The 72,089-nt window shown below is 36.1% G+C and overlaps 1 protein-coding gene across 1 annotated transcript, besides 1 other annotated feature; it reads right to left on the bottom strand.

Moving 5' to 3' along the window:
* Positions 1–24,247: 24,247 nt before the first annotated feature.
* Positions 24,248–55,924, bottom strand: spok (spookier; the record flags this gene model as incomplete). The annotated part of the gene is made up of 2 exons (NM_001110990.3): positions 24,248–25,605; positions 55,516–55,924. The coding sequence occupies 2 exons, from the start codon at positions 55,922–55,924 to the stop codon at positions 24,353–24,355; spliced, it is 1,662 nt and encodes a 553-aa protein (NP_001104460.2). The 3' UTR covers positions 24,248–24,352.
* A 2,316-nt stretch (positions 55,925–58,240) lies between these two features.
* Positions 58,241–59,037: a mobile genetic element.
* Positions 59,038–72,089: the final 13,052 nt, after the last annotated feature.

The raw sequence follows: 72,089 nt of genomic DNA, 5'->3' as shown, positions 1-72,089 counted from the left end.
ACACAATAATCAAACTTACACGGCAAGTTCTCAAAGCTTGATTGTAAATAAATGTATAACTGGTATACTAAACCAGGTCCCAACACAATGTAGCTACAGTAAAACACATTCTGATTTTGAAATAAAATATGTAGAACCAAATATAATCACAACTTGGAACCTTCCTAACCTAAGACTATCCTAAAACAAAACTGTATCAATAGAGAAACTATAATAGAAGGCAATAACATGATAAAAGCATTTAATTGTTCTGTCCAATTAGAAGAAATAATGATTACCAACACAATGTTAGACTATACTCAAACTATCTATGTAAACAATAATGTAACAAAACTTGAACCACTCGAATACATTCAGGCAAAAAAAATAATCAAACAACACGATCAGACGAATAATATCTTTCAAATAATAATACTTACAACATTAATCATAATAAATTTTATTGTAATATTGTACTTTACTTATAAATATAAGACTATACCCCAAAATTTAATTGTAAAATTTAAAAATCAAACCCTACAAAATGAAAATATTATAAGTCCTGAAACAGACAATACCGCACCCCCAATACCCCTGTATTGTAACCTAATCTAAACGCCTGAGGACAGGCTTTTTTTCTTAAGGATGGGAAAGTAACATATCCATTCTACACCCACAACTCCCCAACCACACACACTATTGTAAACAATCACACACACACATTAATGTCTAAGTACGAAATGTAATCAAAGATCGAGAGCCCTTCAATTAAGCTTAGATGTCATTTACGCACAAACAAAGTGTAAAAGTCCGAATTCCAAATTTCTAATGGAATAGATGATAATATCATCTAAATAAACTAAACAACCTTTATAAATTAAGTCTTTCAGAAGATTGTTCATGCAGCGTTGAAATGTTGCTGGTGCATTTTTCAACCTAAAAGGCATACGAGTGTATTCGTAATGTGCATGTTTTGTTGAAAATGCTGTTTTGGGTATTGATTGCTGGTCCATTTGAATTTGATGGAAACCTTTAGCTAGATCAATGGTTGTGAAAGATTGACAGCGTCCAGCTTGTCTAATATTTCGTCCATTACTGGAATAGGAAATTTTTTCGGCAATGGTTATTTCATTGAGACTACGATAGTCTATGACTAATCGAAATTCCTTAGATTAGATTAAGATTTCCTTATAATTTTTTGTTCTATCATTTCATTGATATGCTTGTTTACTTCTTGATCAAACGCTTGGGGGTATTTATATGGTTTTTGCAGACGGGGTCTTCGAGTTTTGTATGAATACAGTGTTTAATCGTACTTGTAAAGGTCAAAGTTTCACCTTCTTGTACTGAATATCACGGTATTCAAGCAAAACATGGGAAAGTTGCTCTCTTTCTTCTGTATTTAGATGTTCTAATCTAAATACGTTAGATTCTCTTAACTCGTCTTCTAAGGCGTAGTTAGAGGATGTTACTAGAAGGGCTTCTTCAATGTATGGGGTGATAAGAGGGTTGGTTGGTTCTAGATAGTTTCTTCCTAATAGTAAGTCATATTTTTCTTATAAAATGGGACAAAGTTTGCTTGGTTGAAATGAAACGGGCTGATTTAATGCTATAGTATGGACCATTTATAGTATGGATTTTTATTTTAGAAGGTTTAACTGGGAAATTGAAGAAATTTTGTTTCATGATATGAATTGACGAACCAGTGTCTACCAGGCATTTGAGGGTAATATTATTTATTGTGATTTTTAGGAAGGGGCTTCCACCTCCCGTGAATCGCTTTCGGATTCCGATGCTGGTCGTTTGACAGGAGGGTTTGGTGCATTATTAATTCTTTGTTGGAAGTTTAAAGGATTTTGGGCTCTAGCAATATTAAGTTTCTGTGTGAGCTCGCTTGATAACTTTGGGTGTGGTTCACAGGGTATTGGAGTAGTGCTTGGATTTGAATTGTTTGTGTTATGCACGAAGTTTTGATATTTCCCTTTATATTTGGAAGTTTGTGTTTGGGTTGTGTTAGTATTGTAATTAATTTCTGACTTTGTTCGGTCATTGTATATGGTTTCGTATACACCTTCTTGTTGTGCAATTTTTTTTTGAGTTTAGATACTGTCGTAATATCAAATCTAGCAAGAGTCATAAATAAATACTCGTCGAGCATCTCCTGCAAGTTGCATCTCAATTGAGCTAAAGAATACATGCTTTTGTCTGGTGTCGGTTGATGGATATAGCTGAAGTATGAACTCGATCCTTCGGATAAAGGCACTGAGTTCTTGGGTATTACCACTGAATGGTGGTATTTGCCTAATTTGGCTTAAGGCTTGATTCAGATGGGATTCCGATAACAGTTTGACTTGTTCGGTTGCCGTGGTTGATGATTTTATTTTTATTTTTGTTTTTACACTTTTATTGACCGTATGCAGTAGGTTCGACTATTGCGTGTCAAACACCGATTATACGTAGTTCTTTTGCGGATAAAAAGAGTTAATTGTATTAAGATTTTATGTTCAATTTAGCGCCGATTCGCGTGGTTCAATCTTACAGGATACGCTTGTTCGTACAAGGATCTTTTGTCACTATATTGATTTTTGTAAACAACTCGCACAATTTTTTATATTTATCCTACCGACTGCTCCATTTACGAATTCAGAGTTTAATAAAAAAAGAACACAAGTAGTTTTTTTTTATGTATAATTAAACGTTTTTATTATTTCCAATAATGGTAGAACTAGAGCCTTTGGGTTATCACTGGGTTGGATAATTGACTTCGAAGTTGAAGTGGGCTTAGCAAGATTATCGCGATTGATAACGTACTCAGAACTGAACTAATGTATGGGGACATGTCTGGGTTTTTATAGGCAGGTTGGGATAGCTTAAGAGCGAAGTTTAAGAGAATAAAGTTATCAACGTCTATTCTCCCGAAAAGAGAGGTGTCTATTCTCCCGTTAAGAGAGAAGCTCCCGAAAAATAGGAGTAATTGGAGAATCCTGAGACGATTGTGTGGGCGGAAGTTTTTGTTATTTCAGTTGGCTCGCCAAGTGATTGGATATTTGGGGGACGTGGACGTTGTCTCGCCAAGTGATCGGATATTTAGGGGACGTGGACGTTGTCTCGCCACAGAGTCGAGAAATTTGGAATTCGGACTTTTGCACTTTGTTTGTGTGTAAATGACAGCTAAGCTTAATGGAAGGGCTCTCGATCTTTGATTACATTTCGTACTTAGACATTAATGCGTGTGTGTGATTGTTTACAATAGTGTGTGTGGTTGGGGAGATATGTTACAATATATATATTTATAATACGATATATATTTATATATATATAGTAGCATAATATGCTTCTCATATTACGCTTACACAAACTTAAAACCTAACAAAAACAACGCGCATACAATCTTGCGCGTGCATAAATAAACAACATAACGTAACGAAACTTGAGTCCACAAAAAAGTAAAGCGCATGATTGTTGTATAACTTCATCATTCTTTTTTGCATGCACTTAAACACAAATAAATAAAAATGCTGACAAACATATTTCCGTTTCTCGCGACTCACTTCGAGCCGATCAAAACTCTGTACATTTAGTCTTAAGCTGACAGTTTTAAAATAAAGACGCTCACCGAAATTATTCGTGTTTTAATTTATAATTGGCTTCTTTGTCTTCGTCATAGACGGATCATTTATTCGACTCGAATTAGTAATTACGTAAGTGGCGCATTCGGTAGGATGATACTAGTTGATGCGATATTAAACATATTCAATTCTCTGTGTATCATCCGCTAAAGAACTACAACTTCAATATCTCGCGTCGGTAAATCGGTACAATTGGTTCAAAAGAAAAAAAAAAAAACGAAGTTTTTTTTGTAAACCAACAACATATTCGAAACCACAGAGTGATTGTGAAAGTGAACAACTTAAAATTGTATCAAATTTTAAGAAGACGCCTTTGAATTCGCTGAGTAGTAAATTCACAAAAGGTTACTCAAAACAAAGCGAAATAGCAAAGTGTGCAACACATGATAACACCTAAACTAAGTGGAAAACTAAATAAACTTAATTACAACTAAGTGAACCATAATAATAACAGCTAAACTAAGTGAAAACTAAATAAAAGTAACTACAACTAAGTGAACTACAATAACAACAGTTAACTTAAGCGAAAAATAAATAAACTTAACCAGAAATAAACGAACAATAATAATAACAGTGTAACTAAGTGAAAACTAAATAAACTCAACTACAACTAAAATAATTTAAATGCACCTTAGTGAAACATTATAATAATAATACGTGAGCGAACAACAAGAAACCCATCAAATACACAAACCTAAAATGAAGCCACAAAGAAATAGTGAGAACTCAAACCCTATCCAAATCGCGAACCAAAATAAAGACACACACCAATAGCGAAAACGCAAACCCTATCCAAATTTCGAACCTAACTAAAGACACAAGCCAATAGTGACAACACAAACCTTATCTAAGCTACGAACCGACAAATAAACCAACCGCATCGACTTCATCTTGGCTCTTTATCAGACTACAGACGAAAGGCAAAAGTTAATAATTTTTGGTACATCGAACGGAACATCAGTGGCGATGTTATCCGCACCCTCGGAGTGACCAACCTCAGCAGCTGGAGGGAACTCAGGACTCAACTCATACTTAACTCAGGAACACACAATATCGAGGTAACATTCGTCATTTCCTTGAAGAAGCCGAAAGAAAACGGCAGATACTGAAGTAAAGAAGTAAATTAGAACTAGAAAACAATATTACTGAAACCACTCTATATACTAGATTAATACAAACCAGCATCGAAAACCTAATTCAAAAACTTCCAACCCACATTTATCTCAGAATAATAAACTGTAATATTCCTAATAATATTTGAGATCCTAATATTTGAGATCATTAATAAACATATTACAAGAAAAAGGTCTTTACGAGGCACCAACCTCAAGCAAAGATAATGTAAAGCCAACTTCAATTCCAAGCAAAGTAACAAACACTCCCCAAAATAGGCAAATAAACAATCAAACCAGACCCTTTGCACCCTTCCAACCATTCTATAACCACACCTATCAACCCTATCACCAAGCATATTCTCATGTACCCAGGTTTAGCACAAATCCGATACCTCAATATCAAAATAGACCTATCTACCCACAACCTAACATACCCCTGACACAAGCACCCAGACCAAACACAGCTTTTAACCGACAAAGTATTTTTGACCAAAATCGCTTTGGACCTAGCCACACTCACATGCCTACAACATATCCACAAACCAGAAACGTACAGACTAATAACCCAACAAAAAGACAGAGACCATCAGACAGCGGACAGTCGAAAATGAGTATAGAAGAGCTAAGATACCAAGAAGTATCGTCTAACCAATCCGAATATCCTTATAACTATAATTACTATTATCCCTACTATCCAGAATATTTTCATCCTTATCCCTATCAATCGAACTACACTCCAGAATTAATTCCATATCCCCTTGAACAGAACTATGACAATTCAGAAACGACAGAAGAGGAGAGACCAATAACAAATGACAACGAACCAGACGACCCATAACCATAACGATCAAACATAATAATACCGAATTGAAATGTCTAATTGATATAGGATCTACGATAAATATGCTCACGCGAAATATTTTTCAAACACCAACACAAGAAACCAATTACCTAATTCACACCAGTAATGGTCCATTAATAATTAATGAACTTACGAACATACCACCTAACAACTACTTCCCTATTGTCCAAGAGTTCTTGATCCACCAGTTCTCAGATCATTATGACATGCTGATTGGACGCAAATTGTTGTCCGAAGCCAAAGCCATAATCGACTATAAAAAGAAAACTGCCACTCTATTTAACAAAATATACAAGATAAAAGACGGTAACAACATTACCGAACAGAACATATTCAAATGGACCCTTCATTTCCACAAGACCCCACTTACTTAGAAACCTCCACACTTCAGGAGAACTTATTCCGATTAGAACACCTTAACGTAGAAGAAAAACTGAAACTAACTAATCTACTAATCTAAATGGACTCAGAGTCAGTAGCCAAAACTGCCTTCTCTACAAAATATGGACACTACGAGTACACACGAATGCTATTTGGTCTTAAAAATGCCCCCGCTACATTTCAAAGATGCATGAACAATTTACTCCGTCCACTTTTAAATAAGTTGTAGGGGTATTATATATCCTCTTAGTTAATTAAAACACACAAAGGCAGGAGTTGGACTCTTTGGTTTATTTGATACTTCCCGTGTTCAGCTTTAGCATTCGACTGACTCCCTCTCCGTTTGCGATCTGCCTCTATGCTTGTTGCTACAGGGCCGATGTTGCGAAACAGAGAGAATGCCATTATGAACTGAACTTATGTATGTGTACCTCTAGCCTACTACAATTCGACCATCCTGACATTTAAGATCACCTGATCTTGTCGAAATTTCCAACTTATAACTATTACATTGTTCTTAGCCGCTATTTGTTACATTTTTTCTTTTCTTATCTTTAATTATACATGTTTAGGTATGTTTAGGTATTAGCTTTCTAGCAACTCCTCCTGTACTATCGAAATTCTTAACCATAATGTAATCTCCTACTTTGTACTGCGTACTTTCTTTTTTCTTATTATTATATCTTTTTTCATTATCCCTCTGTGCTTTTAATTGCGATTCCGATCCTTTTCTTCTAATTTCTTTCAAGTCTCTAATTTCACTAACATTATCTAACTCTTCTAATATTTGTCTTAATTCATCAACAACTTTTCCCTTTTGTTCAATTCCAAACAACATCTTGCTGGGAGATTGCGCTACACTTCTTTGTTTGGTATTATTCAGAGAAAATTCTACGTCTTCAATAACTGCATCCCAATGCAATCCCTTTTCAATGTCTGTTAATTTAGCTATCATAGGCCCTACTATTCTATTGACTCTTTCTACCTGTCCATTGGCCTGGGGTGAACCTGTCGCTATCTTTATGTGTTTAATATTATACTCTCCCATAAATTTTGCAAAATCTTCGGATGTAAAGCAGGTCCCCCTATCTGATACTATAAATTTCGGCCTGCTATATGATCTAAAATAATCCTTTAACGCTAGAATCACTCCCTTTGTGTTCATTGTTTTTGTTGCGTATAACCTAACATATTTAGTGAATCCATCTATTATTACAAACAGATGTTTCTTTATTCTACCGTTATCTACTAGTCCGTAATGATCAATGTGTATTATCTCAAACGGCACATTTCCCTTTGGGATGCTATGCAGCATTCCTTCTTCTTTTCCCGACTTCGGTGAAAATGCCACACATCTCAAACAATTTCCTATATGCCTAACAACTTTTTCTTTCATATTTGAAAACCAATAAATCTTACCAATAGCATCTATAACCTTATCTCTCCCTAAGTGACCTAATTCATTGTGATATTTATATAAAATTTTTTCTACCATTTCTTCTGGTACACAAAACAACAATCTTCCACCGTTTGCCTTCCTATAAAGTACACCATTTCTTATTTCAAAAATTTTATCTTCCGTTTTCTCTAACTTTTTCCTAATATCTTTCAACTTTTCATCTCTTGCTTGACAAATAATTAAATTATCTTCAAAACTATTAGTTTCTATCACTAATATGTTCGTATTTCTGCTCAATGCATCCACATGCTGCATATGCTTTCCTGCTTTATGAACTACCTCGAAATCGTACTCTAATAGTTCTAATGCCCACCTCGCAATCCTAGGGTTTAATTCTACTTTATTTAACGCTAGACTTAATGCGTTGCAATCCGTAACAATTTTAAATCTCTTTCCCTGTACATAGATTCTAAATCTTCTTAATGCATACACGATGGCCAATGTTTCAAGTTCAAAACTATGATATTTGGCCTCATCCTTTGTTGTGGCTTTCGAGTAATAAAATATAGGGTGCCATTTCATATCTTCTTTCTTTTGCAATAACACTGCACCAAAACCTTGTGCACTTGCATCTGTATGTAACTCTATTTCATCCTTATAACAATATAACCCTAACACTGGAGCTTCCACTAACTTTTTCTTAAGTGTCTCAAAACATTCTAACTCTTTTTCTTCAAACGAAAATTCTTTGTCTTTCTTTAATAAGTCATATAAAGGTTTTGCAATCGTTGAAAAACCCTTAATAAATCTTCTAAAATATGAACACAATCCTAAAAAGCTTCTGACACCATGCTCCTTATCTGGTATTGGAAAATCTCTAATTGCTTCTATTCCCTTGTCATTGGCCTGTATTCCCTTACTTGTTATTAAAAATCCTAAATATTGTACACTCGATTGCAGAAACTCACATTTATCCATTCTCAGCTCTAATTTGTTCCTCGTCAACCTGTCAAAAACTTCCCTAAGTACTTCCATATGTTCCTTAATTCCTTGGCTAGCTATCATAATGTCATCCATATATATAATAACTTTATCCTGCCTTATCATATCCTCGAAGATTCTATAAATAAATCTCTGAAAGACCGCCGGTGCATTTTTCAGCCCCATTGGCATCCTTAAAAATTCAAACTGTCCTAAAGGCGTCATAAAAGATGTATATTTCATTGATTCCTTATTAACAAAAACATGAAAGTATCCATGTTTAAGATCTAACTTCGAGAATATCGTTTTATTTACTAATCTATCCAACAGATCATCAATCAATGGTAAAGGATAATTATCTTTGACCATTGTTTTGTTAAGTTTTCTGTAATCAACACATAACCTTAGGTCTCCTGTTTTCTTTTTCACTAACACTATCGGAGATGCATACTCTGATTCACTCGGTTTAATAATTCCGTTTTTTAGATACTCATCTAAGATAATCTGCAGCTTTTCTTTTTCAGTATATGCTAATCTTCTAGGAGAACAACTAAACGGTTTTAGGTCATTTAATCTTAATTGTATTTCGCACCGAATCTCCGGTTCATTCGGTCTTTCTTTATTAACATAACAGTTTTCTACAAAGTCAATAAATTGACATTTTATACCATAATCCACCTGATCACCTATTTTGTAATCAATTGAGTCATCTATTACATTAACTTCAAACATTTCCCTCTCCACTTTGCTTATTTCAGCATTGACAGCTTTCTCTAATTTATTTTTAACCGTGGCACTACTCATTTGACTTTTACTACTACCTTGACTAACACTATCGCTAACTGTTTTTCTATTGTTGTACATATTTTCTTCCTTTAACATTTTATCGCTTTTCTTGTTACATCGACTTTCAATTTTATCCACTGTAATCATTTTCAAGGTGTCCAGATTCAAGATTAAATTGCATGCTTCCATAAAATCTCTTTCCAATACTACATCATGATTCATAGACTCGTTTGCCACCATTATTAAATTAAAGTGTATTTTATTCAAATTTTTCATAATGTAACACAATATTTTTCCATATGTTTTCAAGGGACTTTTGTTTAATCCGTAAAATGAACTTAAAACTGGTACTCCAATAACATCTTTGGGTACTTTACTAATTTTTATGAACGAAATGGGGCTTCCCGTGTCTATGAGGCATGCTTTAATAAATTTTGATTTAGCATTGTTCATAAAATTAATTTCAAAATATATATAGTTTTTATCCCCATTCTTGTTTTTCAGGCACTTTGCTGCAAAGTGCCCCATCTCACCACAGGCATAGCATGACCCTTTTTCGCGCTTTGGCTTCCTGCACTCTTTGGCCCAGTGTCCCTTCGAATTACAATTGAAACAACGCAAGAGAGTGCTGCTATTATTGTTCACCGATGCCACCTTCTTGTCTGCTTCATCCACTTTCGGTAGTTTCACTTCCGCAAATGCCTTCTTTATGTGCTGGATATCTTCAAAGCATTGGATACGGGCTTGGTTACGTAGCATTTGATTCGGAATACCTTCGATGAGGAGCGCCACCAATTCTTCCTTATCCATGTTTATTCCATGTGCAAGCATCACCTTATCGTCTGCATAAGCAACAATGCTTTCGCTCGCTGTCCACTTTCGTTCCTCAAATTTTCGCCTTGTTTCTAACTTCGACTTCCTCTCACCAAACATTGATATTAGCTCAGCCGTCAACTGCTCCGTTGGTAGCAATACACGTTCTGGATCTGCATGCAACCACATGCATGCTTTTCCTTTTATCTTACTGACAATCAACATCTTTATATACGGTTCCTTTATTCCATAAACGCTGGCTATGTTTTTCACCTGTAAGATCCAATTGCGAGCACATGTATCTCCCGAAAATTCATTTACTGCCTCGGTTGCCATACGCAATAATAAATCCATATTTTGCACAGCTTGTCCCACTGTATTTCGTTTATTCTTGCCACATTCTTTGTTAATTTTCTCACCACCGCCGTCTTTGCTGTCGCAAACTTCGTTTTCGTCGCTATTCCCGTCGCCGCTGTTGTTGTTGCGGGCGCCGTCTGCACTGTTGTTCTTGTAACTGCGTACCCCGCTTTTGTCGTCATGTTCGCCGTTACTTTTGTCGTTGCGCACAGTGCTCTTCTCATCGGCGTCTTCGTTGCTATCTCCAGCTTCGCTGTCACTTTCGTCGTCTTTATGCTCTCCGTCTTTTCAGTTATTTCTTTTTCCTTTTTGAACATTATTATTGCTGCTTCCGTCGAAATCTTCTTCCTCGCTTTTTAATAATAATTTCAATTGATTTCGCTTTTCGTTTGTTAAATCATTCAAACGCAAAATCAATTCTCTTTTTGTTCCCGTGGTTGGTTCTTTTACTTCACTCAACCATCCTTTCAATTGCGCCGTCGATGCATTGCTTATATTCATTTTTTTTTCTCTTTGGCTCGTGATCGGCCCACTTCTGATATTGTAGGGGTATTATATATCCTCTTAGTTAACTAAAACACAAAGGCAGGAGTTGGACTCTTTGGTTTATTTGATACTTCCCGTGTTCAGCTTTAGCATTCGACTGACTCCCTCTCCGTTTGCGATCTGCCTCTATGCTTGTTGCTACAGGGCCGATGTTGCGAAACAGAGAGAATGCCACCCGAAAGCGAACAATGACTTAATGTTTATATACTATGTTGCTATTATGAACTGAACTTATGTATGTGTACCTCTAGCCTACTACAAAGTGTTGTCTAGTATACCTAAACGACATCATAGTTTTCTCCACATCTTTAGAAGAACATTTTCAAGCCTTACAAGCTGTTTTCGAAAAATTATCACAGGCAAACTTAAAATTACAACTAGATAAATGCGAGTTCTTAAAACAAGAGACAACCTTCTTAGGACATGTTATTACTAAAGACGCGATTAAACCAAACCCGGATAAAATCAAAGCTATAGTTAAATATCCGCTACCAAACAAAACTAAAGAAATTAAAGCCTTTTTAGGACTTACAGGATATTATAGGAAATTTATACCTAATTTTTCAGACATTGCCAAACCCCTGACCAAGTGCCTAAAGAAAGGAGCAACAATAGATATAAACAGTGTAGAATACTTAGAAGCATTCCAAAAGTTAAAATTATTAATATCTGAAGATCCGATCCTAAAAATACCGAATTTCGAGAGGAAATTTACATTAACAACAGATGCCAGCAATGTAGCTTTAGGAGCTGTTTTATCACAAGACGGACACCCTATTAGTTACATCAGCAGAACACTAAATGAACGTGAAATTAATTATAGCGCCATAGAAAAAGAATTATTAGCAATAGTTTGGGCCACCAAAACCTTCAGACACTATCTGTTAGGACGACATTTCGAAGTAGCTTCTGACCATCAACCCTTGTGCTGGCTACACAAATTAAAAGAACCGAATTCAAAATTAACAAGATGGAAATTTAGACTTTCGGAATATGACTTCGACATAAAATATATTAAAGGAAAGAAAAATGACGTAGCAGATGCACTTTCTAGAGTAAAGATAGAAGAAACATTTTTTGGCGAATCTACACAACATAGTGCTGAAGAAGACAGTAACAATTTGATCGGACTATCAGAGAAAGCTATTAATCAACATAAAAGACAAATCATCTTTACCAAAGGTCCCAATAAAACAGAAATAAAAACTTACTTCAAAAAACAAATTATACACCTTTCATATGAAGAAATGACCCCTGAAATAGCCAAACGATATCTACTCGACTACTTCTGTTCAAAAAACAGCGCTCTGTACATCGAAAGCGATGCAGATTTCGAAGTAATTCAAAAAGCATATAAAGAAACAATGAATCCAAGATATACAAAGATTTTCCGAAGCCTTATCTTACTAAAAAACATTCCCACATACGCAAATTTCAAAGAACTAATTCTAAAAACACATGAAAAACTTCTACACCCCGGAATACAGAAAACTGTTAAACTTTTCGGCGAGACATACTACTTCCCAAATAGCCAACTCCTTATCCAAAATATAATTAACGAGTGCCAAGTTTGTAACTTAGCAAAAACTGAACACCGAAATCCAAAATGCCAATGAAAGTCACCCCTAAACCCGAACATTGCCGTGATAAATTTGTAATAGATATCTATTCCTCTGAAGGGAATCACTATTTGAGTTGTATTGACATTTATTCAAAATTCGTCACCCTTGAGCGGTTAAAACAAAAGATTGGATAGAGTGCAAAAATGCTCTAATGCGCATATTCAATCAGTTGGGGAAACCCGAAATTCTAAAGGCAGATAGAGATGGCGCATTTTCTAGTTTAGCCCTCAAACGCTGGCTCGAAACTGAAAATGTAGAATTACAACTCAATACCACAAAAACAGGTGTTGCAGATATAGAAAGGCTCCATAAAACAATTAACGAAAAAATCCGTATCATAAACAATTCCGATGACAATGAAGCTAAACTCAGTTAAATAGAAACGATTCTTTACATTTACAACCACAAGACCAAAAATGACACTACTGGACAAACTCCTGCCCACATATTTATTTATGCTGGACAACCTATTCTGGATACCCAACACAACAAGGAAATAAAAATTAACGAAATAAACAAAAACCGAACAGAATATAACGTCGACACTAGATATAGAAAAGGACCGTTGCAAAAGGAAAATTAGAAAACCCTTTTAAATTAACAAAGAACGTCGAACAAACTGACGAAGACCATTATAAAATCACCAATAGGAATAGAGAGACACATTACTACAAAACCCAATTTAAAAAACAAAAAAAAATTAATGAACTTCCCATTTCGCAGGCCCCTGGCTCATCATAATACTCCTCCTCACGTCTATAAAAATATGCCAAACCCAACAACTTCAAATCAACAACATTGACACTAACCACGGATACCTCCTATTTTCCGATAAATCGATTCAAATCCCTTCAGAATACGAACATCATTGTCGTCGCGTAAACCTTTCCGATATAGATAACCTAACACACTATTTTAAAAATAAAATAACTAACTACACCAAAATTCCCCAAATTGACCTTTTGTACAATAAAATGTGAAGAGAACTTAGCGGAATAACTTTACACCAGACAAATAGACAGAAACGAGGACTAATCAACATAGTAGGATCAGCGTTTAAATATTTATTTGGAACACTAGATAACAATGACCGAACAAAGATCGAAAAACAATTGGAATCAGTAGCAACAAGTTCAATAAATCTACATGAAATAAATGATATTATTCAACTCATTTACAGTAACATACAAAAAACAAAAGACTTTTTAGACGAACATAGTAACAGAGAACAGTTAATATACGAACTTATCCAATTTACCGAGTATATAGAAGACATTGCAATGGGAATGCAACTTTCGCGACTAGGACTATTTAATCCCAAATTACTCAATTACGACAGACTAGAGAACGTTGACAACAGTAACATCTTACAAATTAAAACATCAACCTGGATTAGTACTAACCAAATACTTATCATTGCACATATCCCCATTAAACAAAAAACTGTCCACAGAATTAACATAATACCTTATCCAGATAATAACGGGTACCAACTCGATCACAACGGAAAAGATACTTATTTTGAAGAACAGGGCCAAATTTATAATCAAAATTGTAAAGAAATAAGTAATGAATGTATTAAGAACATTATAAAAAGAACTAAACCAATTTGTAATTTTGTCCCCACAACAGTTAACCAGATAATTAAATACGTTGAACCAAACAATATCCTTACTTGGAACATAAAGAATACTATTTTAGAACAAGATTGCCAAGAAACAAATAAAAATATAACAATTAACGGCAATAAAATAATAACAATAAAACAATGTAAAATTAAAATAGGAAATATAACATTAAACGAAAACCAGCTAAATCCCGAAATAAATCTAGCCCCATTGTACACCCCCATTGAACTAATAAAAATAAAACCAATAGAACATAAGGACATTGTAAAACTAATATCAAATAATAATATTACAGTCTCTATTATTGTATCACTCATTAGCCTTACATTTGGTATAGTTTGTATCTACTTAAAACTAAAAGCAAAAAAAACAATTATAGAAACACAGGATACAAACCCAACTGCATTATCAAGATTATATGCGTCAACCCCAATAGAAGCATAAGCTTCCTTTTAAGGGGAGGGAAGTAGCATAATATGCTTCTCATATTACGCTTACACAAACTTAAAACCTAACAAAAACAACGCGCATACAATCTTGCGCGTGCATAAATAAACAACATAACGTAACGAAACTTGAATCCACAAAAAAGTAAAGCGCATGATTGTTGTATAACTTCATCATTCTTTTTTGCATGCACTTAAACACAAATAAATAAAAATGCTGACAAACATATTTCCGTTTCTCGCGACTCACTTCGAGCCGATCAAAACTCTGTACATTTAGTCTTAAGCTGACAGTTTTAAAATAAGGACGCTCAGCGTTGATCTTTGTCTTCGTCATAGACGGATCATTTATTCGACTCGAATTAGTAATTACGTAAGTATATATATCGTATATATATATTTTTATATCTATCAGCGTGTGTGTGCCGGCAGGCCGCCTGTGACCAAGAACTGTAATTGATTTACAGATAAGCGTACACACAGGAACGTATGAATTTTCAGAAATTTTAATTCAATTAAAACACAAATATACATTTTCACTACTGGTTAGACATAATAATTTTCCTGATCCCTGCTCATAATTCGGGTGTGCCCCTCCGATTCGCCGAGGTTAAGTCTTGGCTCTGTGGGTATGTGTTCAAAGACAAGTGGTTGCTTATAACTTTGTTAAAGAGTGTTTTTTCACTAAATATTCTTGATCAGCAGTAATTTATAGTCTTTATTTTGAAATATTTGTACAGATCAGATATTACTGAAAACTTATATTCTGTTCCCATGTCCGTAATTAACTTCTTCATTGGACCGTACTTCAGAATAAAGGATTCCCAAATCGCTTTTTTTTTGGGACGGGTCCCACGACCGAGGGGCGCGGCCGTGTATCGTACGGCTCGATTCGCGAGAAGATATAAACGCGATATAACAAAGAGAACAAGAACGAGAAAATGAATATAATGTAAAATAACTATATTAAATAGCTAGTAGAATTAAATTTGTAATAAAAAAGTTAAAATTGATTGCTTTAAGAGCGGCAGAGAGTCAGAGATTACAGATAATAGGATAAAGTCTATTATAGTCAGAACATAAAACTCTGTAAGGGTCATGCAACTCATAGTTAGATCTACAATGATTTATGATAAGGGGTATACAGTTTCTAGTGAATCTACTTGGAACCGAGAAGTTAAGCGGAATAATCAAGTCGGGACTCTCAACATCCCCACGAATAAGCTTACAAATAAAGACTGTTCCAAGCATAGTTCTACGGTTAGCTAGGGACGGTAAATTAATTGAAAGTAGTCTACTGGAATAAGGAGGTAATATACGGTGTGCATCCCAATTTAGGCGCCGCAAGGCAAAAAGTAAGAATTTTTTTGAACCGATTCAATGCGGTCCGGACTGGACTGCGTATTGTGGACTCCAAACAGGTGATCCGTACTCGAGAATCGGACGGACTAACGAAATAAATAAGGTTTTAGTCAAGTAAGGATCATCAAATTCCTTGGACCACCTTTTTATAAAACCAAGCACACCCCTGGCCTTATTAACAATATACGAAATATGGTCAGAAAATTTTACTTTAGGGTCCAGAAGAACAACAAGATCATCAACTCGTGTTATTTTGTCAAGAGGGCACCGACTTAGAGTATAAGTCGTACTTATGGGGTTGACACGGCAAAAGGTCATAACTTTACACTTGGAGCCATTTAAGTCTAACACATTATCACGGCACCATATTTGAAATCTGTATAGATCGGAGAGTAAGTCTAAATGGCACGAAGGGTCCTTGTACTGGAGGTATAATTTAACATCGTCTGCGTACATAAGTACACGCGAATGTTTTATTATTAAGGGGAGGTCGTTAATGAATTAGGTAAAAAGAAGCGGACCAAGATAGCTCCCTTGTGTGACACCGGATGTGACTCGGAGAATACAAGATAAAGAATTTTTATAGAGGACTTGTTGCGTCCTGCCATTCAGATAGCTTGAAATCCAATTTAGAAGATCAACAGGGAAACCTAAAAGATCAAGTTTTATTATTAGAAGGTAAAGATTAACAGAGTCAAATGCTTTACCAAATTCAGTGTAGATGACATCTGTTTGAAGATTATGTTTCAAACCGTGTATTACGAAAGAAGTTAGCTCCAAGAGGTTAGTGGTTGTTGATCTGCGTTTCTGCGTGATATGATTGATCTACAAAGGTGCTGCAAATGAGGAGCGATAACATTTTCAAAAAGTTTTGGGATAGCCGACAATTTAGAGATTCTTTTGTAATTGCTTGCGTCCAGTTTGCTACCTTTTTATGAAGAGGAATCACCAAGGACTCCTTCCATATATGGGGAAATTGTGAAGATTCCAGAGATAAGGTAAACAGTTTCAGTAGACGGTTGCACAAGGCTTCCGCACAGAATCTGAGCACACAGCCAGGGATTCCATCGGGACCTGGCGAATAGACCGTATTTGGCTACAGTATTTAAGTTTTTATCGGTATGTATCGGTGTGTCAATTAAGTATTTTGTCAAAACACATATGAGAGCATATTTATTGCCATTTTCGGATTTGGGCAGTGTATCCATGGGCATGTATGGGCAGTGTTTCTGTTATTGTCATGGGTGTTTTTGTGTCTTTTAAAATTTTTTGATTTTTGGCATGATTTACATGTTTTATGTACTGTGGTATGTGTACATATATATTTAGAGTACATATATACATAGAGTACAATGTACTCAGTGGTACATGTGTACATATATATTTAGAGTACATATATACATAGAGTACAATGTACTCAGAATACTTAAATAAATCACTAACATAATTACATACGCATTGGCAGTGCTAGCATAAACAATAATGTTCAAGTGGAAGTGTTTTATGATCGCCCACTTATGAAGCACACTGCATAAGTGCATGGTCAGCATTCCCACGCTAACCAAATGCCGCTTTGTACACAATGTGCACACATAGCATTCTCTCTCAACTCTCTTAACATAAGTATATAATATAATATATAATAGCCGCTTCTCTGCCGGCTTCACCAGGCAGCGAAGGCGCACTTTATAGGCTAAGAGGAATATTGTATTAGCTTTAAGAGGGAGTCGAGTTTTACAACTGATACGCGCTTCACGATAAAAATAAACGGAGTTATGCTCCAGAAAAACATCTAAAGGATTTTATCTATAAAATGGCGACCGTGACAGGACCAGGACCTAAGGCCTAAGGACATAGGGCCTAAGGACTACAATCACAATCAACACAAAATTTGTATTGGACTGGATTGGAAAGGAGGATGGAAGACAAAATTCTCAGTGAGTAGAGTAAGGCAATGAGAAACCAAAAAAACCAAAGCCAAACTCTTTCATTCATCAAAACCACAAATAATACAAAAATTAAAACTGTAACACCACCACCCAAAGCCAGCATACCAGTCTACAAAGAACAATGCCCGTTGGACTTCGAGGGACAATGATTGCAAATACACTTGCTAACATTGTAAGGGCACTAACCAGCCGAAGGAGGCCTGTGCGACAAACAGCACCAGCACCGCTGAACGCGTCAAGTTAAGCCAGCAAGAACACCTCTAGCCACCAACAGCAGCAGCAGTATCAGCAGCAACAACAGCAGCTTGTGCAGCCAGCACCAGCACCGTATGGTAAGGAAAAGGGAACCGACAGCGCTTCCGAGAGCGCAATTTTTTTTTCGATAGCACTGCATTGCAAAATTTTTGTTGAATGCACTACGATAAATATTTTATTTATATAGCCTATAAAGCTATACACATCCAACAGGCAGGAACATATGTAAAAATTATAAGCAAACATTTTTTACATATACATTTTAGCAAAGAAATAATAAACCTAAAATTCAAAAATAAAGATACAAATATTAGAAAAATGTTTAACGTAAATGTCAATAGTGACAAACAAAATATATAAAGAATAAATTTATGAAAATACTGAAGAGATCTTAAAACCCAATATGGGCTTAGTTGATACAAAAACAGAACCCACATTTTTTTCAAATGCAAAATGCCACAAACAAAGTGGAGATAGAGTCAAACAATTTAAGCTATATAACAATAATCTTGTTAGCAATTTTTACTAATGATCATACATGCACTCATAAAAGTGTATAAACTCCACAATAAATGCCTGAAGAAACGATATAATAGCATGGCCGATAGCCTAGAAACAATTTAATTTTTAAATAATGAGCTCATTAATGAAAGAAAAATAATAATAAAATCTAAAAAAAATTTTTTTTAAATACTATTATGTATTATGTATAATCCGAATTATGGATTGGCAAAACTTAACAGCCATCTTAAATAAAATAAAAGAAAAATTTGATAGGTCACATAAAAGTTTGTCTCAGAATAGAACAATCCAAAAACAAACTGCTAATGACCATACAACCTTTCTGGTAGAATCCTTCAATCAGGTAAGATCCCTTATACATGACCAAAGAGGGAAACTAGACAAAAAACAGTGGACAACAGTGTCCAAATTTTTAATTAGACAAGAAATAACCTAGAATTGAGGGAGCAGGAAATGACTGCAACCTCACAAGAAAGGATGCTGAAAGCCTAAAAAGGGATATCCCTCTGCAAATCTATGCTGAAATCTATGCTATTGGACGCTGTGCGGAGTTTAATCTGCAAAGGAACTATCGTGGCAAGGACATTGCTATACTGTCTGATAGTCAAGCAGCCATAAAGGCGCTCAGCAAAGCTAAGATAACATCTAAGCTAGTAAATGAAGTAAGGACTGCACTAGACAAACTTGGAGCTGTCAACAAACTCACAATAAGGTGGGTCCCGGGACACAACAACATCCCGGGAAATGAGCTAGCGGACAACCTAGCCAGGAAAGGGGCAGAGAACCCTCTAATTGGGCCCGAACCATTCTGTGATGTTGGTCACCACAGAGTACTGGGCATACTTAAGTCAAAAGAGGAAGAAAAACGTCTGTCCTTCTGGGAACACCTACCAGGACTAAGGCAGTCTAAGATTCTCCTCCGTGAATATAACCATAAAAGATTGAAGACCTTAATGACACACAGGAGAAACACCGTGCGCTTCGAAGGCATTTGCATAAGATTGGCATTGCAGACAGTTATGCCTGTCGCCTGTGCTGCATGGAGGAGGAGAGCTCTGCACATATTATATGTGACTGCTTGGCGCTTTCCATCAGGAGGAACAGACTCCTGGGCATGTATGTAGTCCCACGGGAAACAATTGCAGCCCTGAACCCCAATAAAATTAAGGTGCATTGGACTTCAGGGGGATCTTTGAGTCATGAAGCGGTAGTACAATAGATCAGACTGGGTCGCAGTACACACAGAAACCCACTTAATAATAATAATAATAAGAAATAACCTATTGTAATAAATAGCAAAGAAAGGTTCGATCTAAACATATCGATACCAACAATTCTAAATTCCCCTTTAACTCTAAGTGAAGAAGAAACAGAATAACTCAATGATTCTGACTCTGAACTAGAAATCAAAGAAGAAGACTTGAACGATCTAACAATACCAGCAATGTTGCAATTGCCAGAAGATTAAAAGAATATAGAAGATCAGAAAATAAAATTAAGCAAAATGACAGACAATTCAGCCGCCATTAGGGTCTACATAAGGGAAGTGTGGAGCGCAGTACCGGAGTTTGATGGACAAAAGATCCATCTTCAGAGGTTTATTGTGGTCATCAAATTAGCAGACCTTGCAAAAGGATAATTTAAGGACATTGCAGTCCAAGTAATAAAATCAAAATTGATTGGCACTACTCTAAACCTGGTACTGAGCGAATCTACAATTGAAGCAATAATTAACAAACTGCACACTTCAATTGTTGGGGAGACATCCCAAAACATCAAGGCAAAATTATCCACTGTACAACAAACAAAAAGGCAAAACAGCTACACAGTTCACAACCGAAGTTGATAATTTACGTGAGCTCTTAGAAGCCTCGTATATCGATGAAGGTTTACAAAGTGAGCAAGCCATCGATGTTATGATCAAAAAGACCAAACACGAAAGTGTGAAAACTGTGCTAGAAGCAGGTACGTGCACAACTATGGATGATGCCATAGGTGCATAAAAACTAGCACCAGAGTAACCGGAAATGTGAATCATTTAATGTAAGAGAGGTTACTCTAACTCTAGAGGCCAAGGTAATGGTCGCGGCAGAGGCAATGGCCATTACAATAGTCGATACAATAACAATAATAACAATTACGGCGATAACGGTATCCAAAAGAATGGTAACAATTATAGATGCCGTGGCAACTCAAAGAGAGGAAGCCGAAACAATCAGAATTGAAATAATAACAATAACAATGATAATGCTAGTGTGAGAGTAACCCAAAATAATTCGGGAAACTCGAAAAAAGCCTCAGATGCACGGCAATAAAGCTCATGTACATTTAATCAATCTAAGTATTAATATATTGCATTTGATCATGTGCATTTGCATTTGACCCAATTCGACAGAGTGATAGTGGTACCAAAGTCGGAAAATGGCAACGAATATGCAGTCACTCTGATTTGTGACTTAACTAAATATTTAGTTGCGATTCCCATACCAAACAAATGCGCAACAGCAGTCGCTAAAGCAATTTTCTAATCTTTTATTCTTACTTATGGTCCAATGAAGACGTTCATTACGGACATGGGGTACATAATATAAGAATTCAATCATTACAGATCTTTTCAAATATCTAAAAATTAAAAATATAACGTCTACCGCTCACCATCAAACAGTAGGTGTAGTTTAAAGAAGTCATAGAACTCCAAATGAATACATACGATCTTACATATCGGTTGATAAAACTGATTGGGATGTATGGATTCATTATTTCGTCTATTGTTTTAATAGAACCCCTTTTATTGTCCATATGAACTTGTTTTTGGTAGAACAAATAATTTACCCAAAAATTTCACTAATATAACTAGCATAGAACCAATATACAATATAGATGATTATGCTAAGGAAAGTAAATATAGATTAGAAGTAGCATATAAAAGAGCTAGAACTATGCTTGAAAAGCATTAAAAAAATAAGGAAAATTATGATTTACAAATAAAAATATAGAAAAAACAGTAGGATATAAAGTTCTATTAAGAAATGAAGTAGTAGTAGTAGTAGTAGTAGTAGTAGTAGTAAATTAGATTTTAAATATACGGGACCCTATAAGGTAGAAAATATAGAAGAAAGAGACAACATAACAATATCAAACAATAAAAATTAAAAACAAATATTACATAAAGATCGATTAAAAGTTTTTTATTCATAAATGACGTCATGATTTAATACAAAAAGCATTATAATAATGGAAAAATACAATTTAAAATGTCAAAAACAAAAAATATATATATATAAAAAAAAAAACAACAAAATAATTATTTTTTAAAAGGAGGGAGATGTGGTATGCGTACATATATATTTCGAATATATATATACATAGATTACAATGTGCTCAGAATACGCATACGCATTGGCAGTGCTAGAATAAACAATAAAGTTCAAGTGGAAGTGTTATATGATCGCCCACTTATGAAGCACACTGCATAAGTGCATGGTCAGCATTCCCACGCTAACCAAATGCCGCTAAGTACATAATGTGCGCACATAGCATTCTCTCTCAACTCTATTAACATAAATATATAATATAATTTATAAGAGCCGCTTATCTGCCGGCTTCACCAGGCAGCGAAGGCGCACTTTATAGGTTAAGAGGAATATTGTATTAGCTTTAAGAGGGTTGAGTTTTACAACTGATACGAGCTTCACGATAAAAATAAACGGAGCTATGCTCCAGAAAAAAATCTAAAGGATTTTAGATTTATTTTTTACTTTTACATATTTTTTCAATAATAATATTTTTGCCCCTTGGCCACGCTTTTTATTGGCCATATTTTTGAAAGTATCTATTGAAATATTTTTAAAGATATTTTTCCACGGTGCCATTCCAACTTGATTGATTTTGTTTTTCCGGCCTGCTTTTGAAGCCTTTGGAAAAACTGAACTAAATCGAGATTTCCATTGGTGTACAAATCACCAATTTAATAACTTGCAATTTTTAATCGTTTCTAAGTTTTCAGGCCTGCTGCGGTAAGTTTTTGAATACAATGAATACATTTTTTATTAAAAATATAAGTATTCTTATCAGCAAAACTGTAATTAGATTCAAATTTGTGAATTCCACTTCATTAATAACATTACAATTTCTAAAATATATTCGTTTATAAAGATTATATTATTTATCCTTATTCAAATTCGGATACTTACCTTTTATACGCGTTACTCGTAGAGTAAAATGGTATACTATATTTGGTATTTGTTGTTTGTTATTAGATAGACGCAGCGTAAGTTAGGCCATTTTAGTGATTTTTGGGCGGGCTATTATATTAACACTTAAATAGTTCAACTATATTATCTTCTGTTTATTTTTCAACATCTTTGTTTATTTTTCCTGATGGCTATGAGGAAAATGGTTTGAGGCCGATCATGTCTCAGAAAGTGAGAATGGTTTGAGAGGCCGGTCAGGACTACCGAAGTAAGAATGGTGTGAGAGGCCGATCAGGTCTACCAAAGTGAGAAAAGTTTGAGAGGCCGATGAGGTCTACTAAAGAGAGAATACTAGGAGCGTTACTGGTGATAAGTAAAGGCTACGATAGTTAGTTACCCCCTCCTATTGAGTCCTCTCCGCTAGCTCTGCGAATTTTACCGTTGCCGATCGCCGTTTGGACTCAAGTGACATTTGGTTGGCTGGGGCCGCATTATATAGCGGTTTGGCGAGTTGTGTTGTGCCCGCATATCCCGACTAATTTTGACCACATTAGTGTGCCAGACGCACTTTTGGTCAGCGTGACCTGCCCTTGCTAGGCGCGCGAGTTACCACTACACATTCACAACTCCCCTGAAACCGTCCAGATTCCGCTGAATGACAACGGCATCAAGGGCCACAAGACAAGGGCCACAACAACAACAACTCAGTAGTCCACATACACGAATAAACACACATTATAAAATAAGCTCATACACATGTTACACACACACTTTGAGCATACATGGTCTCAAACATTCTAGGAATAGATTTCACCATAACGATAATCTTGCATCAGCCTCTAATTGTGCGTTGATGGGTCAGTTTACATTTGTAGTTTTGAAAGGACCGTTATAGCGAGGCGTTGTAGCCGATGCCTAGCGCAGTTTCGGGGTTAGGCAAAAGAAGTTTTTGCGACGCATTGTCACTTGCATTTTGATGGTACGAAGTGACACACTTAAAACCGGAACATTAACTCTACACCTTAAATGTAATTTTCAAATAAAATAAGAAGTCATATTCATTTGTTACCTAATCTGTGTTCGGAATTAAAACATATAATTTAACCAACTGTCCACGTGGAGCTACGTCCCATCCATAACTCGCGCATGGTTTGTTTAAATTCAAATGTTTTCCTTCTGTTTACTTCATGGTTTATTTTATGTGTCTTCTTTATTCTATCTTATATGTCTATTAATACTTGTTTATTAATGTGCGCATTCGGCGTTATGTGACTTCTTTATTCTCTCTTATATCTATGTTTATACTTATTTATTAATGTACGCATTCTGTGTCATACCTTTTACTCTACGAGTAACGGGTATATAAGAATACCGAAATAAAAGAATAATTGAAATGTAAAATGTTTATTGGGGCTTATAAAAAACATGTATTCGAAAGTGCTAATAGAGTAAATAAATTTAAAAGCAATAGTACACCTTAAGGAATATACCTTACACCTTAAGTACACCTTTAGGAATAAAAAAAACTTATGTTCTTGGCCGCAATGAAAGCTTAAAGCATTTTTTTGGCAAGGCAATGCTGGATTTTTCTAACTTTATTTTTGAAAAGTCCGCACTGTTAACGTTATAATTTTGTATGATGTTTGCAAGTAAAAGAAATCCAAATCCTCTAACAAGACTTTGCCCTATGCATGTACGTTTACCAACACTGAAAGGTAAAAATTGAGGAATACTCTTTTTGAGCAGTTTATTATTCAAATTCTGTTTACCATATTTTTTGCTTTTCGTACTGCCATCATTGTCGTTTTTTCTAATGAACTCTGTCCTTTTATTGTCATCACATTTCAGACCACTTTCTTTGTTATTTGTAAAATTATTTTCCAAAAACCGCTCAGGATCAAATTGTTCAGGATGATTCCAAAAGCTTTCGCTCATATTTAAAACATAATTATTTATAAAAACGATTGTACCCTTTCTAACGCCAAATCCTTTTATCACTGTGTCTTCCATTGCTACATGAGGAACAATGGGGGACGAAGAGTATCGCAAAACCTCTGAAATGGATGCCATCGTATATGGCATTACGTTCATATCATAAAGGCAAATTCTTCTTATACCCTTAGCAGAAACTGTGTCAACCTCATTCCTGATGTGTAACGCAATCGTTGGATTTTTGGCTATATATGCCAGTGCCAACATTACCAAATTTCCAACTGCTGAGTGTCCCCCAATAAAATCTTCTAGCATGAAAATGATTGTATTACGGGAAACATTCTTGTCTTCTTTTAGACTTTTAAGCAGAGCATCAGTAAAATCTTTGTCAGGTTCATTTATATTAATATTTGATTCTCGATGATTCACAATTCTCTCTAAAATAAATTTACGTATACTAGCTGACCAGTGCACTATTCTACTTATATGATTACAATAAAATGGTACCAGCCAAGGTATGTAATCAAAAGAATAACCTTGATTGATTTCCCAGAAGATTTCATCAAAGTATTCTATTATTTTTTGAAATCCCTTATCGGAGTAATTGAACCGAACTGAACACATATATTGACAAAACATATTGGCACTAGCTGCAAGTATTAGAGGTTTTACGTCACATGGATATCCCGAAGAAATGTTAGTAAGCTGGTCCAATAGTTGATTAACCTCCAGACCTCCGATCTCGGACATCTTTGAAAAATAAGAGGATGATTCCCGAGGAGAGCAGTGTCGCCGAGCTAAATTTCTCCGCTTTTGTTGTAATTGAGACCAGTCGCACAGTGCCAGTGCTGTTAGAAAAGAGTATAAACATTGGTTGTTGAATTCGTGTTACTCAGATCGTGAATGCTTTATTTTAATTTTGAACCCGTTATTCAACGAGTGTATAAGGGTATACTAGGGTATACTAGAGATTCGTAGTATCTCACAGGCAGAAGAAAGCAAATATATATAATCTTGATCAGGATCAATAGCCGAGTCGATCTGTTCCTGTCTGTCTGTCCGTCCGTATGAACGTCGAGAAGTCAGAAACTAAAAGAGCTAGAAGATTAAGATTTAGCTCTGGCTCTAGGCTCTCGTGAATTTTCGTTCAAAAGCCACAGAGCGAAGTGCTCCAGAGCCAGCAGCTCTCTTGTACGCATACAGTGACAGCTGACCACTGTATGTGTGCAAATTAACTTTTTGCGGTATAAATTATTTAAAAAATTAATTTTTTTTTTTTAATATCTTTATTGATGTTAAACTTTTCATCTTATCATTTTATTACAAGACATTTATTCTTATCTATCGATATTTGTAAACCGTTCTTTTAATCCTCCCGAATCAGACTGATCTTCAAATTCTGAGTCCTAATCCAATCAACCTCGTCCAGAAGCTTTTCTTTGAAACTTTCAGAACTTTCGATAAAAGCGTTATGCTGAAATTATTCCACTGCATTGTGAAATTCAATTATGCTGATCGATGCAGTCTTTGATTGAAGCGCAATAAGTTGGTCGTGGTTTGGTCTGTCAAAGGCAATGACAAAACAAAGACAAAGGAAATGCCGACGAGATTGAGAATTGAAATTTGTTTATAAACTGTGGAAGGGTGCTATGTTCATGGGTTGGATAACTCGCGTCCCGCTTCATTATTAATTTCGGTTAAACGCCCATTTAATTCTGTTAAAAATTCAACTTCATTATTTGGTTTTTCTAGTTCTGGCCATTTTTGTTTGGTTACAAATATATAATATCTGAATTTTAATATTAATATAGTAAGGAAATATAAAATGATTAAAATTAATAATATAAATGAAATGGAAATTTTCCAATTGTAAATTTCAATAAATGGGTTTAAAATATTAATGTTGTCAAGAGAAAGTTCTGAATTGTTGGATTTTTATATTCTGATATTTCCAGGTTTATAAAATGGTTGGTAGTAATGTACTCAAGTATTTTGTTTTCTGAGTTGGTGTATGAAATATTATTTATTGTAGTTGTGCTGTTAAATGTTATTAAATATGACCCGTTTAAATGAGAATCGTTCACAATATTATTTCCATTTATTAGAATGGCACCTTCTTGAATGATATCTATATTCTTATTTTTTTCTAGAATTTTAGTGCAAATTGATTTTTCTCCATTTAGTAAACGGGTAAAACAAGTCTTATCCTTACTTATAATACAAAAGTTGTTAAAAAGTTCGTTCTTAAAATTAGATATTTCATAAAAGTTATTTTCGCATTTTGCGACCTGATTACTTATTAGTAATTTTCCATCATTATGTGAAATGGATCTGGCATAGTAAATTTCGCATCTGTTTGTTATAACGGGCTATTTTATATAAATAATTAAGAGTTCTTTATGCAATACAATTTTGAATATGGAGATGTCCATTAAGTCTGCAATAATTACAGGTTGTTGTTCGTGATCTAATATTTCTTTAATGTCTTCATTATTTAAAATTTGTGTGTTGAATAAATCAATTTTGGCTAGTGTGATAGTATCAATAAGGTTTTGTAAGTCAAATGTTAATAAACGTAAACGATGTTTTCGTAACGGCAATTCTTGATCAACAAAAATGATTTTAAAGTGATCGGAAAGTGATTTTATCTCTTTAAACAATTTGGAATTAATAATAAATTGTTGGTTATTGTTTTCAATTAAATCATTTATTTTATTCTGTATTTTAATGAAATCATCATGATCCGGAGTTCCAGCTAACCATTTCCAAACAGTGCCTAACTCATTTATTCCCCTTTTTGATCTAGTTGGTATCAATTGTGACGGAATTAATTCCAGTATCTGTATTTCTTAAGTAATTTCCCATTTTGTCCGAATATTTGTATCCTTTCTAACATATCCTGATTCTAGATTGATTATTTCTTTATAAAAAAGTTAGTTACGTGGAAAAAGTCGGCATACTCATAGGTAAGGACATCCTTTTTGTCCTTGAACAGGAAGAATTCGTGGTTATCATTACGAATGGTATTAGAAGTAATAAAAAATGCATTTTCTGTAATTTAATAAAATAAAAAAAATATGCTATTTGTTAAAACTTAATGTTGTGCAAAGGATTTAAATTGGACAGAGGTAAAGCTCGGTTCATTATCAGTCATAATTACTTTGGCGTGGGAAAATTGTTGGAGAGTTCCATTATCGATGTGTAAATTCTCTCCTTCTTTAGTTGGAATATTGGGGCTTCCCCAATATGAATTTTAAGAGGATGCCTGTTGTATTTATTTTCGTTGCAAATTGTACAATTTTTTATGTATTCTTTTAATTTGATAAATAAATTTGGCCAACAATATAATCTATTGATTTGTTTGTAATTTTCATCTAAACCTCTATGAGCTCGACTATGTGTCTCTTCTATTATAATAGCTTTATCTTCATTATTTTCCACGTCTTGTAGAAATATTTTAGTATATTTAGTATAAGAAATTTGTTGGTAAAGTTATTTGTTAATGGTAATTGAATATGATAAAGATCTTCTAAAGTGCAATGAATTCCTACCGTTATGTTCGGTTTTAGATACTCCCTTAGTATTTCTGTATATATATCTAGTATATGTCGTGTCTTATCAAAAACATTCAATGACTCATGTATTGTATACCTCCCCTTTGTTAATAACAGTTGTTGTTGAAACTGAATTAACGGTTTTCGGGTCTCTTTTATTACATTTTCAAACCTACTTTCGGCAGAATGCTGTGGTATTTGATCTGAGCTTGATTGTTCTATATTGCTGTTAGTGATATTATTTATTTTTATTCGAGATAATGCGTCGGCTACGACATTAGTTGTTCCGGGTTTATATATTATTTTCGGGGTGAAACTTTCTATGAAAGAGTACCATCTTTTAATTTCCACGTTCGGGTTTTTATCTGAGATTGTGAATGATAAAGATTGGTGGTCTGTTTGTATTTCTATACCAACAACACCATATAAGTAATTCCTGAGATTTTTAAGAGCCCAAACTATTGCCAACAATTCCTTTTTATTTGTGGCATAAAGTTGTTCGGTTTTATTTAATGTTTTGGATATGAAAGTAATTGGTTTATTATCCTGTGATAAAACTGCTCCGGTAGCTATATCTGATGCGCCTGTCGTTAAAGTGAATTTTTTGTTATAATCAGGTTAAACTAATTCCACTTGTGCTATTAAATTATCTTTAAGTTCGTTAAAAGTTTTAACAGCTGGGTCATCTAACTGTATTGTAATTTTTGTAGACATTCTCCTAGAAATTTTTCCATTATTTCCTCCTAAGTATTTGTTTAGAGGTTTGGCAGTTTTTGCATAATTTTGGACAAATTTACGGTAGTAGCCGGTGAGGCCTAGAAAACTTCGAAGCTCTCTAATGTTTTGTGGAATCGGATACTTCATAATTGTGGAAATTTTCTCAGGATCTGTTTTAATTACATTGTGAGAAACAATATAACCAAGAAATGCTGTCTCTAATTTAAAGAATTAGATTTTTCTAGAGAAATTTTCATATGTGCTTTTTGTAAAATATTAATTATTTGAATTAAATCAGTGTAATGTGGTTCAATTGTATTAGAAAAGATTATTATAACATCCATATAAACATGACAAGTTTTTCCGACTTGTTCTCCCAATATGTCATCCATTGCTCTTTGAAATATTCTAGGGGCGTTTGTTAACCCAAATGGCATACGTAAGAATTCGAATTTTCCGTTATTTATAGAGAAAGCGGTTTTTTCAATATCTGAATTTTTCATTAAAATTTGGTGGAATCCTGATTTCAGATGAATTGTTGAGAAATATTTTGACTTCCCTAAGTTAGATAATATTACAGACGGATCGTGCATCGGGTATCTGTCGGGTATTTAATCGTTCGTTTAATTTTTTATAGTCAATAACTAGTCGATGTTTTGGGAACCAATCTTCGTTTTGACCTTTTTTGGACACTACTAAGACTGGTGAATTGCAAGGGCTTGGTCTTATAATTTGTTCTTTTAGCATTCTATCGATTTCATTATTAACGAAATCTGAGACCGACATAGCATAAGGATATTGTTTGCTATAAATTGCCCTGTCATTGTCAGTATTTATTTCTCCTCGAATATCGGTACGAAAAGGAATTTGCTTATTTATTTTAGAATGCTCCTTTTCAATTTTATTCATAACTTTATTTTCGAGATCTTTTATTTGATTTGAAATTGTATTTAGGTTATGAATTTTTTCTTTGTCGGAAAACTCAACGACGGCGTGCTCAGGATTTGTGGATCCTAAACTATTTAATTTAAAAATGACGGAATTAACATCGTCGGCTTGTTCAGGATTTTTCGATCCCAAACTGATATATCTACGCTGGCGTGCTCAGGATTTTCAGATCCCGAACTATTAGTTTTATTAATGGCGGATAATTCAACGTCAGCGTTCTCAGGATTTTCAGATCCCGAACTATATAAACTGCCTTCAGCAATAACCGTTTCGGTTTTAAATACCTTTTGCTCATCAAAGTATTTTTTAATAATATATTCCTTCAATGGAAGAATATTTTTTTCCTCAATTAAACACAAATCTTTTTTATTCTCGTCAAAATATTCGAGTTTCTCTTTATTTCCCTTATACTCCATGATTCCTTTCTCGATATCTAATCCAATTAATAGATCAGATTCTAAACCCTCAATTTCATAAAATAAATGTTGTTCCCCAAATAAATTTATCAAATTATAATATTTAACAATAGTTGTTATTGTGTCGGTTGTTATAATAATTCGTCCTAGGACGATTATAATTTTTATACGGAGCTGGCTACTTCCATAGGTTCTGGTGGTGGTTGAACTTTTGAATTATTATTAAAATTCCAATTGTTATTCGTTCCCAAGTTCTCGTTTTACGGCCAATTATTATTTATTCTATTTGGGGTAATATTTTGTTTCCTTGATTTTTATTTTTATTCCTAAATCTATTATACCTATTTGCAAATTGAGCTCTAAAGTTGTTAGACTCTAGTTCCTGACACTTTGCCAAAGCATTTGGCACGTCTAGTGGGTTAAGAGAGAAGAGTGTTTCTAAGATTGAACCGTTTAATCCAGAAATAAAAATTCTAAGAGCATTGCTTCTAATTGTTTAATTTGTTTCCTTGGTTATAACATTGTCCTTTCCATAAGTCATTATAGTTTTATTTATGAGTAAAGTCATTTTCTTGTTTACTTCGTTGTAAAATTCTGTAATGGTCATACGTCCCTGTCTAAGAATGCTTAATTCTGATCTTATCTGATCTTATAGTCTTCCACTTCATTTCTGTTAGCTGTTAACTGCCCTTCTATCCCTTCAATTTTTCTGGTCACTTCACTCAACTGTACATTTATTAATCTTTTTATTAATTCCATTGGCAGATTACTGGCGCTGGATTTCTCGCCCGCAGAAAGAGTTGGTACTGAACCTCCGGTTGCCATTGTTAATTTTAAATTTTCAAAACTATTTATCAGACCTTTCAGATTGTTTTAAAATTTATATTGTAATGTTTAATTTTAAAGCTTGTAATGCTCTCGGTATCTTGATCTTAACTTTTTAGATTCTATTTAAAGGCTTAGTGTTATTTTTTATCTGCTCACGATACTTTCCGTGGGAGTTCTTCCTTCAATGTAGTTGTTCTGATTATCTTCTGTTGGGGTCTTCCTTTAATAGGTTTGTCTTAATTATTTTGGAGTCTTCCTTCAATTGGTTGATTATTATTTATTGGGGTCTTCCTTAAATTTTGTATCTAGATGTGGCGAGGGGTTGCCCTCAGCTCTTCCTTCCTTCTTGGTGTTGATTTTTTTACGTTTTTTTTTTTTTAATTTGTTTGGTTTTATTTGGGTTTGTAGTTGAGTTCTGATTTTTTATTATTATTTTGTTCTCGTAATTAGTGTTAAGTATTCAGTCCACCTTTTATATAAAATTCTTAATTGGATTATTGCATTTATTGATTTCCAATTAAGTTTATCACGATCACTGTCACAGTAGTTAGGTGTCGTTGGATTGTTCTGGATGTTTTAATTTTTCCACCAAAAATATGTGTTGTTGGCGTCGAGAGTTCCGTTTTGTATTAACTTATTTTCGTTAATATTTATTTAGAACTTTTAAGTACACCGCCCCACGCTGGGCGCCAATTAACTTTTAGCGGTATAAATTATTTAAAAAAATTATTTTTTATTTTTTAGTATCTTTATTCATGTTAAACTTTTCAACTTATCACCTTATTACAAGACACATAATATTCTTATCTATCGATACATTTGTAAACCGTTTTTTTAATCCTCCCGAATCAGACTGATCTTCAAATTCTGAGTCCTAATCCAATCAACCTCGGCCAGAAGCTTTTCTTTGAAACTTTCAGAACTTTCGATAAAAGCTTTATGCTGAAATTATTCCACTGCATTGTGAAATTCAATTATGCTGATCGATGCAGTTTTTGATTGAAGCGCAATAAGTTGGCCGTGGTTTGGTCTCCAAGCGGAAGCTGTGTTTACGTTAAGTTTGGGTTGTTTAATTTAGCGGGTAGCTAAGCGCTGGCAAAGGCAATGACAAAAACAAAGACAAAGGAAATGCCGACGAGATTAAGAATTGAAATTTGTTTGGGTTGGATAACTTGCACACGTATGTTCATGCAAATTTTACAAAATACCCTACAGTTCCGTCCGCCGATGAATCACCGCTAAGGTGATATAATATAGCGAGAGCAAAGCGAGAGGAAAGTTTGCAACCCCTTTATCGCTTCAACTCAACTGGTTTCGTAAGTCATGGTATACATTATTGAATTCGCCTTTTTCATTTCTATTGCAGTTAAGGGGGCAAACGCCAGTTTTTTTTTTTACCGGAAAGTTAATAGTTGCACTTGCACAAAATTCCTCGTCCAAATCCACCACGTTCACATTAATAGAAAAAAGAGAGCAATTTAGCTCGTTTCTCGCAAAGCTCTCACTATACCATCTTCCCGCTTCGCTTCGCTTCTCGAGCGCAATCTGTCGTCAGCCTAAGAGCGATGCATCGCGATCATGCAGTGGCGACTGAAACTGTATTGTTCGAAAGCTCCTGATTGACAAACTTTAGGAAGCTTGCTCTTAGCTTTTGAATTCTTATTTGGGGTCATATTAAATGCAGTATTAAGCATCTGGAATATACTAGACGAGATGCAACCTTTATCAGCAGCTCCCGGAAAGTTTTGGGATAATTTCTTTATCGTAAATAGAGTGACTTTCAGCTGATCGTGATTTTAGCTTGTTATTCATTTTCTAATAAAATCGTCGTAAAGTCAAGTCGAGAAAAGTTCGTTTTGTTGTAAATTATATTATTATAAGAGTGAGTTTTTCTGGCCACAAAACGGTGCGCTGTTTAAGTTTTGAGTTTGCTTTCAAGGCGGAAATTTAATTTGAAAAAATCGCCTGGCACAGCCATAGCTAAGCAGCGCCAATTCTCATGCTTTTCCTCCTCTTCTAGAACTTTCGTCTTCCGAATATATTAATTGGCTTCCTCCAATTGTGTATACTATCTCATATATTCGTTTGTACGCTAGTCTGTAGCAAAAAGGTATCTGTACAAGCAAGAGCACCACACCCAACGCCATGAAAAGCGTGCACCCGCCAGTACAGGTTCCCTTGCCTTCCATCAATTTATTTCGTTACAATGACCAGCGCCCAAACACCGCACAATCTGTATGGAAATTAGCAATGATTTTTACATTGGCATGACCCAGGCAGTCATCGCTATGAAAACATTCGCATATACACTGCTGAAAGATTGCAAAATCTGCCCTTTTTAACCGCATTTTAAACGATAAATCATCAGTGTATTCTTCTTCACCGCTGTTTAATCACTTATTCCCAACTCATTTTTGAAGAGAGAATATTTTTTTTACATTGGCCTATAATTTAAATTATGCCAGAAATTCCTTAATTTATTTGTTTATTTGATGCCAACTTTGGAGACACAATTTAGCTGTAAGGCATCACAGATTTGCGATTACCTTTTGTTATCTAAGCTCCCCTCTCTCGCTCGCTCTCTCTCTCTCTCTCTCTTTCTCTCTCTCTCTCTCTCTCTCTCTCTCTCTCTCTCTCTCTCTCTCTCTCTCTCTCTCTCTCTCTCTCTCTCTCTCTTGTACCCTTTCTCGCACCTACAACTTTGGAGCCTTCTGAAAAGCTAGCGGCGATCTCAGGACAGGCTATGCAGTAATAACCCTTCCAGCAGCAGCCCCAACCGCATCAACACCACATGCCCATCAGGATCCGAAGCACCAGTATCCGCACCAGATGCCGGCAAACCAAACTGCCTCCGGTGGATACGTTTCTTCAGAAATGGCCGGAGGTGGAGAGCAGCTAGTGATGAAGGAGAAGGCGGACGTATGCCCGGTGGATTCATGGCTCCTCTTTATGGGCCTGAGATCTATTGATCGAGGATTCTACGATCCAGTTCTTTGCCATGTCAAACCTGTACGGCCTGTAGACTTTGCTGCTGGCACACTTTTTCGCCGAGACGTTGGACAAATGAAAAAAGGGGGAGCAGTCCGCCCTGCTGGCGAAAGATGAGGATGACAACAGCATTAGCAGTTACAACCGCAGTCCACATTATGAAGAGATGGAGTCGAGATGGTGTGCTGAGGAAACCGACAGGATTGACGAAGAGGAAAGTAAAAAAGCTGTGTATGCTACACCTTAGGAATTCTGTTTAAAGCCACGCTTCAAACGGGGGGGCACGTGCATGTGCCTTTTAGAAACGGAATCCTTTAGTCCATTTTGTTCTTTTATTGTAATTTTCCTATTACTTGTCCCCGTCCCTATGCTAACAAACATATTTTGTCTATTTTGTCTAATGTTCCGTTTTTTACGATGCCTATGCGCTCGGCGACTGAGAGCGTCGGGTTAGCAGTCAGCAAGAAATAAAATATAAATAAATTTCTTTCAAATATCATCGCTTTTTCTGTTGAGCAGGCCGATGATTTTCAGATGTATCATCTATCAGCTTTCAAAGCGAACGGTTGTTTTTTTTTGCGCCCCGATTTTTTTGTTGTTGTGTTTGTCAAACCAGCCGTGGTTTTTAATAATCTTCTTTAATTATCATATATTTTAAACATAATTATTAAGGACCCGTTCGCCTCGCGAGTGTTTCTTTGTGATTTGTGCAGTAGCTTAAACAAATATACAAAGTATTTTGCATCTTTCGTCTTTGTGTTTTGTTTACTCTCCCTTTTGTGCGTCGTTCGCAGTGCTGTTTGGTGTTGTTTTTTGCATGCACATAGACTGCCTTTTTCGCTCTCACTATATCTCTATCTCTAAATCTAAATTTCTCAGCGTGCAGAATGCGCTCGTGAGGTTCTTTTAACAGCTCGCTTAAATGTTTTGATCTTGTGTTTTTGTGCACAGTGATCTGATTTTAGATAAACATGGAAACCGTAAATGTTGTCTGCTTTTATAAAAATTGTTGCCAGGGTATTAACCCTGAGCAGCCAAAAATTACTTGTTGGCTATGTGATAGAATGGTGCATACTAAGTGCGCTGGTTTTAATGGCCGTACAACTGATGACCTAGCAAAGGGTAAAAATCTAAATTACTGTTGTGATGCTTGCCTTGTGGTTGCGAACGAGATGAAATCGTTTATGTGCCAAACTAAAGGTGGCTCGAAAGAACTGATCAACAGTTTTGGCATAGCTAGAGATACTTTTTGTCGAGCCGATGATCTTCTTTCCGCGCTTGATTCACAGTTTTATGGCCTTAAGCTATTAGATGAATCTCCAAAGCACCAAAAAGCCACTGGTGGTAGGCTGCCTAAGGCCCCGCAACCACGAGCAAATGATCAACAGGACTCCACAACCGATCAGCTGTCAATCGCAGAAAATCCGCGTGTGTTGCTAAGATCGGCAGCTAAAAAAGATTCGGAGCAATCCGATCAATCCGCTGTGGAGGGAGACGACCCTGAGATTGCTAAAAATTCCGAATTTTCTGCACTGGTTTCTCAACCAGTGATTCCACCTGTCTCGATTGGTTTACCACCACAAGGGAACATTGAGTCCGGACTACCGGCACAAGTTGGCACTTTAGAAATGCAATCTGCACTGGCCAAACCCACTCGCGGTGGTTCCACTAAAGAAACAAATTTTCGTTTCTCGGCTTTCCCTGATCAAACATCGTCTGATGTATTGTCTTATATACAAGACAAAACAAAAGCCGATAATATAAAAGTGGAAAAATTTCACTTCTCTTACGCTAGGGACATATAATCTTTCAAGATAACTGTCCCAAACGAGCTGTTTTCGACCATATGTTCGGGTGATTTTTGACCGGATAGTATGGTGGTAAAAGAGTTCGAAGCTAAGATCAAAAATAGGAAAAAGGGGCCCGTGGGAATTAAACTTCCCTCACGTGGCCAGACCACTGCACCATCCGCCTCTTCATCTTCTTACTCTTCAAAAAACTAACAACGAATCTTACTATCTCCTATCAAAATTAGAGGCTTGCGTAGCAAATTAACCAAATTGTATTGTGATAGTCTTTCATTTGCATCTCATATAATAGTGTTCACGGAGACTAACTCCGAAGTCTTCCCAGGTATGTACACTATATATAGGTATGACCCTTTCTGCAGACGGGTTGGTGGAGTCTTATTTGCGGTTAGATCTACCCTCGCGTCGGAGGAGCTATTTTTTGACGATTCCCGTAACTCGGAATTCTTATGCGTAAAGCTGTCTTTTTCCGACAGATCAGTTTATATTACGTGCTCGTATATTCCGCCATCTTCTGAATTCCCAGAATATCAGAATCATATGTCTGCTGTCCTGTCCATCTTGAAGAAACTGTCTGACAGGGACCAATTGGTAGTTCTAGGTGATTTTAATATACCTGGCACAATGTGGTCCCCAGAAAAACAATCGAATATCCTTCTCCCTTTAGCACAACATGATTTTATTGACGGCTTGCTCGACTTATCGTTGTCGCAAGTTAATTATATTCCAAAGTCTCTTGGTCGACTGTTGGATCTATGTTTTGTAACAAATCCTGAAAGTGTGTTTCTGTCCAGGGTAGGACATCTTACTCAACCTGAAGATCCATATCATCCTACTTTCGAGGTAGGTACGGTATTAAAAGTAAATTCAGAGAAGTCAACAGAGCGAATTCCCTGTTTTCGGAAGGCAAATTTTTGGAGGCTAAACAATTTTATAGCTGGCTTTAACTGGTCCGATCTTTACTCCTGCAACATAATGGCGGATGCGATAAATATGCTTTATACCGCAATTAAATCATTTTTTGACTCGTGTGTTCCGATGTACTATCCGTCAATCTTTAAGCCTCCTTGGTTTAATAAAGAGTTGACACACCTAAGAAATGTAAAGTCCAGACTCTATATAAAATTTAAAAATACCGGTTCTCAGTCCATCCTTTGTAAATATTTAAGCGCTCGGTTAAACTTTACCGTGCTTAATGCTCAGTGCTACAAAAATTATTTAAACCGTTGTAGGTTCCAGTTTGCACAGGATCCGAATCAGTTTTATAATTTCGTTAGCACTAAGCGATAAACAAGTTTTTACTACGGTAACATCGGATCAGGCAATAGCCGATCTATTCGCCAAGTTTTTTCAAACAAAATATTCAACTTTACCTCATTCCGAACAGCCATACTCTTATGCGGTATCTAAGTCGAATCTAATATTTTGACCCACTGTAAACGAAAGCTCACTGCTTAACGATCTTCAGCGGAAGCCTTGTGCAAGCCTCTACTGAAACTGTTTACCTTATCTCTGGAAACTTCACAATTCCCTCATATTTCCATATATGATATATATGGAATATATAGCTCATATATATGAGCTCTTTGTGATTCCTCTTCATAAAAAAGGTAGCAAACTGGATGCGAGCAATTACAGAGGAATCTTTAAATTGTCGGCTATCCCAAACCTTTTTGAAAATGTTATCAGGCATTATTGCTTATATTAAAGGAGGGAGAATAAATGAGTTGGTAGCGGGTTTTGGTCGAAGTACATTTTGTAAATGGTCAGCGGAAGCACTGGCTCTTTCCTCATCACTGCGAAACCAGGTGCCAGAGGGACAGTGGCATAATTGAAGCTATTGGAGATTTTAGGATTCTGTGAGTTCTCCACAAAAGCTGGTTAGTTTCTTCCTCTTGTTTAAGAGCATTGGCCTGCGTGTGGCTATTTTAGGCACGTGCCTTCTAGATCACCAGATCTATTGGACTGCCGGTCGATTTCTCGGTTAGTTCTGGTGTAGTTTGGTTTCACTGGCGGGGTCGAAGCCTTTGAAGCCGAAAAAAGAATTTTTTCAAGAGTGTCCGTTGACATGTCTGTATACGCCTTAGTAGATGGTGCTGGTTTCAGTTCCATGTGTGAACAATCATACTTTTTATATCTTGGCCAGTTTGTTCTAAAATTTGTGAGTCTTTAGGGTGGGTCGACTATGTGTGGTCGATTTATTTAGAAAAACAGGTGAGTGATCTGATGCTAAATATGTTAGTGCTTCGGCGGAGACCATGTTGCGGGGTACTTTTTTAGTAATTGCAAAATCGACCAAGTCTGGAATTTTTATGGGATATAGTCTAGCTTGTCTGGGTATAGTCTAGCTTGTTTTTCGGTTTCATAAGCGAATTGCACAACTGCTTACCCTTTGGCATCACAAGTCGAGATCCCCAATGGGTGTGCTTGGCGTTATAGTCACCCGTTTCGATGAATCTGTCACCTAGTGTGTTAAAGTATTCAATGAATTGATCCTCAGAGATTGGAACCACCACGCTGGTTGAGTTGTAAGACTATGGACGTAGACTGTAAGTGGTTTTTGTCAAAATTGTTTAACTGGTGGTGTACAACAAGTATCCTGGTATATGAAAATTGTATTTATTTGTGACGTGCGTTTCTGATAGTAGCATTACGTCGATGTTTTTTTCGTTAATGAACTGTGTGAGTTCTTGTGTATGCCGTGAAACGGCATTTGCGTTCCACAGAGACACCCGTAGGGATGCCATTATGGGGATTTTGAAGATACAAGAAGTTGTATCAGGTTATTTTCGTTTTTCATGAGCTCTTGCTCATGAAAGGAACGTCATGAAGTCATTCATGCTTTTCTGTAGGGGTGGCATCATAGCTTCGATGCCACTTTGTTAAGTCTTTTGGATATTTGTCAATGTATGCTCGGAATGAGCACTTCTTGTTGGTGGGGCATACTTACTTTTCCATTTTTTCTTTATGAAATTTTTATCCTTTTTTGGATTCAAAAGTTATTTTGCGATCTTATCTTATGTTATTTATTCGGTTCTCTTCCTCTAATTACAATGTCTTCTGCTGTTAACGGTGCTGTCTCTGGATATAGTCTGTTTCATGCGCGGAGATAATTACCAGGGTAAGGTGACAAGAATGAACTAGGAGAAGTTCCTGCTGAAGTGAACATATAAAAATCAAAACATATATGCTTGATGAACTCTGTCTGACCTAACCCTGCATCGGCGGGAAAAATTACCGAACTGCAATTCTACACTGAGAGAAATGAAATTATATTATATATATATTATATATTATATTATATTATATTATATATTATAAGTTTTTCAATAATTTATAAAAATGTGTACCCGATGAGGAGACTTAGTTTACATCTCTTTTGTATTTTTAATTTTTTTTTAATCAATTTTTTTTAGTATTTAATATTTTATTATATTATTTAAACTTATCTAATCTAATTATTTTCCCAAGATGAACACATTTTCAGAGAGTGTGCGTTTAAATTTTCGGGTTCAATTTAGAAAAATTCAGTTTTGTGTGTTCGGACAATTTCAAAGTATTCGTGGAAAATGACACGCTTTCATTTCAGCTCATCTGCGCCGGGAGATCGATCTTTCGCCGAGGATAAAAAATTTTAATCAGTTTTATTTACATAAAAAAATTTTAATTTGAAATACACTGAGAGATATTACGAAGAGAAATCTAGTTAATAGCAAACCAAATTTTATTTTCCCATTATACTCCGGGGAAAATCATGGAGGCTTAATAGCAAATGTAAACCAATTTAAGACATTTTTTTATTTATTTTTGAACTTTGGTTTCCATATGATTTAAAAAAGGAAAGATTTTGATGAATACATTGTGAAAAATTTATTGGACCTTAATGATATTGCGGAAGTAAACATAAATCATATATTAATTAATATCTAACCGAATTAACGCAACCCACTCTCTAACAGTTTTTTTTATTGTTTAGTGTATAAATATAGTGAAAAAACTACACTGAAAAAACTGAAATATGGGAAATTTTAAATAAATTATTTGTTTCTTCTTAAAAAATATATTTAGCAACTAGTGCTCTTCGCATCTATTTATTCATGTTTTGCTTATTTATTGAATCTTCCCTTTTACTTAAGGGACTACCAATATGTTTTCAAATCTTATTCTAAACTAACTAAGTATCATTTTATGAAATGATTCGTGCTGTGTGGCCTAACAAATTTAACGCTGGGCTGGTTGGTCGTTCCGGTGCAGTCGGCTTTGTCTCATACTCAAATAAGTTTTCTTGCCGGTATGGGAACAAACATATTTTTCGTACCTCGCCCAGTTGGTCCTATTGCTTGTAAGCCTACACGGTCGTTCGATGTGTTGTAGTTGGTGCAGAAGATGAAAGATTACCGGACAGTGATTAGATGAGAGTTCTGGAAGTGCCTCAGCTGTAATCATTGATTGATATATTCTTTTTGTGATGGGAAAGTTAATAAAATCTGGAAGCTTCATGGGATCTGCTGGCCAGTATGTAGGCGCTTCCGGGGAAACATAGTTAAGTTTGTGTAGCGGTTTGATGATTGCGTTGTACAGCTGTTTTCCTTTAGGGTTCGCTACATGTGCTTGGCATTCCAATAGCCAGCTGCAAAAAACCTTTCACGAAACGAGTCAAAAAGTGTTGTGAATTTTTTCTCAGAGATTGTAAAAGCGAGGTGGGCAATAGACAGCAGCCAGAGTGAGAGTACCGTTATGGCGTTGGAGGTTTATAGAGGTACATTGTAAGCCAATTACCAATAAGGTGGTGCTTAATTCGCAATCGTATTAGTATGCCAGTGCCTCCATGGGCCTTGCCATCCGGGTGATTAGTATAGTAAAACTTATATCCTGGTATTTGGAAGTTGTACTTTTCCGTAAGGTGAGTCTCTGAGAGTAGCATAACGTCAATGTTTCTGTCGGCTAAGAACTGAGCAGGTTCTAGCTTGTGCCGCAAAACGCCAATAGCGTTCCAGGTAGCTATTATTAAGGGAGTCATTATCCTGTTTTAGAAGAAACGAGCAGTTGAATAAGGATGTTTTGGTTCCTCATAAGCTCTTGCATAGTTTCTTGCACGAAGGTCATGAAGTCTTTCATACTTTGCTGCATCGAAAGCATGATCGCTTCAACGCCAATTGGCTGCTGTTGCATGTTCTGTGTGTTTATTTGTGTTTATTTGGTGAGGTGACTGCTGTTGGTGCTTGGATCCCTGATTTTAGTGCACTTGCAAAGAAAGAAATTGGCATTGTTAGGTGGCTGGCAGACGAAGGGATGTTAGTTGTAGTCGGTTCCATTGCTTTGTGAATTGTTGGTGTGATACGATCTCGAGCTGAATCCACTCGTTTGTTTAGGCGACTCTTGAGTTCCTTGTAAACAATGCATATTCGCCAGTCGTTTTTATCCTTAGGACAGTTTACAGTACTGTGGGCATCGCTGCAAACGACGCAGATTGATTTTGGGGTGCAGTACGCTTTGGTGTGTCCATATTCTTGGCAGTTGGTGCACTGCACAGGTTGCCTGCGCTTGTGTGGCTCTTCTACGGCTATCATTCGGTGCAGTAAACAGTGTAGCTTATCTATAGAAAGTACTTCATTTTTCTTGTTTTTCTGACTCGATGGATCCAGTTCGACTTTAAAGAGTGGCTGCGGCTCTTTGTTCCTGTTGAGAACGTTGATCACCGTTTTGGCGTTGAAGTTCTTCTCCTTTAGTGCCGCGATAATTTCGGATGAGGTCACTGATGACTCTATTCCTTTAATGACAACCTGCAATCCTTTGGCACTTTTCAACTGGTAGGTATAGTAACTCTTCCCAGCTTCGTCCAGGTACTTGGTCACTGATAGGTGGCTAGACTCATCCTGGCTCTGCACTTTCGTTTCTTGGATGTTGCCCTTAGTAAGAGGTGTAACATGGAACTTGTTTTCTCTGATAATTGCAGCTAGTTTTGTTAACCAGCGCACTTGAGGTTTTCTCACGTATATATATTGGTGGCGGCTTTATCTTCTTCTGCTCCTGCTCCTGCACTTCGCAGTCATCCAACAGTGCAAACCTATTTTAATTTGAGTCATTGGAGGCGTTGGCACGATTTATTTTTAGCTGTCGGTATTGAGCATAGAGCACGTGCCTTCTAGATCACCAGATCTATTGGACTGCCGGTCGATTTCTCGGTTAGTTCTGGTGTAGTTTGGTTTCACTGGCGGGGTCGAAGCCTTTGAAGCCGAAAAAAAAATTTTTTCAAGAGTGTCCGTTGACATGTCTGTATACGCCTTAGTAGATGGTGCTGGTTTCAGTTCCATGTGTGAACAATCATACTTTTTATATCTTGGCCAGTTTGTTCTAAAATTTGTGAGTCTTTAGGGTGGGTCGACTATGTGTGGTCGATTTATTTAGAAAAACAGGTGAGTGATCTGATGCTAAATATGTTAGTGCTTCGGCGGAGACCATGTTGCGGGGTACTTTTTTAGTAATTGCAAAATCGACCAGGTCTGGAATTTTTATGGGATATAGTCTAGCTTGTCTGGGTATAGTCTAGCTTGTTTTTCGGTTTCATAAGCGAATTGCACAACTGCTTACCCTTTGGCATCACAAGTCGAGATCCCCAATGGGTGTGCTTGGCGTTATAGTCACCCGTTTCGATGAATCTGTCACCTAGTGTGTTAAAGAATTCAATGAATTGATCCTCAGAGATTGGAACCACCACGCTGGTTGAGTTGTAAGACTATGGACGTAGACTGTAAGTGGTTTTTGTCAAAATTGTTTAACTGGTGGTGTACAACAAGTATCCTGGTATATGAAAATTGTATTTATTTGTGACGTGCGTTTCTGATAGTAGCATTACGTCGATGTTTTTTTCGTTAATGAACTGTGTGAGTTCTTGTGTATGCCGTGAAACGGCATTTGCGTTCCACAGAGACACCCGTAGGGATGCCATTATGGGGATTTTGAAGATACAAGAAGTTGTATCAGGTTATTTTCGTTTTTCATGAGCTCTTGCTCATGAAAGGAACGTCATGAAGTCATTCATGCTTTTCTGTAGGGGTGGCATCATAGCTTCGATGCCACTTTGTTAAGTCTTTTGGATATTTGTCAATGTATGCTCGGAATGAGCACTTCTTGTTGGTGGGGCATACTTACTTTTCCATTTTTTCTTTATGAAATTTTTATCCTTTTTTGGATTCAAAAGTTATTTTGCGATCTTATCTTATGTTATTTATTCGGTTCTCTTCCTCTAATTACAATGTCTTCTGCTGTTAACGGTGCTGTCTCTGGATATAGTCTGTTTCATGCGCGGAGATAATTACCAGGGTAAGGTGACAAGAATGAACTAGGAGAAGTTCCTGCTGAAGTGAACATATAAAAATCAAAACATATATGCTTGATGAACTCTGTCTGACCTAACCCTGCATCGGCGGGAAAAATTACCGAACTGCAATTCTACACTGAGAGAAATGAAATTATATTATATATATATTATATATTATATTATATTATATTATATATTATAAGTTTTTCAATAATTTATAAAAATGTGTACCCGATGAGGAGACTTAGTTTACATCTCTTTTGTATTTTTAATTTTTTTTTAATCAATTTTTTTTAGTATTTAATATTTTATTATATTATTTAAACTTATCTAATCTAATTATTTTCCCAAGATGAACACATTTTCAGAGAGTGTGCGTTTAAATTTTCGGGTTCAATTTAGAAAAATTCAGTTTTGTGTGTTCGGACAATTTCAAAGTATTCGTGGAAAATGACACGCTTTCATTTCAGCTCATCTGCGCCGGGAGATCGATCTTTCGCCGAGGATAAAAAATTTTAATCAGTTTTATTTACATAAAAAAATTTTAATTTGAAATACACTGAGAGATATTACGAAGAGAAATCTAGTTAATAGCAAACCAAATTTTATTTTCCCATTATACTCCGGGGAAAATCATGGAGGCTTAATAGCAAATGTAAACCAATTTAAGACATTTTTTTATTTATTTTTGAACTTTGGTTTCCATATGATTTAAAAAAGGAAAGATTTTGATGAATACATTGTGAAAAATTTATTGGACCTTAATGATATTGCGGAAGTAAACATAAATCATATATTAATTAATATCTAACCGAATTAACGCAACCCACTCTCTAACAGTTTTTTTTATTGTTTAGTGTATAAATATAGTGAAAAAACTACACTGAAAAAACTGAAATATGGGAAATTTTAAATAAATTATTTGTTTCTTCTTAAAAAATATATTTAGCAACTAGTGCTCTTCGCATCTATTTATTCATGTTTTGCTTATTTATTGAATCTTCCCTTTTACTTAAGGGACTACCAATATGTTTTCAAATCTTATTCTAAACTAACTAAGTATCATTTTATGAAATGATTCGTGCTGTGTGGCCTAACAAATTTAACGCTGGGCTGGTTGGTCGTTCCGGTGCAGTCGGCTTTGTCTCATACTCAAATAAGTTTTCTTGCCGGTATGGGAACAAACATATTTTTCGTACCTCGCCCAGTTGGTCCTATTGCTTGTAAGCCTACACGGTCGTTCGATGTGTTGTAGTTGGTGCAGAAGATGAAAGATTACCGGACAGTGATTAGATGAGAGTTCTGGAAGTGCCTCAGCTGTAATCATTGATTGATATATTCTTTTTGTGATGGGAAAGTTAATAAAATCTGGAAGCTTCATGGGATCTGCTGGCCAGTATGTAGGCGCTTCCGGGGAAACATAGTTAAGTTTGTGTAGCGGTTTGATGATTGCGTTGTACAGCTGTTTTCCTTTAGGGTTCGCTACATGTGCTTGGCATTCCAATAGCCAGCTGCAAAAAACCTTTCACGAAACGAGTCAAAAAGTGTTGTGAATTTTTTCTCAGAGATTGTAAAAGCGAGGTGGGCAATAGACAGCAGCCAGAGTGAGAGTACCGTTATGGCGTTGGAGGTTTATAGAGGTACATTGTAAGCCAATTACCAATAAGGTGGTGCTTAATTCGCAATCGTATTAGTATGCCAGTGCCTCCATGGGCCTTGCCATCCGGGTGATTAGTATAGTAAAACTTATATCCTGGTATTTGGAAGTTGTACTTTTCCGTAAGGTGAGTCTCTGAGAGTAGCATAACGTCAATGTTTCTGTCGGCTAAGAACTGAGCAGGTTCTAGCTTGTGCCGCAAAACGCCAATAGCGTTCCAGGTAGCTATTATTAAGGGAGTCATTATCCTGTTTTAGAAGAAACGAGCAGTTGAATAAGGATGTTTTGGTTCCTCATAAGCTCTTGCATAGTTTCTTGCACGAAGGTCATGAAGTCTTTCATACTTTGCTGCATCGAAAGCATGATCGCTTCAACGCCAATTGGCTGCTGTTGCATGTTCTGTGTGTTTATTTGTGTTTATTTGGTGAGGTGACTGCTGTTGGTGCTTGGATCCCTGATTTTAGTGCACTTGCAAAGAAAGAAATTGGCATTGTTAGGTGGCTGGCAGACGAAGGGATGTTAGTTGTAGTCGGTTCCATTGCTTTGTGAATTGTTGGTGTGATACGATCTCGAGCTGAATCCACTCGTTTGTTTAGGCGACTCTTGAGTTCCTTGTAAACAATGCATATTCGCCAGTCGTTTTTATCCTTAGGACAGTTTACAGTACTGTGGGCATCGCTGCAAACGACGCAGATTGATTTTGGGGTGCAGTACGCTTTGGTGTGTCCATATTCTTGGCAGTTGGTGCACTGCACAGGTTGCCTGCGCTTGTGTGGCTCTTCTACGGCTATCATTCGGTGCAGTAAACAGTGTAGCTTATCTATAGAAAGTACTTCATTTTTCTTGTTTTTCTGACTCGATGGATCCAGTTCGACTTTAAAGAGTGGCTGCGGCTCTTTGTTCCTGTTGAGAACGTTGATCACCGTTTTGGCGTTGAAGTTCTTCTCCTTTAGTGCCGCGATAATTTCGGATGAGGTCACTGATGACTCTATTCCTTTAATGACAACCTGCAATCCTTTGGCACTTTTCAACTGGTAGGTATAGTAACTCTTCCCAGCTTCGTCCAGGTACTTGGTCACTGATAGGTGGCTAGACTCATCCTGGCTCTGCACTTTCGTTTCTTGGATGTTGCCCTTAGTAAGAGGTGTAACATGGAACTTGTTTTCTCTGATAATTGCAGCTAGTTTTGTTAACCAGCGCACTTGAGGTTTTCTCACGTATATATATTGGTGGCGGCTTTATCTTCTTCTGCTCCTGCTCCTGCACTTCGCAGTCATCCAACAGTGCAAACCTATTTTAATTTGAGTCATTGGAGGCGTTGGCACGATTTATTTTTAGCTGTCGGTATTGAGCATAGAGTTGATGTTGATGCTGTTGCAGTTCTTGTTGTAGTTGTTGTTGCTAAAGGTGTAGTTGCAGTCGATATCGTGATTGCTGTGCTGGTAGCTGAAGAGCTTGACACCGTTTGGAACGGGGAGAGCTTGAGAGAGACGCTCTCAGTGCTTTCTGGTTCATTACGTGCAGCCATAAGCATTGGTGAGCAAGACCGCGATCGTTGGCATTCTGCAGGTGTTAGGTCATTGGGTGGATGATTTGGAACTCGCGGGAGTTACCTCCGGGGTGCTTCGCGAGGTTTTGTAATACAGAGGAGAGAGGAGTTGTATGATCCAGAATGTAGCCTCGGCTGTCTCCAGAGAATTTGATCAGATATTTGTTGTGGGATTAAATAGTAGGTACGTCCACAAGTGCTTGCTGCTCAGCCTCGACTGCTCGTCGTCTTTATTCTTGGTCTTAAATAAGCTAACAGTGAATATGTACGTGTGTGTTACAATGTTAAAGTTCTTAGAATTAAAGTATCTGACACAGCAGAAAGTATGAGTATGTTTATAAGTATGTATATGGAATTTTATGCGTTGCCCTGTCTGAGCGAAAAGAATGTGGTGTCAGCTTTTTGGGCGGATGTCGGCGGCTGACTCGTCGTTGATGTTTATGTCACAACTTTGTATCGCAAAGCTTCCTGGTTCGGGGTGGTGTATGGTACCGATGGGTCGGTAACTCTGACACGACGGTGAAGTACGCATTGTTCCGCTTCGAAGAGATATATTCGGCGCTCGTCTTGATATTTTTGCCGCTGAGCACGCAATTCGAGTTGGCTCATTTTAGAACGATCGATTTGTTCGTTGTCTATTTTTTTTTTTTTTTAGTTTTACTTTATTATTTCACACACCAAAAATTTTATAGTATAGCAATTTAACATTACCAATAGCGCCTCTTTCGCTTTCAATTTATTTATTTATTTTATGTTATTAACTATTTGCTTCATTAAAGTCAAGTGATTTTATACTGAGCTCGATGAAAACACGTATGTTCACTTGAAAAGCCACAGACAGACTACTATAACTTACTTGAATAGCTTTTATAATTTTTTTTTTAAATTTCTACATAAACATTTCCTTAAATTAATTTAGTTTGTATTTATTTATGTACGTATTAAATGTATTATGTACTTATTATTAATTATTATAAGTATTGTTATTAATTATTAGTCACCAACCAGAATACAAAAATGAATTTCTAAAAATTTAAATACTGAATTCGGCTGATGTTTCTCCGGACATAGGGCACCAAGGGGCCACTAGAGCCATCCTCTTAAGGAGTGTGGTCATAGGTAAGGTTTGGCAATCCGCGAACACAATTACGGTGTTTCGCTGGCACCAAATTCTCGTGCATTTTTTTCTTTTCTAGAGCTGTATATTAATGTGCTTCCTCCGAATTTGTATACCAGCTATATTCTATATTCTCTTGCACGCTCAATTATTGATCTTATTCATTAATGTCTGTAGCGAAAAGGTATCTGTACAAGCAAGACCACCACACCAAACGCCATGAGCTAGCGCCGGATTCTAAGTCGTGCACCCACAAGAACTGGTTCCCTCGCCTTCCATCAATCTATTTCGTTACATGTTTCATTATCTTAAATGATAAGCTGTTCCTATCGTAAGAAAAGTAAATTTTTTGTATTATATTATTATTATTATATAATAAATATTATTATAATTCTTTGAAAAGTAGGTTAGAGGCAGACGCGTTTCCGGCCCTATGAGGCATATATATTCTTGATCGGGATTAATAGCCGAGTCGATCTGGCCATTTCCGTCTGTCCGTATGAACGTCGAGATTTCGGAACTATAAGAACTATAAAGTTCAGATTCAGGATACAGATTCTATAGACAAAGACGCAGTGCAAGTTTGTTGACCCATTTTGCCACGCCCACTCAAACGCCCTAAGACCGGTTGTAACGCCCTACAACCGCCCAAAACTGACACGCCCTTTGACACTTTTGATATTTTTTCATTTTTGAGGTAAAGGAGAAGGAAGCTTCTTTTATCCTTTTTTTAATTCTAACCTAAATTTTTTTTTCCAGGCAAACAAATCAGCAAGCTTTCAAAGCGAACGGTCGTGTTTTTTTTTTGCGCCCCGATTTTTATTTTGTGTTTGTCAAACCAGCCGTGGTTTTTAATAATCTTCTTTAATTATCATATATTTTAAACATAATTATTAAAGATCCGTTCGCTTCGCGAGTGATTCTTGTGTGATTTGTGCAGTAGTTTAAACAAATATACAAAGTATTTTGCATTTTTCGTCTTTGTGTTTTGTTTACCTTATGTGCGTTGTTCGCAGTGCTGTTTGGTGTTGTTTTTTGCATGCAAATTAACTTTTTGCGGTATAAATTATTTAAAAAAATAATTTTTTATTTTTTAATATTTTTATTGTTGTTAAACTTTTCAACTTATCACTTTATTACAAGACACTTATTGTTATCTATTTATACATTTATAAACCGTTTTTTTAATCCTCCCGAATCAGACTGATCTTCAAATTCTGAATCCTAATCCAATCAACCTCGGCCAGAAGCTTTTCTTTGACACTTTCTGAACTTTTGATAAAAGCTTTATGCTGAAATTATTCCACTGCATTGTGAAATTCAATTATGCTGATCGATGCAGTTTTTGATTGAAGCGTAATAAGTTGGCCGTGGTTTGGTCTCCAAGCGGAAGCTGTGTTTACGTTAAGTTTGGGTTATTTACTTTAGCGGGTAGCTAAGCGCTGGCAAAGGCAATGACAAAAACAAAGACAAAGGAAATGCCGACGAGATTGAGAATTGAAATTTGTTTATAAACTGTGGAAGGGTGCTATGTTTATGGGTTGGATAACTCGAGATTGAGAATTGAAATTTGTTTATAAACTGTGGAGTTGGATAACTTGCCCTTAAACTGCCCTTTTCGCTCTCACTATCTCTCTATCTCTAAATCTAAATTTCTCAGCGTGCAGAATGCGCTCGTGCGGTTTTTCTTAACAGCTCGCTTGAAAGTTTTGATCTTGTGTTTTTGTGCACAGTGATCTGATTTTAGATAAACATGGAAACCGTAAATGTTGTCTGCTTTTATAAAAATTGTTGCCAGGGTATTAACCCTGAGCAGCCAAAAATTACTTGTTGGCTATGTGATAGAATGGTGCATACTAAGTGCGCTGGTTTTAATGGCCGTACAACTGATGACCTAGCAAAGGGTAAAAATCTAAATTACTGTTGTGATGCTTGCCTTGTGGTTGCGAACGAGATGAAATCGTTTATGTGCCAAACTAAAGGTGGCTCGAAAGAACTGATCAACAGTTTTGGCATAGCTAGAGATACTTTTTGTCGAGCCGATGATCTTCTTTCCGCGCTTGATTCACAGTTTTATGGCCTTAAGCTATTAGATGAATCTCCAAAGCACCAAAAAGCCACTGGTGGTAGGCTGCCTAAGGCCCCGCAACCACGAGCAAATGATCAACAGGACTCCACAACCGATCAGCTGTCAATCGCAGAAAATCCGCGTGTGTTGCTAAGATCGGCAGCTAAAAAAGATTCGGAGCAATCCGATCAATCCGCTGTGGAGGGAGACGACCCTGAGATTGCTAAAAATTCCGAATTTTCTGCACTGGTTTCTCAACCAGTGATTCCACCTGTCTCGATTGGTTTACCACCACAAGGGAACATTGAGTCCGGACTACCGGCACAAGTTGGCACTTTAGAAATGCAATCTGCACTGGCCAAACCCACTCGCGGTGGTTCCACTAAAGAAACAAATTTTCGTTTCTCGGCTTTCCCTGATCAAACATCGTCTGATGTATTGTCTTATATACAAGACAAAACAAAAGCCGATAATATAAAAGTGGAAAAATTTAACTTCTCTTACGCTAGGGACATATAATCTTTCAAGATAACTGTCCCAAACGAGCTGTTTTCGACCATATGTTCGGGTGATTTTTGACCGGATAGTATGGTGGCAAAAGAGTTCGAAGCTAAGATCAAAAATAGGAAAAAGGGGCCCGTGGGAATTAAACTTCCCTCACGTGGCCAGACCACTGAACCATCCGCCTCTTCATCTTCTTACTCTTCAAAAAACTAACAACGAATCTTACTATCTCCTATCAAAATTAGAGGCTTGCGTAGCAAATTAACCAAATTGTATTGTGATAGTCTTTCATTTGCATCTCATATAATAGTGTTCACGGAGACTAACTCCGAAGTCTTCCCAGGTATGTACACTATATATAGGTATGACCCTTTCTGCAGACGGGTTGGTGGAGTCTTATTTGCGGTTAGATCTACCCTCGCGTCGGAGGAGCTATTTTTTGACGATTCCCGTAACTCGGAATTCTTATGCGTAAAGCTGTCTTTTTCCGACAGATCAGTTTATATTACGTGCTCGTATATTCCGCCATCTTCTGAATTCCCAGAATATCAGAATCATATGTCTGCTGTCCTGTCCATCTTGAAGAAACTGTCTGACAGGGACCAATTGGTAGTTCTAGGTGATTTTAATATACCTGGCACAATGTGGTCCCCAGAAAAACAATCGAATATCCTTCTCCCTTTAGCACAACATGATTTTATTGACGGCTTGCTCGACTTATCGTTGTCGCAAGTTAATTATATTCCAAAGTCTCTTGGTCGACTGTTGGATCTATGTTTTGTAACAAGTCCTGAAAGTGTGTTTCTGTCCAGGGTAGCACATCTTACTCAACCTGAAGATCCATATCATCCTACTTTCGAGGTAGGTACGGTATTAAAAGTAAATTCAGAGAAGTCAACAGAGCGAATTCCCTGTTTTCGGAAGGCAAATTTTTGGAGGCTAAACAATTTTTTAGCTGGCTTTAACTGGTCCGATCTTTACTCCTGCAAAATAATGGCGGATGCGATTAATATGCTTTATGCCGCAATTAAATCATTTTTTGACTCTTGTGTTCCGATGTACTATCCGTCAATCTCTAAACCTCCTTGGTTTAATAAAGAGTTGACACACCTAAGAAATGTAAAGTCCAGACTCTACATAAAATTTAAAAATACCGGTTCTCAGTCCATCCTTTTTAAATATTTAAGCGCTCGGTTAAGCTTTACCGTGCTTAATGCTCAGTGCTACAAAAATTATTTAAACCGTTGTAAGTTCCAGTTTGCGCAGGATCCGAAACAGTTTTATAATTTCGTTAGCACATATGGAAGGAGTCCTTTGTGATTCCACTTCATAAAAAAGGTAGCAAACTGGATGCAAGCAATTACAGAGGAATCTCTAAATTGTCGGCTATCCCAAAACTTTTTGAAAATGTTCAATCATATCACCGTGTCACGCATATCAACAACCACTAACCTCTTGGAGCTTACTTCTTTCGTAATACAGGGTTTCAAAAATAATCTTCAAACAGATGTCATCTACACGGATTTTAGTAAAGCAGTAATCATTATCTTCTAATAAGAAAACTTGATCTTTTAGGTTTCCCTGTTGATCTCCTAAATTGGATTTCAAGCTATCTGAATGGAGGGACCATAAGTCCTCTTTAAAAATTCTCTATCTTGTATTCTCCGAGTCACATCCGGTGTCTCACAAGGGAACCATCTTTTTTACCTTATTCATTAACGACGCAGACGATGTTAATTATGCCCCCAGCACAAGGACACTTCGTGCCATTTGGACTTGCAATCCGATCTAGACCGATTTCAAACATGGTGCCGTGATAACGTATTAGACTTTAATGGCTCCAAGTGAAAAGTTTTGACCTTTTGCCGTGCCAACCCAATACGCACGACTTATACTCTAACACGAGTTGATGATCTTGGTGTTCTTCTGGACCCTAAACTAAAATTTTCTGACCATATTTACGCTATTGTCAATAAGGCCAGGGGTGTGCTTGGTTTTATAAAAAGGTGGTCTAAGGAATTTAATGATCCTTACTTGACTAAAACCCTATTTATTTCGTTAGTCAGTCCGATTCTCGAGCACGGATCACCTGTTTGGAGTCCACAATACGCAAAATGGGGACCCACAGTTTTCAGTCATATTCATCGTGCCTTTGCTCTCCAGTCAGGTACTCAGCTTTCCTATATAAAAACCATCTTCCATTTTAATATCAGAAAAATTTCAGTATTTCACTTGACTTTCTCTACGTGTTTTGTGTACTCGTCAGACTGGAAGAAGGCAAGGTATCCAGAACAACATTTAAAGAACCATTGCGAGGTTCAATCTCAAAGTTGAATCTTTGCAACGCTAACGTCCCTCGTGCTAGTCGTGAATTTAAGTCATGATGAGACATTAACCAGTTAAGCGACGAATGATAGGTTATAATTTCAAAAGGAAGTCCTTCCACGTAGACCAAACATTCCTGCTCCGTGAAGGTATAATTTCGTTTTGTTTCTTTGAGACAAATGCGATAGAGCGCTCATCACCCTCTTCCGACAAGTGCACCACACCTACGCCTGGCTTACTAGCGTAGCAATGTATCGCAAAAGACTTCGGAAATCCGGACTACACAAGACAGGAGCTTTACTAAGAGTTCGCAGAACTCTTCTATTGCCTCTTTTGTTAAGCTAAACTTCCGCTTTGTTGTCATTAAATCAGTCATCGGTGCAGAAAGAGTTTGAAAATTCGAAACGAATTTCCGGTACCATCCACACATTCCAATGGAACTCCGCAAACTTTTCAAACTCTTCGGTAACGGAAAATCGGTGATTATGGCAATCGTATTCCACCGTCACCGATAATGTGGCCCAAATTGCGTACTCGTCGCATGCAAAAAAAAAATTTGAGATGCCAAAAGGCACGGACTGTAAGGGCCAATAAGGGCCTGCCAATATGCATCGTTTAGATACAGACTTTATATATACTCTTCTATTGGTAAACGACTCAATATACCATTTGTTTGCGGGAACGGATATTCATCCTTCTCCGTAAAGCTATTGACCTTGCGACAGTCAAGACAAATTCTAACTTTACCTGGCTCAGACTCTTCTATTACCCCTAATCGCAACATCCTGTCATGTCTTTTTCGCTATTCCCAAATCAATCGAGTCAGGAACTAGGTTAGTCTTGTCCAATCCTTAAGGCCAAAATGAGGGAAAACAATTGATCACATTTAACTTTGTCACCTTCAGATAATTTGTGATGATCCGCCACATCTATTGGTTGGTTAGGTCAGCGGGAAGAAGATCATATAATATCTGCCGTCACATTATTTCCACTTATCTACTTGAAATTTCTGCATTCTACTGCATCTTTTACTAAATCTCCTCCAATACACGTAATTGACGCGACTGAATCTAACAAACAATAAACAAGGCGATCCAATGAACGAATCGGTAAGAACTGTTTGGGATCTCGAGGTCCCGTCGGAATAGAACTGGTGTACTCCAATACACTTTTTGACATCTTTCCAAACGATTTTTTACAACGAGAACTACGAGATTCTGGGGATCCTTTAAAACTTGGAATACTGACATTCCTAAAATTAGAAATTTTGCTAAGCGGAGAATAGAGAGGTTTATTTGGTTCGTCGAGTTCGGTCGTTGTGGATTGATTTCGAGGCCTTGCAGTTTTTGAACACTTGCTGCAACTTGGTTTAAAGGTGTTTGCTGCACCGCACCCGTAACCAAAAACAAAAAACTCGTCTTTTAAGTAGGCATTCTTGGAAGCGGTGTCCTCCGATTCGGCAATTCTAACATACTACAGAAAAAGCTTCTATATAATAAGCTTCTTACTTTCTAATGCCGACCCCACCTCACCTTCCCACTACTGATATTCCTACAGTTGAAATTCCTAAAAGTTGAAATTTCCATTAAAAGTCTGATTCGTAAGTGCCTCGAACGTGTATATAAAATTTTCAACTGACACCCCTACTCCGGAATATTTTATTTTCCACCCATTTAGTATGTGGACTATTTTATCCGGTTATCAAACAAATCGTAAGTAGCACTTCGTGGCGAAGGAACAGGAATTGGCGTTGTTGAATAATACATCTCATTGGCACTGGGTTAATGAGCGGACACTTTACTTGCACTATCAACTACAGAAGGATTGGCCATTACTCGCTTCCTGCTTTCGGTAATAGAATTTTGTATCAACTCTGCAATCTTTTCTAAAAGCGTTGCTAGAAGCCTATGATTCTTGGGTAATAGTGTTATTGTATTTGCACTTATTGGGCTTGAACTGGCCTTATTGGTGTTAGACCCACAAACTGATGTTGAAGGTTCCCCGACTACCGTAGCGGTTTCTCATCCTATCCTTTCAGCTGGTTCGACAAGTGGTCTACAGACTAGTTTGCACATCGACAGCTCTCACTTTTTTTTTAAATGATTCCCGATGCATTTCCTGTGAAATTTATGGTATGTAGTTATGTACGAGTCTGGTGTAGTGATCTCTGCTGCACATATTGCGCAAACAGAATTTGACACACTAGGGGAGTTCCTAGTTGGCAATCTGTTTAACCCCATCATGTTTAAGTAAAATATAACGGATATTGATCCTGATCAAGAATGTATATACTTTATGTGGTCGGAAATGCTTCCTTCTGCCTGTTACATACTTTTCAACGAATTAAACAAGATAAAACTTAAATCGATAATATATTAAAAAAAAATTTACTTTTCTTACGCCAGGAAGAGTTTATCGTTTAAGATAATGAAACGTGTAACGAAATAAATTGATGGAAGGCAAGGTAACCAGTTCTTGCGGGTGCACGACTAGAATCCGACTCTAGCTCATGGCGTTAGGTGTGGTGGTCTTTCTTGTACATATACCTTTTCGCTACAAAAATTTATGAATAAGATCAATAATTGAACGTGCTGCAACAAAAGAATATAGGAGCTAGTAATATTTTCGGAAGAAGACAGCTCTAGAAGAGGAGAAAATGCACGAGAATTTGCTGCTAGCGAAACACCGGTGTAATTGTGTTCGCAGGTTGCCCTACCCTACCTATGACCACATTCCTTAAGAGGATGGATCTAGTGGCCCCTTTAAAAATAAAATTTTTAATAATCTTTGAAATACAAATTTTAAACAAATTATCATAATCATTTTGTTTACATTCTTGTATTACGCCATTTTTGTTATTGGCCAAATGATATACGATGTTTTTATTGTTTTAATGACAAGATATTTGCTTTTTACCAAAGAAATAAATTAAAATCTTAGTTTATTTTATAAACTTACAGTTGTTTCGATCACCGCCAAAGAGCTTGTGATATCGAAAAAAATCCGGACGTCCGCCAAAGTATTTTCCATTTTTGTTTAAGACTTCTTTTATTAAATCAACGTTATTTACCACTATGCAGCGAGTGTGCCCAAGAGATAGGGAATAAATGTCGCCATATTTTTTGGTCAATGTGCCAAAACCGTAAAAGGGGTTATACTGAAATCGTCCAAGTAAATTTATATTTCCGATTATTGGCCAAGGGTGTGGCCCCGGGGCCTGATCAAAACATTGATATTTTTTTTCTTGGTATAATAGTCCGATTACCACAAATGCTTTTTGCTTGCATTTTAAGAGTAAAAATACGTAAGAAATTAATATAATCGTAATCGCAATAGCGAATAGCACATAAAATACGGAAGTAAGCATTTTCAGCCTTAGTAAATAGTTCTCAACATACTCTTATATACAAAAACCCTTTCCAACAACAATAAAATTTCATAGGTCAAACGCATATTTAAAATAAATTCTATAAAAAAGAGAAGTAATTTTATTGTAGTCTTAAAACTTTAAGATGGTGCCTAAATAATAAAGCTTATAACTATACCAAACAAGGCGAATATATTGGTAAGAATATATTAAAGAGTATACTAGATGCTGGATGGTTTCCGATACCATTTATTTTATATATTCATGATCCGGATTACTTGTCGGGTCGATCTAACCGTATCCATCTGTCTGCCCATCTGTACGTCTAGATTAGATTAACCATGTTGATTATAGGGACCCCTACGCCGTGCAAGTTAATTTCAAAATCTTGTTGTCCACGCTAACGCCCATAATCGGTCCAAAACTGTCATCACTGTTAAACAATGGTTTCATTCTATTTCATTTTATTAGTTATCTAGCGGAATTCTCTTGATATGACAAAAACTGTTTGCCATTCCCACTCTAACGCCCATAATCCATAGCACTCCGACTAGTTGAGTAACGAGTATCTGATTGCATTTAAATAAAGTGACGAAGTAACAAAGAAATTGAAATTAAAAGTGTGGGCGTGACAGTTTTGCGGCTTTAAGGCGTTAGAAGAGGTTGGGGCGGTTCGTGGGCATAAGAGTGAGCCTGACTGATTTTTTTTTTTTGCAAATCGATAGTAATTTACAAGACAATACAAGAGAGAATGCCATTAGATATCCGTTACTAAGCTAGTGTGAATGCGAACGATAAAAGTGGGCGTGGCATTTTTGGGCTGTTTTAGGCCTTTAGAGTGATTGTGCAAAAAGTTTTTGGCAAACCGATACAAATTTACAAGTCTAATAAAATTATGAACAAATATTAGGGTTGTTGATAAGTTCATTAGTTTGATGGGGCTTATGTCATCAACTTCCCGGAAAAATATCGATATATCGATATTTTGATATATTATTATTATTATTATTATTATTATTTTGACAAATCGATACAAACAAATATAAAATTATATCAACGCATTTTTTAAAAGTGTGGGCACGGCAGCTTTGGGCGGTTCTCATTTTATTTCCCAATATCTACCTGTCATAAATAGGAATTTTTATCTCAGAAACTAAAATATTTATTTTTTTAAAGTTTTTTATAAAATTTTAATCACGGAGAGAAACGTTAAACAAAACCAATTAAGTTTAACACAACCATCGGTCAGCACAGGGACGTAAAGATGGATGACCCTTCCGACCAAGAGCGTCGCCTGGGTAGGGCAGGGGGGGCTGCTATGTGAGGAAAGAGGTGGAGAAAGTAACAACAATGGCGATGACGAAAAAGTGGAAAACGAAATCGAGACAACTGTGCCTGCTCCCGACTTAGGTGTTAGTATATCTAAAGGTCAGGACCTTCCACCGAAATGGCAAGACAAAGCTTATCGGAAGATTTAGCCCAGGATGATTGCAATGAAAACGATATTGGACGATATGTTGGACGCTCATCGCTCTTATCCTATGAAAAAAGACCGAACTGTTCAAAAAATGCTGTACACCGCCCAAGACGTATGATTTTTCCATGGACGCGAAGAATTTAAAAAGAAAATTCAACTATGCCTGGTTAAAAGCGTATTCGCCATGGTTGGTATATTCCCGTTGCCAAAAAGGTGCCTTTTGCAAATATTGCGCTTTATTTCCGCCAAATCCAAATTCATTTCACGGAGTATTGGGTTCTTTTGTCGTCAAGCCATTTGTTTAAAGATTTCCACGAACATAGCAAAAAACACATGAAAACCCACATTCATAAGACGGCACAAGAAGCTGCTGGATTATTTCTAGAGAATGTGCCTGTGGACGCACAAATAAATAAATACTCCCAAAACGTTATTCAGGAAAATATAAAGATAATAACATCTATTATTTTCTGTATTGTGTTTTGCGGATCCCACGACATGACGTTGCGAGGCAAGCACTACGGTGAAGGAATTGTAGAGGACTTATACAAACTTAGAATCGACGCTGGAGACAATGTTTTAAAAAAGCATATGGAGCATAGAAAAGGAAATGCAAGCTATAGATCAATTGAAATTCAAAATGAAATCATCAGCCTTTGTGCTGAAGTTCTAAAAAACCAAATTATACAATTAGTTCAAAATGCAGACGCATATAGCGTTATAGCTGATGAAACCGCTGATGTGTTTGGATCAGAGCAATTGTCAATAGGGTTGAGGTATTTCCATGAAGGCAAAAACGAAGTCCATGAATCGTTTGTCGGGTTTGTGGAAATAAAAACCAAAGACACTAGAATAACAAGATGCGTAACGCCATACGATTTAAATAATGAATGTTATGCACATAGAACAGATCTTTTAAACAAACTCATAAAAGTTTTGCTTTCTAAGCATTGTGAGTGGACTGTGATAGCTGATAGACAAAAAAAGCAAGCTAAGCTCAGCATTCTATGTCATAAATAAAAAAAATTAGCGTTATTTAAATAACTAACGACTGAAAAATCGAGCAATATATAATAAAAAACAATAGTGAGAAAAATAACTTAATTGGGGAATATGGAAATGCTTTAATGTTAAACATTAAAATATTTCAAGTCGACTCGAAGGTCATATACGTAAATATAAGACCCCATTACAATTGTAATAGCCTCCCCGTGGTGTTCCCTGGGTACCGATTATTACACATATTACACATAAATAATTATCAACATAAATATAAATATGTAAACGGTAGCTAATTCGAGAGGCGATTTTAACAAACGAATTTAAAAAGCTTTTTTTAATAATTATTTTATTTTATCATATTGCTATGAAATTGGTTGCTATATTGTTATAATATGTACAATGTAAATTCATTTTTTCGATCAGTATTGATTTCGGCCCGAAAATCGTCTTCTAGCACAACACGCACACACTCTTGTTTTTACTCACACAAGCAAGCAAATTATATTTTTAGATTTCTTACGCTCTCAGCGGGAGTGAGCGGAAAGAGAGTAATTTTGGCCGTCACCAAAAAAGTGACTGCATAGTGCCAAACCAATGTATGGCCGTTACGCATCTTGTTATTCTAGTGTCTTTGGTAAAACCACCCGGTAGAGTCGTGCCACAGATTTGCGCAGTACTCACGCGAGTTAAATGACCGCTTATTGCGTAATAGCATAACTATAAAGTTGCGATTTTCTGCACGTTCTTCGGACCTGACCACGGCTCTTCAGAATGAGGACATTAAGTGCATACTCACTAGTATGAATGGCAAGATTAACAACCTGCTATCCGCATTTGAGGCTCAACGGCACGTCACAAGAAAGACTAAGGGCGTAGTTTCTGAACTCTCAGCCCTCAATTACGAAGGGGCCACTAACGAGCACCGCTTGACGCGCAGTGCTCCTCAGACTGAGGAACAAAAGCCTACCAAAAAGGCTCCTCACAAAACGCCCAAGGGGTATGTGTCAAAATTTCAGGCGCTCAAGCTGAGCAACCACACGATTTGGACGCTGTGCGCACGGGAGCTCAAAGAATAGCTCTATCCTGCAGCGGACTGGACGAGTTTATTATATGAAGCAATTAACCCATAAGTCTCGAGTCGAAGGCCCCCGTAGCTAGTACTCATTAAATTTAATTAGATTTAGTATATTTATATATGTATATGTCGGCGCATACTTTTGTAAGCTGGTGGATGTGCTAGAATATTTCACAAGAATAATAATTTCATCATATTGTATTATGTGTTAGAATATTCCAGAAGTACAGTAATTTCATCATTTCGGGAAATCATTGGTATTTCGTCATATTACATTATTGCATACTGCGTTGCTATTGGTCGGCTGTATTTTTGTAGCTTTGGCATCTCCCGTTACAGCGCGGCGGCAGCGTGTGGTCGCTGTCGCCGAGTGTGGTTCGAAGGATAGCACGGAGAAGAAGTGAGTGACACAAATTAATTGTGTGTAGATCTTCGGTGCGTTCGAAACTCGCTGCGCGAAATGGAGAATAATAATTGTGCTCCGACATATATATAATTACAACTTCGCGGTTTGTTGGTTTATAAAAAAAAGTATTTTTATTGATCAAAAACTTAAGCGAATGTCGGAGACAAATTCACGTCTTACACAATTGAAGTATGAATAAAATCTAAATCTAATTTGCAAAGCGAACGCTTAGCAAACCCTTGGCTGAGCTTATTTACTTCTTCATATTGAGCGTACTTAGGCTCTCATTTATGTTTACGTTAATTAGGCGCTCTCTTGAGTGGATTGCGCATGGATATAGATCAGCCGAGTTTGAGCTACGTGGAAAGTTTTGACCCTTAAAGCTGTGTTAGCAGTTTTGACCCTCTGGTGGGAGTCGCGAATGCGGCTGCGGATGTTTATGTCTGTTGGATTGGGTGCATTCTTGAGTGGATCACTCATGGGTACTGATCAGCCGAGAACTTGAGCTGCGTAAGCGGTTTTGACCCTTTGGTGGGAATAACTGATTCGGCAGCGGATGTTAATGTTTACATTAGGGTAGGCTGGATTTGTTATTGTCACCAGAATTTGGGTTCTTATTGGATACATGATTTTATGACTTATATCCTAAGGCATTCTATGATTTTGTGTATGGCTGTTCCTATGTGGTTATGTATGTGTGTGTGTGTGTAAGTATATGTGGTCTTATACTATGGCACATATGCTACTATATATATATTTATTTATGTATATATTTACTATATTTAATTTTATTAAATAAATAAATAAATAATCCATTACCATTTTCCAAATCCATTACCATTTTACCAAACAATAGCACTCAAGACGCGATTTAGTCTACTTCTCACAAAAATCTAGTCGCAACTGATCCCCGAAAAATGGCTCGTGCCCTTTTCCCTATTGCCCGCATACATATTTTGTCTTTGAATGTTCCGTTTCTTACGATGCCTATGCGCTCGGCAACTGAGAGAAGGAATCGGCAAGAAATAAAATGGAAATAAATTTGTTGCAAATGTCATCGGATTTTCTGCTGGCGTAGCCGATGATTTTCTGATGTTATTTCGCAGCGATGAATTGTGGAACAGCAGGGTCCATATGCCCATCACTTTACAAGTTCTTAGACTTTAAATTTATATTAGTTTTGATCATAGCCTTAATATGATAATTTTGACAAATTTTTAGAAATAGAAATACGCAATACATTTTTTAAATGACTTTGCACGGAGGTCCTATTTTTTTAAGTGTTCGAATTTAATCGTGGACAAAAAACGTTTAAAAGATACGTTGCCGTATTTGTTTGTATTGCCACCAAAGCCATACATTTAGAAATTGTAAGCGATCTTATATCTTTTTAGGTAATGGAACAAATTTTGTAAAAGCTGGCAGTAAATTAGATAAAGAATTTAGATGGCAGAGAGCAATTTGAACTTATTAGATAACCATAAAAACATTGATAACCGAATTCAAAAACAAACATCAGTGGTTAATTCAACTAGTAATTTATTAAAAATTACAACCGAAATGTTAATGCAAATTTTAAGAGTACACACAAGGGACACATACCACAAAGCTACAAATAAGATGAAGCTTAGCTGCAAATGAGCGACTCATCCTCTCTCTACAAATACTCTTTTCTATGCAGGAGTATATGCAGGCCATGTGACTTTTGTATACATGCGTACATACTTTCCAAAACGCCACCTCAAAAGCTATATTTCTATACTTTTATTACTTACGAGGCTGTGCATGTCTTTCTGGGTAATAATTTTGATCCAGCATTCGCTGCGAGGAGCTGGGGAAACCCAGTAAAACCCAACCAGATCAATTGAACATATTATTTACATAAACTCAGTTTTGCGGACAATTTTAACTTAAAAGTCCAAGTCCATTTCTCAATGTAATGAATCTTGCAGATGGCAACGGCTTAGTTAGTATATCAGCATGATTTAAATCTGTAGAAATATACTAAATACAAATAAATTTATTTTCAACTTGTTCTCTTGTAAAATGATATTTAATGTCTATGTGCTTAGTTCAACAATAATTATACAAATATACAACCTATATTATCATCATAGATCTCTATTCGACCTTTTAATTCTAGTTTAATTTCTACCAATAAAGACTTGAGCTATAAGGCTCCAACACCTTCAAATAAGGCCATCTACTCTGCTTCGGTGGATGAAACTCCGACAGATTTTTGCTGCATTGTGTTCCATGAAACTAAACACTTTTCAAACATTATAAAAAAATATTCAGTAGTACTTCGTCTGTCTGTCTCATTTCCTGCCCAATCAGATATTTACCAATAATACTAAACTGTACTTTTTTCTCAAAAATCCCAATCTCAATTCAACAGTTCCTTTAAAATACCTTAAAACTCTTTTAAGACATAGCCATGTACATCAAACAACCAATCAAGTTTCTACATGGTGCCTCACCAGATTCTACAAATTTTAGAGCCTCATAGTTTAGTTTAAGTACTAACTGCATTGCAGTCTTCCATGTTACATTTTTCTCAACACGTTCTTTATATATGCAGATTGACTGAGACATATCTGACTTCTATTTCTATCAATTTTAATTCCGATAAAATATGGAACTTCTTTTAAATCAGTCACTTTAAATTTATTTAGAAGGTATGATTTAAATTTAGACATAGTTTCGGATTTACTAGTGGCAATTCTTACATTGGAACTGAGCCAGATTTTTTTTGGCGTAAAGTCAAATAATAAAGCTAGAGAGCTGCATTTTTGTAGAATTGGTGCATTTGACATTTAAAATACGTACGTGAAATTTCAAATAAATCGGATATTTATATATTTTATAATAATATATTTATATTATATTTATAATATAATTTAATATAATAAATTTAAGCTGAATTTTCTTTATGTATGTATTTAATATACATATAATCAAAATGTTCTGCATTTTTATTTTGAGACGATCTTTTGTTTATATTAAGGCTTGAAAGTAAAGGATCCGATGAATCCATGGACAAGAATAATGCATAAGAATAATTCGACTGGCCGTATGATTCAGCAAATTTTGGAAAGATACTTGGGCAAAGGTCTCTGTCACATGAGCTCCCGCAGGTAAAATGGATGCTCTCATGTCGTTGTATTTTGCTTTGGATAGAGAGCTGTCAATCAAAAATGTAAGTGCCTGAATTGGTGTGAGCGGTACTGGCTCTGAGAATATCAATTTCTACCTAATTTCAGTGGATGCAGTTGAAGTTGAAATGGTTTGCTTTCATACAAAGGCAGTATCGCCCATTTTTTTTCTTTTTGGCTGAAATTGATGCTGCATGGACACGAAGACTTGTATTATATTCTTCAATATTAGCCAGATCCATTGCTATTTTTCTTTTGAGCCGTGATCCTGCATCACTGTAAGGGAGTCGAGGTCGTCCCATTAGACCGTCTATAGCGACTTTTGGTTTGTTGTTGTTTTGGTCCACGGCAACCGCGCCTATAGCAAAATTGCTACCATCAGTAGTTAATGAAAAAGACTTTTTAAAATCTGGGTGTATTAATATGGGATCGGACGTTATTAACACTTTTAATTTTTCAAAAGCTAAGTAATAGTCTGAATCTTTGATATTTATTATTGAGCCTTTTTTTAGTCGTAATGTCATTGGTTTTGCTATTTTAGCGAAGTTTGGAATAAATTTGCGGTAAAAACCGCAAAGACCAAGAAATGATTTTATTTCCTTAGTGGACTTTGGTATAGGGAAATTCACTACGGCTTTAATTTTTGCGGGATTTGGTTTAATACCATCTGTTGTAATTATGTGCCCTAGGAATTCATTTTCCTTTTTTAGGAATTCGCATTTATCTAGCTGTAATTTTAAATTTGCTTCTCTGAGCTTTAAGAATACCTTTCGCAAAGACATTATGTGTTCTTCCAATGAAGTGGAATACACAATTATGTCATCCATATATACGAGACAGTTTTTGTATTTTAAATCTGCTAAGAGATTATTCATGCAACGTTGAAAAGTTGCGGGTGCATTTTTTAAACCAAATGGCATTCGAGTATATTCAAAATGACCATTTTTGGTTGAAAAAGCTGTCTTCGCTATAGAATTTTCATCCATTTGTATTTGATGAAAACCTATTGCGAGGTCAATGGTTGTAAAGTATTGGCAATTTCCAAGCTTATCCAATATTTCATCCATTACTGGTATTGGGTATTTGTCATCAACGGTTATTTCGTTGAGGTTGCGATAGTCAATGACTATGCGAAATTTCGATTTTCCCGATGCATCTGGCTTTTTGGGTACTACCCAAACAGGAGAGCAATATGGAGAATTCGATTTTCTTATGATTCCTTGTCGAATCATGTCTTTCATTTGGTTTTCGACTTCTTCGTCGAAGCTTTGTGGGTATTTATATGGACGTCTGTAAATTGGGTCTTCGTGTTTAGTTGTTATGACATGTTTAGTTGTACTTGTGAAGGTCAAATTTTCACCTTCTTTGTACTGTATGTCACTAAACTCGTATAAGACACTGGTGAGGGCTTTCCTCTCTTCATCGTTTAGATGATCAAGTCGAAATTCATTTGTTTCATTGAGTTCGTTGTCAATTACATAATTGACATACTCAATATTTGGGGAATCTAATAAGTTTTCTTTTAAACTCTCTTTAGGTGTTTCCTCTTCTTCGTTAATATCTTCAAGTCGCAATTTAAATGTGTATTTATTTAAAGTGACTGTATTGGATGTATAGCATATAGTTGCTTTGGAATCTTCCAAATATTCCCTGCCTAACAAAATGTCGTATTTTTCTGAGAATTTATGTAAATAAAATGTTTGCTTTGTCGGACATAATTTACTAGGTTTTAATGTAATTTTTGATTTTAAAATAATTTGACCGTTTATTGTGTGTACATCTAATGGAGCTTTTGAGTTGATCGGACAATTGAAAAAATTTTTGCTCATCAAATTTATTGATGAACCTGTGTCAATCAAACATTTGAGTTTGATATCGTTCATGGTTATTTGTATGAAGGGGTATGTTCTTCTTCTACTTCTGATTCCGATCCCGAGGCAAGTTGATGAAAATTTTCACTGGTATCAATTTTAGACTGACCAGTGGAACTTTCACGCTGCCTTTTTTGGGGCTGGTTAGTAGTAGAATAAGATGTGGGTTTTTGAAAATTTAGAGCGTTTTGCGCTCTACCTTGTTCTAACTTTTGTTTGAACTCATTGTATGTCGCTTGGTTGCTTTCAACTTTTTTTGAATTATTATTAATTATTTCGATTTTGACTTTGCTGTGCTTGAATATAATAAGGTTTTATACCTTGGTCATTATTATTTCCTTTATTCTTCTGAGAATCATTATTTTTACTACTGCTTTGTGGTGTAGATGGGCTGTTTAATTTAGCTTTAGCTTTTTCTGTATTTAATACAATTGTATCGTAAAGGCCTTCCCTTTGCGCTACTTGTCTTAATAATGTTGTTGTTGTAATGTCATATCTTGCTAATGTCATGAACATTCTGTCTGGAATTCTTTTATAAATTACATCTTTAATAGTATTAGCCATTGCGGCGGTATAAAGAGTTGTATTTGTATAATTATTTTCTAATGATAATTTACTTGAAATTTCGAACATCTTATTTTCTAGTTCTTCTACAAACTTACGAATACTACCACTCCAGTAGGTGTTGTAAAGTCTTCTTAGCAACTCTTCGTATGGGATTTGGGTTTTAAAATTCATCAATGAATGTACACTATGTTGCCTCTTGTCTGTTGTCGGGTATAGGGACATCACGAAGTCCACACGTCTCACAAATGATGCCAGTTCTCTTGTGGAACCGTCAAATGTTGAGATGTGACGAATCTGGCCCAAAGCCTGATTCAAATGTAATTCAGATAGAATCATAATTTGTTCGCTGGGTTGTGCCATGTTGTTGGCTATAGTTGATTTTTCTTTGAATCACTTGGTAGATTGATACCGGGGTTTTATTTATTTATTTATTTATTTTTTTTTTTTATTTAAAATTCGCACACCTTTGTAGCAGTCCAATCAATGCTAGATGGGCTACACAACACTGACCTGGTAACAGTCACACCTTTTATTTATTTTGGTGGGTCACACTTTAATGGTCACTTGCAGTTTTTTAATTTATATTTGTATTAATAGTATCCAACATCGAGAGTTAGATAACTGTTCACAAATATTTTGTCACATAAGTTCTTTTGCGGATCTGCTTTGTATAAACTGAAGCACAAGCGAAACTTTGTTCGTCACGAGTTATTATTAATCTCGAACTAATCTATTAGCTCTAAGAGATTATGTTCACACGCGGATCCTACCGACTGCGCCAATTACAACTTCGCGGTTTGTTGGTTTATAAAAAAAAGTATTTTTATTGATCAAAAACTTAAGCGAATGTCGGAGACAAATTCACGTCTTACACAATTGAAGTATGAATAAAATCTAAATCTAATTTGCAAAGCGAACGCTTAGCAAACCCTTGGCTGAGCTTATTTACTTCTTCATATTGAGCGTACTTAGGCTCTCATTTATGTTTACGTTAATTAGGCGCTCTCTTGAGTGGATTGCGCATGGATATAGATCAGCCGAGTTTGAGCTACGTGGAAAGTTTTGACCCTTAAAGCTGTGTTAGCAGTTTTGACCCTCTGGTGGGAGTCGCGAATGCGGCTGCGGATGTTTGTCTGTTGGATTGGGTGCATTCTTGAGTGGATCACTCATGGGTACTGATCAGCCGAGAACTTGAGCTGCGTAAGCGGTTTTGACCCTTTGGTGGGAATAACTGATTCGGCAGCGGATGTTAATGTTTACATTAGGGTAGGCTGGATTTGTTATTGTCACCAGAATTTGGGTTCTTATTGGATACATGATTTTATGACTTATATCCTAAGGCATTCTATGATTTTGTGTATGGCTGTTCCTATGTGGTTATGTATGTGTGTGTGTGTGTAAGTATATGTGGTCTTATACTATGGCACATATGCTACTATATATATATTTATTTATGTATATATTTACTATATTTAATTTTATTAAATAAATAAATAAATAATCCATTACCATTTTCCAAATCCATTACCATTTTACCAAACAATAGCACTCAAGACGCGATTTAGTCTACTTCTCACAAAAATCTAGTCGCAACTGATCCCCGAAAAATGGCTCGTGCCCTTTTCCCTATTGCCCGCATACATATTTTGTCTTTGAATGTTCCGTTTCTTACGATGCCTATGCGCTCGGCAACTGAGAGAAGGAATCGGCAAGAAATAAAATGGAAATAAATTTGTTGCAAATGTCATCGGATTTTCTGCTGGCGTAGCCGATGATTTTCTGATGTTATTTCGCAGCGATGAATTGTGGAACAGCAGGGTCCATATGCCCATCACTTTACAAGTTCTTAGACTTTAAATTTATATTAGTTTTGATCATAGCCTTAATATGATAATTTTGACAAATTTTTAGAAATAGAAATACGCAATACATTTTTTAAATGACTTTGCACGGAGGTCCTATTTTTTTAAGTGTTCGAATTTAATCGTGGACAAAAAACGTTTAAAAGATACGTTGCCGTATTTGTTTGTATTGCCACCAAAGCCATACATTTAGAAATTGTAAGCGATCTTATATCTTTTTAGGTAATGGAACAAATTTTGTAAAAGCTGGCAGTAAATTAGATAAAGAATTTAGATGGCAGAGAGCAATTTGAACTTATTAGATAACCATAAAAACATTGATAACCGAATTCAAAAACAAACATCAGTGGTTAATTCAACTAGTAATTTATTAAAAATTACAACCGAAATGTTAATGCAAATTTTAAGAGTACACACAAGGGACACATACCACAAAGCTACAAATAAGATGAAGCTTAGCTGCAAATGAGCGACTCATCCTCTCTCTACAAATACTCTTTTCTATGCAGGAGTATATGCAGGCCATGTGACTTTTGTATACATGCGTACATACTTTCCAAAACGCCACCTCAAAAGCTATATTTCTATACTTTTATTACTTACGAGGCTGTGCATGTCTTTCTGGGTAATAATTTTGATCCAGCATTCGCTGCGAGGAGCTGGGGAAACCCAGTAAAACCCAACCAGATCAATTGAACATATTATTTACATAAACTCAGTTTTGCGGACAATTTTAACTTAAAAGTCCAAGTCCATTTCTCAATGTAATGAATCTTGCAGATGGCAACGGCTTAGTTAGTATATCAGCATGATTTAAATCTGTAGAAATATACTAAATACAAATAAATTTATTTTCAACTTGTTCTCTTGTAAAATGATATTTAATGTCTATGTGCTTAGTTCAACAATAATTATACAAATATACAACCTATATTATCATCATAGATCTCTATTCGACCTTTTAATTCTAGTTTAATTTCTACCAATAAAGACTTGAGCTATAAGGCTCCAACACCTTCAAATAAGGCCATCTACTCTGCTTCGGTGGATGAAACTCCGACAGATTTTTGCTGCATTGTGTTCCATGAAACTAAACACTTTTCAAACATTATAAAAAAATATTCAGTAGTACTTCGTCTGTCTGTCTCATTTCCTGCCCAATCAGATATTTACCAATAATACTAAACTGTACTTTTTTCTCAAAAATCCCAATCTCAATTCAACAGTTCCTTTAAAATACCTTAAAACTCTTTTAAGACATAGCCATGTACATCAAACAACCAATCAAGTTTCTACATGGTGCCTCACCAGATTCTACAAATTTTAGAGCCTCATAGTTTAGTTTAAGTACTAACTGCATTGCAGTCTTCCATGTTACATTTTTCTCAACACGTTCTTTATATATGCAGATTGACTGAGACATATCTGACTTCTATTTCTATCAATTTTAATTCCGATAAAATATGGAACTTCTTTTAAATCAGTCACTTTAAATTTATTTAGAAGGTATGATTTAAATTTAGACATAGTTTCGGATTTACTAGTGGCAATTCTTACATTGGAACTGAGCCAGATTTTTTTTGGCGTAAAGTCAAATAATAAAGCTAGAGAGCTGCATTTTTGTAGAATTGGTGCATTTGACATTTAAAATACGTACGTGAAATTTCAAATAAATCGGATATTTATATATTTTATAATAATATATTTATATTATATTTATAATATAATTTAATATAATAAATTTAAGCTGAATTTTCTTTATGTATGTATTTAATATACATATAATCAAAATGTTCTGCATTTTTATTTTGAGACGATCTTTTGTTTATATTAAGGCTTGAAAGTAAAGGATCCGATGAATCCATGGACAAGAATAATGCATAAGAATAATTCGACTGGCCGTATGATTCAGCAAATTTTGGAAAGATACTTGGGCAAAGGTCTCTGTCACATGAGCTCCCGCAGGTAAAATGGATGCTCTCATGTCGTTGTATTTTGCTTTGGATAGAGAGCTGTCAATCAAAAATGTAAGTGCCTGAATTGGTGTGAGCGGTACTGGCTCTGAGAATATCAATTTCTACCTAATTTCAGTGGATGCAGTTGAAGTTGAAATGGTTTGCTTTCATACAAAGGCAGTATCGCCCATTTTTTTTCTTTTTGGCTGAAATTGATGCTGCATGGACACGAAGACTTGTATTATATTCTTCAATATTAGCCAGATCCATTGCTATTTTTCTTTTGAGCCGTGATCCTGCATCACTGTAAGGGAGTCGAGGTCGTCCCATTAGACCGTCTATAGCGACTTTTGGTTTGTTGTTGTTTTGGTCCACGGCAACCGCGCCTATAGCAAAATTGCTACCATCAGTAGTTAATGAAAAAGACTTTTTAAAATCTGGGTGTATTAATATGGGATCGGACGTTATTAACACTTTTAATTTTTCAAAAGCTAAGTAATAGTCTGAATCTTTGATATTTATTATTGAGCCTTTTTTTAGTCGTAATGTCATTGGTTTTGCTATTTTAGCGAAGTTTGGAATAAATTTGCGGTAAAAACCGCAAAGACCAAGAAATGATTTTATTTCCTTAGTGGACTTTGGTATAGGGAAATTCACTACGGCTTTAATTTTTGCGGGATTTGGTTTAATACCATCTGTTGTAATTATGTGCCCTAGGAATTCAGTTTCCTTTTTTAGGAATTCGCATTTATCTAGCTGTAATTTTAAATTTGCTTCTCTGAGCTTTAAGAATACCTTTCGCAAAGACATTATGTGTTCTTCCAATGAAGTGGAATACACAATTATGTCATCCATATATACGAGACAGTTTTTGTATTTTAAATCTGCTAAGAGATTATTCATGCAACGTTGAAAAGTTGCGGGTGCATTTTTTAAACCAAATGGCATTCGAGTATATTCAAAATGACCATTTTTGGTTGAAAAAGCTGTCTTCGCTATAGAATTTTCATCCATTTGTATTTGATGAAAACCTATTGCGAGGTCAATGGTTGTAAAGTATTGGCAATTTCCAAGCTTATCCAATATTTCATCCATTACTGGTATTGGGTATTTGTCATCAACGGTTATTTCGTTGAGGTTGCGATAGTCAATGACTATGCGAAATTTCGATTTTCCCGATGCATCTGGCTTTTTGGGTACTACCCAAACAGGAGAGCAATATGGAGAATTCGATTTTCTTATGATTCCTTGTCGAATCATGTCTTTCATTTGGTTTTCGACTTCTTCGTCGAAGCTTTGTGGGTATTTATATGGACGTCTGTAAATTGGGTCTTCGTGTTTAGTTGTTATGACATGTTTAGTTGTACTTGTGAAGGTCAAATTTGCACCTTCTTTGTACTGTATGTCACTAAACTCGTATAAGACACTGGTGAGGGCTTTACTCAAAATAATTTGACCGTTTATTGTGTGTACATCTAATGGAGCTTTTGAGTTGATCGGACAATTGAAAAAATTTTTGCTCATCAAATTTATTGATGAACCTGTGTCAATCAAACATTTGAGTTTGATATCGTTCATGGTTATTTGTATGAAGGGGTATGTTCTTCTTCTACTTCTGATTCCGATCCCGAGGCAAGTTGATGAAAATTTTCACTGGTATCAATTTTAGACTGACCAGTGGAACTTTCACGCTGCCTTTTTTGGGGCTGGTTAGTAGTAGAATAAGATGTGGGTTTTTGAAAATTTAGAGCGTTTTGCGCTCTACCTTGTTCTAACTTTTGTTTGAACTCATTGTATGTCGCTTGGTTGCTTTCAACTTTTTTTGAATTATTATTAATTATTTCGATTTTGACTTTGCTGTGCTTGAATATAATAAGGTTTTATACCTTGGTCATTATTATTTCCTTTATTCTTCTGAGAATCATTATTTTTACTACTGCTTTGTGGTGTAGATGGGCTGTTTAATTTAGCTTTAGCTTTTTCTGTATTTAATACAATTGTATCGTAAAGGCCTTCCCTTTGCGCTACTTGTCTTAATAATGTTGTTGTTGTAATGTCATATTTTGCTAATGTCATGAACATTCTGTCTGGAATTCTTTTATAAATTACATCTTTAATAGTATTAGCCATTGCGGCGGTATAAAGAGTTGTATTTGTATAATTATTTTCTAATGATAATTTACTTGAAATTTCGAACATCTTATTTTCTAGTTCTTCTACAAACTTACGAATACTACCACTCCAGTAGGTGTTGTAAAGTCTTCTTAGCAACTCTTCGTATGGGATTTGGGTTTTAAATTCATCAATGAATGTACACTATGTTGCCTCTTGTCTGTTGTCGGGTATAGGGACATCACGAAGTCCACACGTCTCACAAATGATGCCAGTTCTCTTGTGGAACCGTCAAATGTTGAGATGTGACGAATCTGGCCCAAAGCCTGATTCAAATGTAATTCAGATAGAATCATAATTTGTTCGCTGGGTTGTGCCATGTTGTTGGCTATAGTTGATTTTTCTTTGAATCACTTGGTAGATTGATACCGGGGTTTTAATTATTTATTTTATTTATTTTTTTTTTTTATTTAAAATTCGCACACCTTTGTAGCAGTCCAATCAATGCTAGATGGGCTACACAACACTGACCTGGTAACAGTCACACCTTTTATTTATTTTGGTGGGTCACACTTTAATGGTCACTTGCAGTTTTTTAATTTATATTTGTATTAATAGTATCCAACATCGAGAGTTAGATAACTGTTCACAAATATTTTGTCACATAAGTTCTTTTGCGGATC

This window comes from Drosophila melanogaster, chromosome 3R, assembly GCF_000001215.4.
Source record: "Drosophila melanogaster chromosome 3R".
Classification (NCBI taxonomy): domain Eukaryota; kingdom Metazoa; phylum Arthropoda; class Insecta; order Diptera; family Drosophilidae; genus Drosophila; species Drosophila melanogaster.
The sequence above is the reverse complement of the archived record's forward strand: the minus strand, read 5'-3'. Positions and strand labels throughout refer to the sequence as shown.